Source organism: Nothobranchius furzeri, chromosome 5 (genome assembly GCF_043380555.1).
Source record: "Nothobranchius furzeri strain GRZ-AD chromosome 5, NfurGRZ-RIMD1, whole genome shotgun sequence".
In the NCBI taxonomy this organism is placed as follows: Eukaryota; Metazoa; Chordata; class Actinopteri; order Cyprinodontiformes; family Nothobranchiidae; genus Nothobranchius; species Nothobranchius furzeri.
In genome coordinates, this window is record NC_091745.1 from 217,414 (window position 1) to 288,623 (window position 71,210).

The 71,210-nt window shown below is 43.0% G+C and overlaps 4 protein-coding genes across 4 annotated transcripts; 1 reads left to right on the forward strand and 3 right to left on the reverse strand.

The window, feature by feature from the left end:
• The first annotated feature begins 11,395 nt into the window (after positions 1-11,395).
• On the forward strand, positions 11,396-14,314 carry LOC129160152 (L-rhamnose-binding lectin SML). Its single transcript, XM_054737326.2, has 7 exons — positions 11,396-11,496; positions 11,620-11,667; positions 11,955-11,982; positions 12,127-12,171; positions 13,800-13,932; positions 14,019-14,122; positions 14,204-14,314. The coding sequence occupies exons 2-7, from the start codon at positions 11,620-11,622 to the stop codon at positions 14,212-14,214; spliced, it is 369 nt and encodes a 122-aa protein (XP_054593301.1). The 5' UTR covers positions 11,396-11,496; the 3' UTR covers positions 14,215-14,314.
• Positions 14,315-39,377: 25,063 nt separating this feature from the next.
• Positions 39,378-42,493, reverse strand: LOC107374253 (galactose-specific lectin nattectin-like). The gene is made up of 7 exons (XM_054737328.1): positions 42,437-42,493; positions 42,270-42,317; positions 40,555-40,579; positions 40,317-40,420; positions 40,027-40,161; positions 39,731-39,842; positions 39,378-39,523 (listed from the first exon to the last, which is right to left on the reverse strand). Exons 2-7 carry the CDS (start codon positions 42,315-42,317, stop codon positions 39,432-39,434), a joined length of 516 nt encoding a protein of 171 aa, XP_054593303.1. The 5' UTR covers positions 42,437-42,493; the 3' UTR covers positions 39,378-39,431.
• A 9,736-nt stretch (positions 42,494-52,229) lies between these two features.
• Positions 52,230-54,623, reverse strand: LOC107374252 (galactose-specific lectin nattectin). The gene is made up of 7 exons (XM_054737325.2): positions 54,561-54,623; positions 54,390-54,437; positions 53,409-53,433; positions 53,171-53,274; positions 52,880-53,014; positions 52,584-52,695; positions 52,230-52,375 (listed from the first exon to the last, which is right to left on the reverse strand). The coding sequence occupies exons 2-7, from the start codon at positions 54,435-54,437 to the stop codon at positions 52,284-52,286; spliced, it is 516 nt and encodes a 171-aa protein (XP_054593300.1). The 5' UTR covers positions 54,561-54,623; the 3' UTR covers positions 52,230-52,283.
• Positions 54,624-67,460: 12,837 nt separating this feature from the next.
• Positions 67,461-69,839, reverse strand: LOC107373819 (galactose-specific lectin nattectin). Its single transcript, XM_054737327.1, has 7 exons — positions 69,791-69,839; positions 69,620-69,667; positions 68,639-68,663; positions 68,401-68,504; positions 68,110-68,244; positions 67,814-67,925; positions 67,461-67,606 (listed from the first exon to the last, which is right to left on the reverse strand). The coding sequence occupies exons 2-7, from the start codon at positions 69,665-69,667 to the stop codon at positions 67,515-67,517; spliced, it is 516 nt and encodes a 171-aa protein (XP_054593302.1). The 5' UTR covers positions 69,791-69,839; the 3' UTR covers positions 67,461-67,514.
• Positions 69,840-71,210: the final 1,371 nt, after the last annotated feature.

Here is a 71,210-nt window from a genome sequence, read left to right on the forward strand (position 1 = left end):
CCAAACTTTCAGTGATTTCAAAATGCTCTAAAATGAACAATTGCTGTTTCCACTGGGTCAATCCACTTTGGATCAACAGTATACAACCCCACATTGATACCATATCAGTATCAAGTCATTCTGCTGGTGCTTTCCAAAATAAAGTTCTTTTTAAATTGCCCATATACTACCAAAATGTCAGTGATTTCAAAATGCTCTAAAATGGAAAATTGCTGTTTCCACTGGGTCATTTCACTTTAGATCAACAGTACACATCCCCACAGTGATACAATATCAGTATCAAGTCATTCTGATGGTGCTTTCCAAAATGAAGGCCTTTTTAAATTGCCCATATACGACCAAACTTTCAGTGATTTCAAAATGCTCTAAAATAGAAAATTGCTGTTTCCACTGGGTCATTCCACTTTAGATCAACAGTATACAACCCCACAGTTATACCATATCAGTATCAAGTCATTCTGATGGTGCTTTCCAAAATAAAGGCCTTTTTAAATTGCCCATATACGACAAAACTTTCAGTGAATTCAAACTGCTCTAAAATGGAAAATTGCTGTTTCCACTGGGTCATTCCACTTTAGATCAACAGTGAACCATCCCACAGTGATACCATATTAGTATCAAGTCATTCTGATGGTGCTTTCCAAAGTAAAGGCCTTTTTAATTGCCCATATACGACAAAACTTTCAGTGATTTTAAACTGCTCTAAAATGGAAAATTGCTGTTTCCACTGGGTCATTCCACTTTAGATCAACAGTGAACAACCCCGCAGTGATACCATATGAATATAAAGTCATTCTGATGGTGCTTTCCAAAATAAAAGCCTTTTTAAATTGCCCATACACGACCAAACTTTCAGTGATTTCAAAACGCTCTAAAATGGAAAATTGCTGTTTCCACTGGGTCATTCCACTTTAGATCACCAGTATACAACCCCACAGTGATACCATATCAGTATAGTTTAGTTTAGTTTAGTTCAAACAAAGAAAACATACATAATTTTTAAAAAAGTACCACAAACAGAAAAAATACATATCATCCCATTTGTGTTTGAAAAGGAGTAGGCTGAAGTGGAAACTTATATATCCCTACCCCTTTATACAAGTAATTTTTACTTGTTTACTTAAATCTAACACAAAACCTACATTAAAACAAACAAAATGGTACAAGTCACCAAAAACCACCAACCTATATGGAAAAAAACAAAAAATGAAAAAAAAACCCCATCTTTTTACAATTGATACAATTTACTTTTCCTTAGAATAAAGGACACCCACATAAATCATTGATTTTCCACTATATACTTGTTCAGAATATGTTTTTTGTAATTCATTTTAAACACATTTATATTTGTACTTACTTTGATTTCTTCTTCTAAATTGTTCCATAATTTAACCCCTATTATTGTGATACACATCTGTTTTAATGTTGTTCTAAACTTATGTATCTTTAAGTTTAGTGTCCCTCTCAGGTTATATCCTCCTTCTCTCTCTGTGAACAGTTTCTGTATTTTATCAGGCATTAATTTATTTCTTACTTTATACATTATTTGTGCTGTTTTGTATTTAACCAAGTCCTGGAATTTCATTGTCCGTGTTTTAATAAAAAGTTCATTTGTGTGATCCAAATATCCTGCATTTGTTATTAATCTGATAGCCCTTTTCTGCATTGTCGTTATTGTTTGTAAATTACTTTTGTACGTGTTTCCCCAAACCTCTACACAATAGCTCAAATATGGCAGTAGCATCGTATTGTATAACATATAAAGTGCTTTCTGATTAAAAATGTACTTAGCTTTCCCCAATATAGCAATGCCCCGTGCAAGCTTCCCCCTAACATATTTGATGTGTGGCTTCCAACAGATCCTGCTGTCTATGACCACCCCAAGAAATTTTATTTCATATACTCTCTCAATTTTTACATTATTAATTACTATATCTAATTCATTGTATCTACTTTCATTACCAAACAACATAAATTTTGTTTTCTCTAAATTTAGTGACAGTTTATTTACATCAAACCATTTTTTAAATTTATTTATTTCCTGTGTGACCACATCCAGGACCTGTTGCAATTCCACACCCGAGCAAAAAACATTTGTGTCATCTGCAAACAATACAAACTTCAATACTTGTGAAACCCTACAAATGTCATTTATGTACATTATGAATAGTTTAGGTCCTACGACTGATCCTTTAGGTACCCCACATTGTATCTCTCTTAGTCCTGATTTATGTTGATTTATTTGCACATATTGTTGTCTATTTGATAAATAACTTTTTATCCAGTCCAAAACTATACCCCTGAAACCATATTTTTCCATTTTTCTCATCAATACGTCATGGTTTACTGTATCGAAAGCTTTCTTCAGATCTAAAAACAACCCTATTGCATGCTTCTTTTTGTCAATGCATTCTGTTATTTCCTCATTAAGATCAATCAGTGCCTGGACTGTCGACCTGTTATTCCTGAAGCCATACTGGCATTCCGTCAGCAACTCACATTGATCAACAAAATTATCGAATCTTTTAACAAACAGTTTTTCTAATATTTTGGAAAATTGTGATAGTATTGACACAGGTCTATAATTTGTAAATTGATGCTTATCTCCTGTCTTGTAAATAGGAATTACCCTTGCTACTTTCATGTGATTCGGAAAAACCCCCTTTTGAAAAGAAAGATTACAAATGTGTGTTAATGGTTTTACAATGCCCTCAATCACACATTTCAGTGTTTTCATATCAATATCGTTCCAGTCTGTACTGGTTTTATTCTTCATATTTCTAACTATCTCATAAATCTCCTTCTCATCAACTGCTCTTAAAAAAACAGAATTTTTATTTCTTTCAACATACTCTGTGGCATCCGTTTGTATCTCATCAACTATTATTTTTTCCTCCAATTTAGATCCTATGCTTACAAAATATTTGTTGAATTCATCCACTGCTTCATTCATGTTTGTAATATTATTTTTTCTCTCTATAAAATGTTGTGGATAGTTATTATTCCCTGTCTCTTTCCTAATTATGCCATTTAATACTTTCCAGATGCCTTTTATGTTGTTTCTATTGTGCTCTAACTTTTTAATAAAATATTCACGTTTACACCTTCTCACTATATTTATGAGTTTGTTTTTTATATCTTTTGTACTTTTGTTCTGCTTCTGTAGTTCTGTTTTTTATAAATTCTCTGTAAAGTGTGTTTTTTTTATTGCATGCATTTTGTAGTCCTTTTGTCATCCACGGTTTTTCTTTATACTTATTCCTCTGAATATTTTTGATAACTGGACAGTTTCTGTCAAATTGACTTTTAAATATATTTAAAAAGGTATCGTATGCTTGGTCTACTTCATTTTTTTCATAAACAATATTCCAATCTTGTTCTAATAAATCATTTTTAAGACTATTTAACCTCTGGTCTGTTTTCATTCTTTTATACATATAGTTAGTTTCTTCTGTTTCATTTTTATAATGACAGTCATAAGAAGCAAAAACCGGTAGATGGTCACTCATATCGCTTATTAATAACCCACTTTCCACCTTTTCTTCCGTTATATTAGTGAATATATTATCTATTAAAGTAGTGCAGTGTAATGTTATTCTAGTCGGTCTGGTTATCAATGGAAATAAACCTAGACTGTACATTATATCAGTAAATTCCTCTGTACTTTTGTTTTTATTTGGATTTAGCAAGTTTATATTGAAATCTCCACAAATAAACACTCCCTTCTGGTACAAATTTGTAAACATCTCCTCCATTTTATTCTTAAATGTTTCAATCTTAGAGCCTGGTGTTCTATATATACAGCTTACTAATATGTTCTTCTTCTTTTTCATGCTTATTTCTACTGTTACACATTCCATCACTCCCTCAATAGTAGTAGTCATCATTTCTGCTTTTTTGTAATTAAGATTTTTGTCAATATAAAGTGCCACCCCTCCTCCTTTTTTTCTTTTTCTGTCTTGGTGGATAAAGTCATATCCATGCAATTCAAAATTTCCTTCCTTTTTATGTGTTATCCATGTCTCTGATATGGCAATGACAGTAAATGGCTTCTTGAATTGTGCTATATATTCCTTGATGGCGTCAAAATTTGCATATAAGCTTCTGCTATTGAAATGAGCTATTGTCAAACTATTTTCTGACTTCATCTTTATATTGAATTGTTCTTCATTGTAATAATTACATTCATGTATTTCATTATTAAAGAAATTGTAATCAGGATCAATATTGCTGTCAAAATCCCAAAACCTATCTTTACAGCCTATATTTGTGTCAATATGTAGTTCATTTGTCATCCTGTTCATTATAAATTTCTAATCTCCCTCACACTAATCACGTTTCAAAATCCAAATATCATTGAAAGACTAAGTCCTAATTGAAATTTCATTTTCCTCATATTTTAATCTACACATTCCATTCCTCTATCTCATCATCTCTTTTACTGAAATTGATCCAAATCTTCTAAACATTTAATCACCAGTATCTTTGCTTCTTCTGGAGTTCCATTCAATTTAACAAAAATTTTACAATTTGCAGTCCAGGTACCCTGGATCTTTTTCTGCTTCCTCAGAAAACGGGCTTTCTTTGCAATTTCTGCATTATACTAATTGTCAGATGCTCATTTACATAGACCTCAGTTCCTTTCAACTTTTTTGCCTGCTTCAGGAGTGAATTTTTCATCTTTCTGCTCACAAATCTCATTAACACAGACACTTTTCCCTTCGTATTCCTACTTGACAAAACATGACATGCTTCAATGTTGTTCTCACTGATTTCAATACCCTTTGAGTGAAAGAAAGTTGTTACCTGCCTTTCCACATGATTCATATCTGTATCAATTGGTTCCTCCCCATTATTATTTGCTACAGCTCGAGCATATGATCTAGGTTTTATATCAACTCCTGTAATGACAACATCATTTATTCTTGAATATTGCTCTAGTTCATCCACTCGTTTTTGCAAAATATATATTTGTTTGTCCTTCTCAACATTTTGTTGTTTCAGTTTTTTTACTTCTTGTACCAAATCCATAATACTTTTCTGTTGTTGCCTGACTGTTGTAAGTTCTTCAGCCAGAAAGTCAAGTGATTTTTTAATTTCATCCACTTCGTCATTATTAATCCTCTTTGGTCCCATCTTGAAAAACTGTTACTATCAGCAGTTAAACCTGTTTCTTGGTAGCTTGTGTTGAGGCCTGTAGCCAATGACTCACCCAGTTGTTAATTGCTGATGTTGAATCCTTTAGCCCAGCTTCCTGAGTTGATGCCTGTAGCCTGTGGCTTTCCCAGATGCTGGTTCCTGGTATTTTTTCCTTTTTAGCAATTCGTGTTTAGTAAAACCTGGGCTTCCGGGCCTATTGGCCTATGGTATATTCCAGAATCGTCTGGTGGTGGCTTGGTAGCTGCTGCTGGCCTGGTGGTGGCTTGTAGGCTGCTGCTGGCCTGGTGGTGGCTTGTAGGCTGCTGCTGGCCTGGTGGTGGCTTGTAGGCTGCTGCTGGCCTGGTGGTGGCTTGTAGGCTGCTGCTGGCCTGGTGGTGGCTTGGTAGCTGCTGCTGGCCTGGTGGTGGCTTGGTAGCTGCTGCTGGCCTGGTGGTGGCTTGTAGGCTGCTGCTGGCCTGGTGGTGGCTTGGTAGCTGCTGCTGGCCTGGTGGTGGCTTGGTAGCTGCTGCTGGCCTGGTGGTGGCTTGTAGGCTGCTGCTGGCCTGGTGGTGGCTTGGTAGCTGCTGCTGGCCTGGTGGTGGCTTGGTAGCTGCTGCTGGCCTGGTGGTGGCTTGTAGGCTGCTGCTGGCCTGGTGGTGGCTTGTAGGCTGCTGCTGGCCTGGTGGTGGCTTGGTAGCTGCTGCTGGCTTGGTGGTGGCTTGGTAGCTGCTGCTGGCCTGGTGGTGGCTTGTAGGCTGCTGCTGGCCTGGTGGTGGCTTGGTAGCTGCTGCTGGCCTGGTGGTGGCTTGGTAGCTGCTGCTGGCCTGGTGGTGGCTTGCAGTGGCGGTTCTACATGGAAGTACTCCCCGGGCGAGGCCCCCTTTGAGCGCCCCCCCAACCGCCCCCACCACCACCACCACACCACCCCACCTGCACGAACACACACGTTTTCTATAAACAGGCATGTTTTATTAGAACGACTATTGAACATTCATTTTTCTAAGTTGCACATATTTACATTAATTACTATGAAGTTGTCAGAATGTAAAGCAATATACATTATACACTGTATCAAAATATATAGAATCAAATATACAAAAACAACTAAACTAACTAAATATTAAGAATATATGCACATAATATATAATAAATATTCTAAATAGCAAAAATATTTCACACATAACAAACTAAAGATAATCACTACAGCACTGCACTTAGAACAGAAAACACAAACTAAAATTAAAACCTAACCTTGATGCAAAGTCATCAATAATGTCATCATATGAAATCTGCTCCCCTACTGAGTGATTGATACTAATCAGAGCCAGGTTAGTGAGCTGCCCCTGAAACATAGGTGACCTCAGGTATGACTTGATCAAGTTTTGAAAAGCTCCTCTCAGCTTGAGCCACAGTGACTGGCAGAGCAGTCCAAAAGTTGGGGTAGATCTCCAATAGATCTCATGATCCATAATATTTTACAATTGCCTCTGAAATTGTAATTTAAACTGACATAAAAAACTGTAGACTAACAAAAATGCCAACTTTTACAGAGCAAATCATGTAAAAAATAATCAGTGCAGCCATCTGCAATAAATAAACAGGATAGTTAGTGGTGACTGGGGTGTTTTCTTCTGCTTGTAGAGTTGTTTTATTTATTATCATGTGAACTTGATCAACATGTGTTTGTTGTTGTTCAGGCAGGCCACAGGCTGCAGCGAGCATTTAACAAATCCTAGTTTGAATCAATAAAAAACGATTCAAGGAATTTATTCGAACCATTTGAATATTCGTTTCAATATTTCAGCCCTATTAGCTCTGTAAGCAACTAGTTGACCGGATTTAACCGTTAAAATCCCAGTTAACTGGTTCAAAAAATTGAAAACATTCATCATGAGAGCGAACATACCTTTATCTTTCTCCTCTTTTTTTCTTTTTTTATTCCTGAATCGGGCACCTGGTGGTTTTAGCCTTTTTATGTTCATCTCTTCTGTTTGGCTCTTGACTCAATAAGTTTCCTTTAGTCAGGACTAAACAATTTGACCTTGATGGGGGGGTGACCACAAAATCATTTTGTTTTTCCTTTTTTTATTCGGCCATTTCACACAATTCAGAAACACCTGAAAGAATGATAGGCCTGTGTTTATGATATTATGAATGAAATGTGGAAGAACATCAAGATGTGATCGACTTTAGCCATGTTGATAGTTGATTCAGCCCCTACCAGCTCATTTCATTTGGACCCACCCAGAGGTGAATTCCCCCGCCGCACCCCTCCCCTTCCTCTTCTTCATATACACACGGTGCACGTGAACGTTCTCAGTCAGCAGGAGCGCCTGCAGCTGCAGGGGGCGCCAACTTGCTGTTTCCAATCCAGACACTGTCATATGACAGATAATAGAAAACCTCGGTGCGGCGCAGATTTCCTTTTTTTTTTTTTTTTTTTTTTACTCAGCGCTTGTGCGCCCCTTTTGTGTCATGAAAAAATGCCGCCCCGGGCAACTGCCCTGTCTGCCCGTGCCTAAAACCGCTACTGGTGGCTTGTAGGCTGCTGCTGGCCTGGTGGTGGCTTGTAGGCTGCTGCTGGCCTGGTGGTGGCTTGGTAGCTGCTGCTGGCCTGGTGGTGGCTTCTCATCTACTGTATGGGATATATTCTCCAGCCACAACCTCCAGGAGTACACGGACACTGTACTCTCGTACATCAAGAACTGTGTGGATAATGTCACCGTCAACAAAAGGGTAAGGGTGTTCCCAAATCAGAAACCCTGGATGAATAGCGAAGTGCAAGCCCTCCTGAAAAGTCGCAACACTGCCTTCAAGTCAGGGGACAAGGCTGCATATAGGGCGGCCAGAGCAGACCTGAGTAGAGGCATCAGGAAAGCTAAGGCTGCCCATAGGAGAAGGATTGAAGATCACTTTGCTGACAACGACCCCAGGAGGATGTGGCAGGGGATTAATCACATTACCAAGCACAGAAGCAATAACCTGGCGACATCTAGTACTGATGCCTCGCGTGCTGAGGATCTAAATCGTTTCTTCACCCGTTTTGAGACGTCCAGGCCCTCAGATGTAACTCCATCTACACCCGCCCCCAGCCCCGGCACACTAACACTTGAGGAGCATCAAGTGAGGTGTGTGTAAGGTCAGTGAATCCCAGGAAGGCGGCAGATCCTGATGGAATACATGGAAAGGTGCTCAGGGCATGTGCTGACGAACTGACCGGAGTCTTCACTAAAATCTTCAACCTTTCCTTGTCACTAAACACCGTCCCGCCCTGTCTCAAAACCTCCACCATCATCCTCGTCGCTAAAAAGTCAGCAGTGGTCAGCCCAAATGACTACAGGCCTGTTGCACTTACGCCTGTAGTGATGAAGTGCCTGGAGAGACTGGTCTGTCAGTACATCAGGGCCAGTCTGTCTCCCACTTTGGACCCCCATCAATTTGCCTACAGGACAAATAGATCCACCGAGGACGCTATCACCATAGCACTCCACACTGCGCTGAGTCACCTGGAGCACAGAGGAAGCTATGTGAGAATGCTCTTTCTGGACTTCAGCTCAGCATTCAATCACATAATCCCTGAGATCTTGGTCCAGAAAATGTCTCACCTGGGACTCTCCACCCCCATCTGCCTCTGGATTAAGGACTTTCTGACAAATAGATCACAGTCTGTCAGACTCGGGCCACACCAGTCCAGCACCATCACACTCAGCACCGGGGCTCCACAAGGATGTGTTTTGAGTCCACTCCTGTTTACAATCTACATCCAAAGTTTGCGGATTATACCACCGTGGTCGGACTCATCTCGAAGGAGAATGAGACGGACTACAGAGATGAGGTCAACAGACTGACGGAGTGGTGTTCAGTTAATAACCTCCAACTGAACACCACGAAAACTAAAGAAATTATCTTCGACTTCAGGAAGGGCAGAGCAGACCCGGCCCCACTGTACATTCATGGGAACTGTGTGGAGAGGGTGCACTCCATGAGGTTTCTGGGCGTGCAGATCTCTGACGATCCCTCCTGGACCGCAAATACCACGGCAGTGGTAAAAAAGGCCCAGCAGCATCTCCACTTTCTGAGAGTGCTCAGGAGGAACAACCTGGAGGAGAGGCTGCTGGTGACTTTCTACAGAGCCACCATAGAAAGCATCATAACGTACAGCATAACAGCATGGTACGCAGGGTGCTCAGCTGCAGACAGGAATGTACTGCAGAGGGTCATCAACACAGCCCAGAAGATCACTGGCTACTCTCTGTCCAGCCTGGAGGTCATTGCAAATTCTCGGTACCTCAGCAGAGCGAGTAATATCATCAAGGACCAGTCTCACCCCAGCAATCAAGTCTTTCAACTATTACCATCAGGTCGATGGTACAGGTCACATAAAACCAGGTCAAACAGATTCAGGGATAGCTTCTTTCCCAGGGCGATCTCTATAGTAAATAAGCATAAAACATTTAAAACTTTTTAGCGACTGTCAAGATCACCGTCAACTATTATGCTGCTATTCTAATGCCATTTTTTACATAATATTTTAGCTGCTATTCTGTATATATTGTGCTATTCGGTATATATTGTACTTACTATTGTTTTGTTTTAGGGGACCTTTTATATTTGTATTATTGTATTGTGCACCAAGGGAGTGGCACTCCAATTTCGTTGTATCCTGTACAATGATAATGAAGGCTATTATTATTATTATAACTCTGGATAACCTAGCCTTTAAGATGGAAGCATGCTGGAGGCAGAGCACGGGAGAGCCGTCTTTACCGACTGTACACTCCACCTCCCTCTCCTCCCCCACTTGTCCAGATCTAGACTAACATCAGATTTTAACCATAGGTCCTATCAAATAAAAACGTTTTAAGCCTAGTCTTAAAAGTAGACAAGGTGTCTGCCTTACGGACTAAAGCTGGGAGTTGTTCCTACAACAGAAGAGCCTGATAACTAAAAGATCTGCCTCCCATTCTATTTTTAGATATTCTGGGAACCACCAGTAAACCTGGAGTCTGCGAGCGAAGTGCTCAGTTGTACATTTTTCTAGAGATTCTGAATGCATCAACATCTCATAATACTCCCGCCATCTTCTACAGGTCATAATGATATTCCTTTCAATTAGCTATTCACTTTTATTACTCCATTCTGCTGTCACTCATCACCAGTCTGCAGGGTATGGTGGTCTAACACCTGTCCCTATATTTACAGAAGGTCCCACAGTTCTTCCTGGCTGACATCCAAAGGTAAAACAAACACAAATAAATAACTGTTAACCAGTAAACTAACCTTGTAAAGAACCCTGAAAAATAAAGTAAACCACGAACAAATTTCAGCGGTGTGATTCACAGAGGAAACATTTTTAACTACTATTTCAGATTATAATCACATTTTTTCATGCTGGCAAAACATGAAAATAGTCTCCTACACCTAGTTCCTGCATTAGCTTCTGATAGAAATAGGTGGTGAAACAGATCTACTTCACACTGTCACTGAACATTCATGGACTCACCCATCTTGACACGCAATAGGAAAGGCTGTTGTTGGTTTAGCATCAGGAAACAGCAGAGAACATCTCGGCTAGTAGAAGTCTACTGTTAGCATTAGCAACTGCACCACAAAGCAAAACTCCTTCAGGCTTGGGTTATTTGTGGAGATAAAATATCAACGTTGCAGAGCAAATGGAGTCAGTGGTAGAGTTGCATTGGTGTTAGCCACTTTGAGGCATGATGTCCAAAAACCAAGAAGTATACGACTCCAAATTAAATTCTATTTTGACGTGGTGTTCTGCTAGTTCCTCAAACAAGTGCATCATAGTTATTTCCTCCACCCCAAGTACAACTTTATGCATTTAAACACATCTAAAATTAAAACAGAACACATTAAAAAAACATTCTAATTAAAACTAAACAGCAATGTAAAGAAAAAATCTAACATACAGATTAAGTCTACCTGGTCTGATGTTTTTCAGCAGCTTTGGTTCCTAGAGGCATCTTGGAAAAATCAGATCCAGAAGATAATGAATTTAAACTCTGGTTCAAACCCATTGAACCTTCATTAAAAGTGAGAAACCCGGTAATAAATCAATGCTGGACATGAGATTATGTAAAAACCAGATCACCCAGATTGTCTTGTTGTCGATAACAGAACAGTTGAACTAAGCCTAAACCAGCCACTGGCTGAGTAGGCTGCGAGGGTGGGGTGTTGGGTGTGTTTGCCCCACAGTGTTAGTCTTTATCTAATCAGCGGTCATCAGTGACTGACAAGTCCACCAGGTGTAGCAAAGGTATATAAACTCTGTGTTTAGTTCAGGAAGGCATCCTTCATCCAGCGACTGCTGCTGCTGCTTGGATTCATCACAACAAGGTAAAACCTGACTTCTATTTATCTGCTGTTATTGGTAGTGATGGATATCCATGTCAGAGGTTTTATAATAGTAGTTTATTGTGGATTTCCTTTCTGAACACTAAAATAACACATTTTACCCAGATGGCGTCCGGTCTTCTCTTCTTGTTGCTCCTCGGGATCGGAGGAAATGTAAGCTTGCAGATGTTCTTGTGTAGTTGAATAAATCAACATTACTCTGTTATTTTCTCATTATGACCTGATGAGAAACTGACATTAAACCAATGAAATGTGTTCAAACCAAACCAGAGCAGAAATATCATTTGATGTCATGTCTCTGAGCAGTTATGTGCTCAGAGACAACCCTCCTCATGACTAAAGGTCTGATCTAAATGCAAACAGCTCCCAGTCAGTCCAGTTTAAATGTTTCTCTACTGGCTACAGTTTGTCTGATAGTGGTTTTTTTTTTACATCCACAGATGTTTTCTGAAGCGGTGTCACCAATAGGTGCTTTTTTAAAATTTATAACAGCAGGTTTTCAGATAAATGCATCATGATTATTGGCTGTTCATGAAACTACAAAATGTTGACATCTAAGAATATCTGACTTTTGTTTCTCATAATGTCTAACTTGATTTATGTTTTTAACAGATCACCTTATTGTATGTGAAGATTCAATGGCCGAACTAAAGTGCCGTAAGCCTCTCATAATTAAATGATTTGCATGTTTTCACTGTTTGCATGCAAACCCTTTGAGTGTAAACCAGTTTTTTTGTTGTTGCTAAAGAGACCAAACATTTGAGTGTTTTTTGGTGAAGATAATTGAGATAAATGTGGAAATTTTCAGTAGGGCTTAGTTTCTTCTCTGAAAGTGTTTTGAAGATTGAGTTTCTTAAATATGTGGGATTTCCCCCCCCCCCCATTTCCCCCTTGGAGATAGTATATAAAGCAAACCTTGAGCTGTACTCAGGGCAAAAAAAGCCACAATCGCTTCATTCAGCATTGCTGCTAATGCTCATGATGAAGTCGGGATGTTTTCTGCTGTTTCCTGGACATTAAAACAACAGCCTTCCCCTTTGCAAGCCACGATAGGTGAGACCATGGATGTTATGTGACAGATCTGTCAGGCTTTTTAAATCCTAGCGATTCATCATCTATTTTCTATCAGAAGCTAATGCAGGAGATAGGTGTGGGAGACTATTTTCATGTTCAGCCTGCATGAAAAACACGAGAGACTGATTATAACCAGAAATGATCACTAAAAAGTAAAATTTTCAGTGAACCACAACTTAAATTTGCTAATTGATTTGCAATAAGATCATAGGAGATTATTCTGGACCTGATCTATACAAACCTTGACTTTGATAACATGCTTAATTTTAAACTGCATGTCGGTGGAAAAAAGAAATTTAATTGATCCTTTTTGTCTGTATGGATTTTATAAAAACAAGCTTAAAGCTGTGATTTGGTGAAATTGCATTCATTGTATTCATGAATCAATCTGTTCAGTGCATCTGTGCTATTCATTCTGTGCATCATGTCTCTGAGGTTTGTAAACTCTAGGGTGCGATGGCCACCATTAGCTTCACAGTGGACGATTTACTTCTATAGCTTTATATATAAGGCTGTAATTGAAGCGTTTGTCTGCCTATTTATGCTCTCCTCTCTTCAGGAGGAGCCTTGGTTGCTGTCATTCTTCGTCCACAAAATCAACTTCTGTTTTTTGTTCTTCTTGCCACACAAGAACTTGGACTAAGAGCCTTTTTGCCCGTGTGCGGGGCTCAAACCTGCAACCTTTCGATTACGAGGCGAGCACTTAAATCCTGTGCCACCGTCTTTGAAACCTTAGTGTTTTGTTTATTTGTACCAATTAAACGTAGCTTCTTTAGAAATATTTTATTTGTTTGATAATTATGATGATTTGTGCTGTGAAACTGCAGTTCTTATCCCAGTCTCACTTAGAAACAAGGTTTTAATTGCAATGGGAAATTTGGTTTTCCTGGTTAAATGAAGGTTAAAAAATACTCTCCAACTCCTCCCAAAGTCGTCTCACATTTCTTGCAATTTCTAACTTGCAGACACTAAACTGAGGTTCTAACTAGTTTTTGTCACTTTTTAAAACATTTATAAATTGATAGATTTATGTTAAACTCCTGCAGGACAGGTGTCAGACCCTGAATCTCAGTAGAAATGCTGAAACATTTTAAAACGTTGTTTATCCTCTTGTCTCCAACCTTTACATTTATCTGAGAGTCGTGCTCTAGTTGCATTTGTCTCCTGTAAAACGTATTGTGTTAAGTGTTCTGCTTGACCTTTTTCTGCAGCTCAAGATCAGGGAATACACGTGTACTACGCTGTATACGGACGTCATGACACGACCACCTGTTCTTTCGGACGTCCTCCTTCTCAGCTCCAGAATGTTACTTGCTTTAGTTTCACCAAACTCATTACTAAAAAGTACCATTTATTTTTCTTTAAAACTCCAGGATTAGAGCACTGATAACAATTTAATGGTTGGTTCTCGTGTTGCTCCTTCTCCACAGCTGTAACGGGAAGTACAACTGTAGAATCACAGCCAGTAACTCTGAGTTTGGAGATCCCTGCGTAGGAACCTACAAGTACCTTGATGTAGCCTACAGTTGTATGTGTGAGTAGAAAGCAAATGAGCCATGAAGATTTATTTCTTAAAACATTTATTTGCTACAAGAATCAATTTTTTTCCCCACAGATCCACTCTAAAATCTTCCTGTGATGCATCGGCGACTTTTCTTTTGGATTAGTTTTTAAAGAAATAACAAACATGAGATCTAATAAAGGAATTGAGTCAAATTGAGAAGAATCATGTTGAAGCTAGTGTATATTTGTTGATGAAATGAGATCAGTAAGTCAAGTAGAAGTAATCTCTTTGTCATGATTTTGTTTCTTCCTATTTTTTAATGTGTCCATTTAAAATATTTGATTGAAAACCTTACAAAAAACATATTATGTGGTAAATCTATAAGGCTTCAAAGGTTGGAACAGCCCACTCAACCTGAAGCCTAGTGGAGTTCGGGTATTGGACTTGAGTGCAAGTCGTAGTTGACCATAACAAACACTGTAGTTGAACATAAGAGTGCCCACTCTGTCACACTCTGAACATTATCCACACCTTCATCTCCTCACGCTTAGACTACTGTAACTCTCTTTTCAAGTGTCTGAGCAGAACCTCCCTGAACCGTCTACAGGTGGTTCAGAACGCCTGTGCTCTGCTTCTGACCAAGTCCTCCAAACACACCCACATCACCCCGCTTCTCCTCCAGCTTCAAAATGGCCCCGCTAAGAGCAGAGATCAGTTAAAAAGAGGACAAAGCTAAACCTAGTGTAATACAAACTTTAAAAAATATATAATTAAAAACTAATGAAGGGTGCACAAACTATTAAAATAAAGAACATTTAAAGCATTTAAAGCATTTTAAACCCATGATAAACCTAAGAAATTCGATTTTATTTTATAAAGGAATTTAAAGTCACCAGGCTTTCTTTAATCAGAAAATAAATCAACACATCCTGGTCATTTATATACTTTATTGCATTCACTGCATTTTTTTTCACTCAGCTTTAACCAGGATATGACCTAAGTATCAGGAGTTTTTTTTTCTTTTGAGTAGAGAAAACCCCCCCACAAAACAAACACAAAATACTATAACTTACCAGTGGTCAATGTTTCACCAACAAAATGACCAGAAAGTTACCTTTCATTTGCAGATCGGGAATAACCATCTGTCTGACCTCCAAATCAAAAACAATGTTCTGCCCAGTTCGTGTTACTGAACAAGAAGACACAACATTCTCTTTTATTTATTTATTTTACCGTGTCCTGTCTGGCCGTGAAGCAAACAGAATTGATGTCTGAATGCTGGTTACAAGCCTTACAGATTTATTCTCAGGTGGAGCATCAAAGCGTCTGCTTTTAATGTCACGCCTGATACTTAAAACTTTATTGTTGTTATTTTTGAATGCTTTGTAATTCCGACCAGACACGGAGACAGAGGTGAAAGAGAAAGGAAAAGACAAATGGTGGGGAGATAAGGGGGAAGGGTGTGTGTGTGTGTGTGTGTGGGGGGGGGGGGGGGGGGTCCACAAAAATAAACAATAATTAACAAGAGTGTGCTTCTAGACCTGCAGAAAGAGAAAGAATAGAAGAAAAAATGGGACACAATACATCTGGAGCAAGCTATCACTTCGTTAACCTGATGATGAAATATAAAATCAACATTGTTTAACAGAGCAATCACACGATAATAAATCATAGTGCATGTAGTGGCAACGACAGCCTTAAGACATTTGTTGAACGTGCCCAAGCCCATACTTTTGAGAGCACCATGTGAGCACCTGTGTGTGTGTACATGCGCTTGTTTATGTAAGGTTTCTCTATAGGAGCGTCCAATAGAGAGTGTGAAGGACCACAGATCTGCCCCTCAAAGATGTGTAGGAGACGGGGGGCAGCTCCAAGTCCCAGAGATCCAGGCACTGCCCCAGAACACAGGAACCCCAAGGAGACTGCAACCAGAAAGGCCACCGCCCCCCTCGAGAGGCACAGAGGATTGCCCCGGAGGGCCACAACCAGCAGCTGAAAGAGTCCCGGGAGATATCAGCGGCAAGCCCACAGGCCCGCCCGCAGCCTCCCACCCCCTAGCCCGGGACCCAGCGACCCGGGACCCAGGGGCGACCACCCCCGCCAGGGACCCAGCAGAGCCCAGGGACCCAGACCCCACCAAGCAGCCACCAGTATCGACCAGGCAGGCGCCAGAGATCTTAAACCCCCTGACCCGGGAGCCGCAAACACTCAGGCAGACCAAGGCAACACCCCACACCAGGTGTGGCAGGGGGAGGGGAGACAAAGATCTATATCATCAAAAGAAGTCCCAGGAGAAGAGAGGAGTCAAAGGCCCCACCTGACATATACAGTCATACACAAACACAGTCACACACTCCCTCCCTCATAATCACACATGCACATACAACCAAAGACTTACAAAAATGCACGCCGGACACCCACTCATGCTCCCCAAACACAACCTATTCACTCTGGTCCTGGTACTGCTGCACATTGGGTACAACCATCACCGGTTACCAGAGTTTGACCCTTTCTGCTGGGGTGCTGATGAGCAGGCCCCCCGCCCAACGCCGAGCACAGCAACCCACCACCCCAGACCCCATCCAGACGGCCAGGTCTCCCTCCTAGCCTCCAGCCCCAGGAAGCCAAGCAACAACAGAGGTATGCTAAGACCCCTAGTCTCCCTCCGCCTGCTCCAATATAGTGTTGTGAGTTGATGAGGTGTATTCCATGACTGTGGTGAGCGGGCAGCTCGGGCATTGTGTGGCCTATGCCAGCTGATGCCACCGCGCCCCCCCGCCTGCACCCACAGCCCTCGGTGTCTAAGTGCAGTTTAAAATTGGAAGTGGGCACTGGCACTCGGGAGGAGGCTGAGATATCCCCCTGCCAAGTGCCGATGAATGTGCTCACTCCCAAGGCCCTAACCCCTTCTTTCCACTGGAGCCGTCAGCAGCACGTTACTGCAGCAGCACGTCATAGCTGCTGATAGGAACCGCTGTGGTCAACAGAACCTTTTCCACCGGAGCCGTCAGCAGCCGTCAGCAGTGCGAGTCGGCCGCGTCTCAGGAGCAGCATGTCACGGCCTTTATGTGCCGGTTCTATTTTCTAAGTGCGATGCCTCTGAAACGGGTCAAGTTCGACATTTTTGGGGAAGGAAAGACAGGAAGTCGGACGCGGAAATGGAGCGAAGCTCCCGAGATTTTCAGAATAAAGAAACGTACTGCCTTCCAGTTGCTTTACTTTTAAAAAAAGTTACTAACTGTGCAGCCCCGTGAGAAGTTATCACCTAGCTAGCGGTCTTTGTTTTTCAGGTCTGTAATGGCGATTATAAAACGGACAGAACATAAAACACAAACCTTTTGGAGCCATGTTGTAGTTTTCTCCTGCTTGTTGTTGTTTACTGACGAAGTCTGTCGGTGACAGCTGCTCCCCTGCTGCTTCGCGTCTCGTGGGAAGGGCCAAGCAGCAGCTTATGCGAGCAAGACGTGCTGCTGCAGTAACGTGCTGCTGACGGCTCCGGTGGAAAGAAGGGGTAAGTGTGTGTTTGCGTGGAATGTCTTCGGTGGAAGTGTATAAGGTGCAAATAAAATTGGGGGGCAGGTTGCCACAGGAATGCAGAAATGGAGTCCATACCCACACTCCCTGACTTGTCTACACCCCAAGGTCCTATGTGCATGTTTGTGTGATGATGTGAGGGAGCAGGAGGAGTAAAATATGCGGGGATGGGGAGGAATGGCTGCTTGGGTTAGCCCTCCAGGGAGCCAGCTCCCCCACTGGCCCCAATAGGCACCTCTGTTGTCAAACTTCCACCCAGGGCATGGAGACCCCAGCCTATCCTGCCAGGGCCCAAAAGCAGCAGCATTGCAGAGCCTCACAGAGCCCAAGGGCACCATCCCAGCCCCACCCCAGCAGAATATCTATGCCCATCCCTGCATTTTGCACATCTTCCAGAATATATAAGACATAGGACATCCAGGTAAGGATGTCCCTCCTGGGCTTCCCCCTCCCTGTGATGAGACAGCAGAGGAGCCAAGGTCTACCCGAGGCCCCTGAACCCGGGCCAGGCACTGCTGCATGTTCCTGCCTCCTTCCCAGCAGCATACATGTCAGGACCGGACACCCAAGGCCCCGCCCAGATCCCCACACAGGGCCGGTCACCCCCCCACCCCACCCCACCCCAAGCCCCCAGGCCCCCACCCAGACCCGCCCAGGGGCAATGCAGCCGCCAGGCAGTGACCCATGGCCGCCGCCAAGACCTCCAAGGGGCCCCACTCACAACCACCAGTAGTCCACCCCCTGAGGCAACCCAAGCACCTCCAGAGGGGGGCAATGGCCCCCCAGTCCCAGACACCCCCAGTGAACCCACCTCCTTGGAACATCTGGATACTCCAAACTCAGACCCCCCCCATCATCCCGCAGGACAATATCAATGGTCCCCCATCATCGCTATGTGATGGAACTGATCAAAGGAGCCCAGAGAGATTGATTTGAAGTGGAAGCAGAGGCTAAATCAAGCGTAATATGATCTAACAAAAGATTTCTATACTGGTTAATGCAGAGATTTTCTCTATTTTTCCAATTCAAGAGGATAGTTTTCTTAGCGATGCATATGGCGGTCAGAACCACGTGAGCCAAAGATGTTTCAATCGGGACATCGTCCAGGTTTCCCAGTAAACAAAGAGAGGGGGTGGTTGGGATATGACATTTCAGACATTTTGACAGATCCTCACATACTCTACCCCAAAATTCCTGGACAGGTGGACAGGACCACAGCGCGTGAATGTAATTGTCAGGAGTGTTGTTTGTGCAGTGTGTACAGGTGTCAGATGATACAAACCCCATCTTGAACATCCGATGACCTGTACAGTGTACTCTGTGTAGAATTTTGTACTGAATTAATTGTAAATTGGGGTGTCTGATCATTTTAAAAGTTTTTAAACAAGTTTGGGACCGGAAGTTCTGGTCAAAGCTAACTGATAGATCCACCTCCCATTTTTCAATAGGGATATCAATTTTTTCGTCAATTTTGGACAGTGTCTTATATACTTTAGACAGTAGTTTGGGGGGTTTGAGATTATAGAAGTCAAACACCCTTGGTGGTGTTTGTAATTCTATTTTATTGAGCTTAAATTTTTGTTTGACTACAGATTTAATATGGTGATATTCTAAAAAGCTATTCTTATCCATTCCAAATTGGGAGACTATTCGATTAAATGGGATGAAGTCCAATCCTTCATATATGTGTTCCAGGTATAGGATTCCTTAATTTTTCCAGTCCGGAAGGTTCATCATTTGGTTATTTTGCAAAATGTCAGGATTATTCCAGATAGGTGTGCGTCTGCATGGTACTAGTGAAGACTCTGTCATTTTAAGATACTCCCACCATGCTGTCAGAGAGGTGCTGATACTAATACTTTCGAAGCGTTCACGTTTTCCTATGCTTGAGCTAATAAATGGTAAGTCTGAAAGCTCTATCGTGTTGCAAAGTGTCTGTTCTATATCTAACCAGGACTCATCTAGTGGGTTATCTTGCAACCATCTTGGTATATATTGCAGCCTGTTGGCTAAGAAATAATAATAAAAGTTGGGTAAATCCAGTCCCCTGTCTTTGGTCTTCTGAAGCGTTTTTAAGCTAATTCGTGGAGGTTTATCCTGCCAAAGGAATTTGGTAATTGAGGAGTCCAGAGATTTAAACCAGTCAGCTGGTGGTTTGTTTGGGATCATCGAGAATAAGTAATTTATTCTGGGTAAGACCATCATTTTAATTGTAGCAACTCTCCCCATGAGTGATATCGGTAAGGATTTCCATCTTGCAAGATCATCTTCCACTTTCTTTAAAAGTGGGATGTAGTTTAGTTTGGTTAGATCTGCCAGCTTGGGAGAGACATTAATGCCCAGGTATGTGATATTCCCTGACTTGAGAGTGGGCATCCCTGCCTGGTCCCCCTCTGAAGACAGAAGCTAGCTGATATTCGGTCGTTTGTCCTGACACGTGCTGTTTGTGAACTGTATAATGTTTGTAGCCAGTTTATGAAGAAGTTCCCAAAGCCAAATTTATGTAAAGTTGCAAATAAGAACTTCCAGTTAACTCTATCAAAAGCCTTTTCTGCATCTAGAGATAATATACTAGTTTCTATGCTTCTACTGTAAGAGAAATCTATCAAATTAAGTAATCCACGCAAGTTTGTGGATGACTGTCTACCCTTAATGAAACCAGTTTGGTCAGGGTGTATTATGAAGGGGATTACCTTCTCTACTCTTTTTGCCAGGGCTTTACAAATTATTTTGAGATCAACATTAATAGGAGAAATTGGGCGATAGCTGGTAGGAAATGCAGGGTCTTTACCTGGTTTTAACAAGAGACTAACGCCGGGGACACAACGGCCGCGGAAGCGCCGCGGAAGCGCCGCGAAGCCCAGAGAAGCGAATCGCTCACGAAATTCGGCCGCTGCTCCTCAGTTCAGATCAGACGCGCCCCAGTCGAGGCACGCCTCGGCTCAGCTGTAGTTTTTCTTTTAAACACTTGGTGTCCTCCATTTCCTCTCTGCCTTTTCTCAGCTCTTTTCCTCTGTGTTTAAGTGTTTGTACATCTTTGTGGGGTCGTACAGCTCCTTGTGTTTCTCAACTTCCATAATTAATTTAAAGTCATCCATCTTAACTGCTTGCCTCAGACTTTCTGCCTCTCTGTCATGTTTGCTCCGGTGAAAAGACACCCAAAAGACTAGGGGTCTTAGCACACATCTGTTGTCGCTTGGCTTCCCGGGGCTTGAGGCTAGGAGGGAGATCTGGCCATCTGGTTGGGGCCTGGGGTGGTAGGTTGCTGTGCTCAGCGTTGGGCGGGGGAGCCTGCTCTTCAGCACCCCAGCAGAAAGGGTCAAACTCTGGTTTCCGGTGATGGTTGTACCCAATGTGCAGCAGTACCGGGACCAGAGTGAATAGGGTGGGTATGGGGAGCATGAGTGGGTGTATGTAGATAACCCTACAACAGACAGCTCGGTCCCGCCTACTTAGGCCTACACTGTTGGTCTTTTTTAAGTACACAGTAATCGTTGCTTGCCTTTTTCGCTTCATCCTGCATCCTAGCAGCAACCACTTTGGCACCTCTGGAGTCGGTGTTTGTTTACGTCATGCTCCATGAAATGTAATTGGAAAAAGAAGCTTCAAGCGCTTAACCTCCGATTTTGTTTTCTTTCTGGCCTTAGTGCAGGTGATGAATCAGGGTCGATCTGAATCTGGGGGGGACGGATCCCTCCCCCGTCCCCCACCCTATCTGCGCGCCTGATATGTCGCCACTCCTTGGATTGCCTCCCCGTCCAGGGTGTACCCCGCCTGATTGCCCATTGACCGCTGGAGATAGGCACTGCTTAACACTACAATGAAAAAGTAGAAATCTGCAGGCTTGACAAAGAGGTAAAACAAGATATTTTAGATACAATCAGGTGACATGGTTTCAGCTTTAGGGTTTGTTCTGTAGACCTTTTTATCTGAGACTCTTTCCAGGAAAACCTCAGATAACAGTAAACATAGGAGCGGTTGTCACTAGAATACATTCTCCAGGTCCTGCCCCAAGTGGAGTAGTTTGGGTGGTTGTCACTATTGCTGCCACAAATGATTATTTTGATAGTCGATTAATCACAAATTATTTTGATGATTAGTTGACTAAACTGCATAAATTGTAGCTTATGGTACCAGCAGAGGTGGAAAGTAACGAATTACATTTACTCACATTACTGTATTTGAGTAGCTTTTTTGTATATTTATACTTTTGAAGTCGTTTTTAAAATCTGTACTTTTACTTGAGTACGTTTTTAAAAAAGAATTGTAATTTGCTAAATTTTAAATCATATCCGTTACTGAGTAAAAATAAATTGTAGGCTTAATAAATTAAAACTATTACATGTAGAAGCGTCGGAACATAAAGAGACACCTGCTGAGCGCCGCATGTAAACCAGGGGTACACTTTTGATAATGAGAACAGCCTTAAACACTTCCACCAACGACATTCCATGCAAACACACACTTAGGGCCTTGGGAGTGAGGACATTCAACGGCAGTTGGTAGGGGGATTTCTCAGCCTCATCCTGAGTGCCGGTGCCCACATGCAATTTTAAACTGCACTTAGACACCGAGGGCTGTGGGTGCAAGTGGGTTGGTGCGGTGGCATCAGCTGGCATAGGCCAGACAATGCCCGCACTGCCCGCTCACCACAGCCATGGAATACACCTCATCAACACACAACACTATATTGGAGCAGGCGGAGGGAGACTAGGGGTCTTACCACACCTCTGTTGTTGCTAGGCTTCCTGGGGCTGGAGGCTAGGAGGGAGATCTGGCCGTCTGGTTGGGGTCTGGGGTGGTAGGTTGATGTGCTCAGCGTTGGGCGGGGGAGCCTGCTCATCAGCACCCCAGCAGAAAGGGTCAAACTCTGGTTACCGGTGATGGTTGTACCCAATGTGCAGCAGTACCGGGACCAGAGTGAATAGGGTGTGTATGGGGTGCATGAGTGGGTGTCCGGCGTGCATTTTTGTAAGTCTTTGGTTGTATGTGCATGTGTGAGCATGAGGGAGGGAGTGTGTTACTGTGTTTGTGTATGACTGTATATGTCAGGTGGGGCCTTTGACTCCTCTCTTCTCCTGGGACTTCCTTTGTTGATATAGATCTTCGTCTCCCCTCCCCCTGCTACACCTGGTGTGGAGTGTGGTGCCTTGGTCTGCCTAAGTGTTCGTGGCTCCCGGGTCATGGGGTTTAAGATTTTGGCGTCTGCCTGATCAATCCCGGTGGCTGCCTGGTGGGGTCTGGGTCCCTGGGCTCTGCTGGGTCCCCGGCGGGGGTGGTCGCCCCTGAGTCCCGGGTCGCTGGGTCCTGGGCTCGGCCGGCAAGGGGGTGGGAGGCTGTGGGCGGGCCTGTGGGCTTGCCGCTGATATCTCCCGGGACTCTGCCGGCTGCTGGTTGTGGCCCCCCGGGGCGATCCTCTGTGCCTCTCGAGGGGGGCGGGGGCCTTTCTGGTTGCAGTCTCCTTGGGGTTCCTGTGTTCTGGGGCAGCGCCTGGATCTCTGAGACTTGGAGCTCCCTCCGTCTCCTACACATCTTTGAGGGGCAGCTCTGTGGTCCCTCACACTCTCTGTTGGACATTTTTATAGAGAAACCTTACATAAACAAACACGTGTACACACACAGGTGCTCACATGGTGCTCTCAAAAGTATGGGCTTGGGCACGTTCAACACATGTCTTAAGGCTGTCGTTGCCACTAAATGCACTATGATTTATTATCGTGTGATTGTTCAGTTAAACAATGTTGATTTTATATTTCATCATCAGGCTGATGCAGTGATAGCTTGCTCCTGATGTATTGTTGTGTGTCCCATTTTTTCTGTTCTTTCTCTTTCTGCAGGTCTAGAAGCAGACTCTTGTTCATTATTGTATATTTTTGTGGAACCCCCTTCCCCCCTGTCTCCCAACCTTTTGTCTTTTCCTTTCTCTTTCACCTCTGACTCCGTGTCTGGTTGGAATTACAAAGCATTCAAAAACAATAACAATAACGTTTTAAGTATCAGGCATGACATTAAAAGCAGACGCTTTGATGCTCCACCTGAGAGTAAATCTGTAAGGCTTGTCACCAGCATTCAGACATTAATTCTGTTTGCTTCCCAGCCAGACAAGACATGGGGAAAAAAAAAAAAGATAATGAGAACAGCCATTTTTACTGCAGTTTTGCTCAAAAACATCAGTTCAGTCCCTGTGATCCACTCGCTGTTTACGTCCTCTCTCCCTCCTCTCCGGTGGGTTGGAACCCGCACCTTCGCGCACCGGTGTTACGTCATCAGAATTCTGCTTGGTTCAGTAGCCGGACTCGGTTCCGTGTTTGACATGTGTTTCCCTATCGCCCTGCACGGAAGCAGCAAAACAACGTTTAGCGCTCATAACAAGCGGATGCTCGGCGCTTTGCTCATAAAACAGAAGACCTGCAGGCCTCTGTGAGTTAAAACATCCTGATATGGTTCAATTGTAAACATTGTGCTCCATCCCTGTGTTTGAACTCAGAAGATGCTTCTTGATGCCACAGATATGTGATGATTTAGCTTGTTTCTTTATTTTACTCCAGAATAAGAGGTTAAATTATTACAAAAGCAGTTCAATGTAGTTAAAAATGAAATGAAAAATGAATGAAAAGCTTTATTTTTCCCAGGGAAGGGAAATTAGAGTTTCAGTACACACAATTCAAAGATCAGACACACTGGGCAAGACACATGACAAGAATTGGTGACTGTGGTCATTCGCAACCGAGTTGCGCTACCGTAATAGAGAGAGAAAAGGATAACATGAGAAATGGATTCGCGAGGAGGGGGAGAAAAAGGCACTTCACAGCTACTCTCCCCCCAAGAGGGCAGCTTTGCTCTGCGAAAAAAACACCTCAACAGATAAGCAACAGATAACACAACACAACATCACAATAGGAAGGCAGGGGGGGCTGGGATCCTGTGGCAGAGCACATTAACCCTGCAGGTTGATGACCTCGCTAGGCGGGGGGGGGGGGGGGGGGGGGGGGGTTGGGGGGGGGGTTCGGGTTCGGGTTTTCACAGCATCTGTCTGCATTCTTTCCTTCATTCAAAAGATTCTAACATGCTGCTGTGTGTGTGTGTGTTACACATATAGGACTGCATGAGATAGCATGGTTTCATCAAGGCCATGCATCTTATTTCTTGGCTGAAGTAATGGCTCAGGAAAATAACTTATATTTCATAAATAATGACATCTCTGCAGTGTTTATGATAATATTTTATCTTATATTGGACCTATCTTTGGTCTGGGAGGTGTAACATATCATGATGCAAGCCTTTTAAAACACGTGTTACAAGAGGAGATAAATGCATGAATTTAAAGTTCATGTTTGGAGACCAACCTTCACAGATTGGAGGCTCACGCTGGTGAGGAGACACCGTTAGTTCTAGTAACACCTGGGCTCCCAAGGCCTATTCAGACAGGATGTACGTTACGGGACCCTTAACGATTCCAGTTGGATGATTGGAGGATTATTTAGGAGGACTGGAATGAACAAACTGATTTCAGTGGTGAAGGGTTAAAGGTATTGGCTCGGCATTAAAATTGTAGAAATGCAAAATAACTACACTTTATTATCTATATAAACAGGTACTGCGTTCACTTTTTTATTTTATTAAGGACTTTTGTCATAAATCATTACAGAAAATCCAAATCCTCTCCTCCAGACAGTGAAGAACTGTGTTTCGCATACGTCACTCCAGCACGTAAAACAAGCTAGCTGCTGATGATAGTATTGTGAATCACTGTTATTTGTTTACTTTCATGCTCCTAAATATTACGTAAAATTGCATTTACAGCTGCAGCAAAAGGTCTGAGCCATGTGTCTGTGTCCGACACACATTTTTAAATAACAGGTCTGATCTAAAATAATAACCTACATCTATAAATCCATCTACAACTGCACCGCTACTTCTGGACTCTAGACGAGTCTCGTTAGCATGACTGCAGCAACACTGCTAACTGTGTTCGCTCTGGTAAGGAAAAAACAAGGCCTTTGGGAAAGTTACGACACACACACATGCACACCCACACACATACACACACACACACACACACACACAGACACACACACACACACACACACACACACACACACACACACACACACACACACACACACACACACACACACACACACACACAGATATAATCTAAAAGATGATCTCTATATTTCAACATTAGAACCTCCATGACATCCTGGATTAGTGCAAACAACGAGTTGAGCTAAGGATTTACTCCAGCATCAGGAAGATTTATTCTGGTAAATTGTAGGTTCATTATTTTCTAGAGTTATGTCAATAAATACACACAGCAGTAAAACTGTAGATTACTGAACTATATTGGGACACATGATGGAGCTAAGACCAGCTTAGAGCTCCCAGTGGAGCACAGAAATAAAATATTTAAGAAAAGTAAACAAACTGTACCAGTTTTGGTTCTGAAGTTGAACAGAATCCTCCTCTATGTCCAAATCGGGTCCTAGGTCTTCTGAGTCAAATGGTCTAAAACATGTCTGCACCTCTGGTAGTGATATCCAGCTGGCGGGGTCGGAGTTCGGTTGAACTTCTCCGGTAATCCAATATCCGTTCTGGTCGCCGTATCCCAGAGAAAAAACAAATCTGACCAACTAGTTGTAACGTGAGGAAGCTACATCTGATTGATGACACAATGTTCTCTGCTATAACGCTAACGCAGAAACACTGAAGTCAGGTGTTGTTTACTACAGCTGTTACAACAGAGCTCCACGTGAAACGTCACCAGCTTTCCAGGGCTTAGACCGGAAGTTAGTTTCTGTTTTTCCCGCACCAGTATCAAACATCAGATTTTCTTACAATTCCAGCCGTCAAAATCCAAAAACTTTTTTCATCTAAGGTTTTAATACAAATTTACACATGCTGTTCAAACAAATTTTGCCTCTGGCCGATATCTTTAAATGAGTGAGTGAACCCACTACCAAGGATGAACTCTGCTAACTTTAAACATCAGCTGCTCTAAATAAGCATGAAGGTCAGAGAGGAGCTCTAGGATGGACATGGATAAAGGAACTGTAATGTAGAGGTAAAGTAGGGCAGGGCCAACGTTAACAGCTGTCATACGGTCCATCTGAAATGTTTGACTTTCATTTAGCTTGTTATGTGGCAGGTTAGAGCACAGTCTCATGTTAGAGTTTTGTCATGAGAACATTGAGATACCTCACATACTTGATGGCATCTAAAAATTAACATCTTTTTTCTTCAAAATAAAGAAAAAATTGAATCACAATTGAAACGTACAATCGTAGAAAAACCTCGTCCAATCAATGTGCACGTCCTGTTCTCACTGATTGGATAGAAATCCTCCCATCAAACTGTGTGTGTGTGTCTGTGTGTGTGCGTGTGCACACACAAGCGTGTTGTGAACTGGTGTTGTGGTTTTTCACTGATGTAGCCATCTTTACGCTGACAAAAATGTAACTAAGTAACTTTTACTTTGAGTACATTTTATTTACGATACTTTTTACTTTTACTTGAGTAAAAATTCAGGCAAGTACTTTTACTTGTACTTGAGTAAAACATTATCAAAGTACTGGTACTCGTACTTAAGTAGGAAATTTTAGTACTCTTTCCACCTCTGGGTACCAGTGTGCAGCTATCTAATATAACCATCATAGCTTGTAACTTGAAGCCATATCTCTAAATATTATATGCTGTTTAAAAAAAAAGATCATTCAACAAATTTTGATGAGCTTTGCGACCTGTGGAAAATGAGGAAAAAAGGCACAAAGGTTAAGAAAACAAAGATTAATGCTGGTGTTGGGCTGGTAAAAAGGTTGTTAACTAAAGAGCATCACTTTTAAACTGATTTAATAAGTCGTTAGTGTTTGTAACATTACAACATGTGCCATATGTGTTAAGGGTAGGAAACTGCTCTCAAACGTGTTAAAGAGCAAGTCTCAACTCACCTCCCTCTATCCATAAGGCTTCTACATCAGTAGCGGATTTTAAAACAAGGCTGAAGATCTACATTTACAACCTGGTTTTTCCACTGATTGTTAGTTTTGTTACATAATTTATACTACAGTTTCATCCTGCAATAGTTGGTTTTATGTTTTTACTGAATTTGATTTTAATGTGAAGTGCCTTGGTGCAAGTCTATTTGTTTTGCTGATAAACCATATGAATGTGTGTCTAATAGTGCTTTAGTCATTATTTTAGCATTTTAGTGCATCTTACAGAGGGTACATAAACTATTCAGACCCCCATGATTTTTCACTCTATTATCACTCTGACCAGACGCCAATAAAAGTGTTGTGTGCCGGAAGTAACTCAAGACGGGTTTGATCGGAACCACCGCTTCTCCTGGCTGGCTCGCCATCCTGTAATGAAATGAGATTATTACATTTTAATTAATGAGCCATAAGGCGTGGGATTCCATAGGAAATATGAAATCCACCTTACGGATCGAAGGGTTATTTAAACCAGAAGATTATGTAATACGTAAAAGCTTTGCTCCTGCTTCGAATTATTACCCAGAGCAAAGGGAACCCCAAGGTGCTGTTTAACACAAGATGGATGTTAAAGAAACAAGTCAAAGACACACAAGAGCAGCAAAACAAGAAGCAGAAAGCACAATAAAGAAGTCAGCTGTAACAGATCACTGCACAAGAGAAAACCATGTAATGGACTGGGACAACACAAGGATCATAAACACCGAACAACAGAAATACAAATGATGGATAATGGAAGCTATAGAGATAAGGAGACGTGGATGCAGGACCATGAACAGAGACGATGGGGTTTACACATTTAATCGCGCATGGGACTGCATCATCGGAGGGGAGAAGGGGCAGCAGAGGGCGACAACGTCCTCTGCTGCCCACGGATAAACAGAGTAGGAAGTGACGCTGCCATCAGTGTCAGCTCTGAAGATGTTTGCAGCTGCAAACGAAACCATCAGCAAGGTAAAGAAAAACCTTATCTGTGTTTAAAAAAGAACCAAAAATGGATTTAGAAGACAAACACAGCAAGAATGTACAAAAGATGTAAAACAATAAAGGTTAATTGGTTGAATGGAATACCAATGTGCCCTGTAGACAATGACTGAACTATTATGGGATGCTGATGCATTCCGAATATCCAAAAAAAGGTAAAACTGAAAACTCTGTGAACAGCTGTGGAGATGACTTCTGGTCCAAATCCATCTGAGTGCCAACCTTCAGGATCCAATAATGTAGCAACGCTGGACACCAGATGCTGTAAAAGATAGATAATAATACTGATTGTACTAAAGTCTTCTGGTCAATGACAGAATGGTGGGACTAAACATTTTTTTAGAGAAACCCAGCAGGCTTTTCCTTTCAACATGGTTCATCAGCATCAGCCAGCTGGGTTGGAAACACAAAGAGAGAGAAGGTGAAGTCAGATATGGTAAACAGTTTGATTGGTGATAATTTCTCCAAACCCACTCAGGTGACTGACTGAGTGGTTCGTGGGGTGGGGTGTTGGGTGTATTTGCCTTGGGTGTGTTTGCCCCACGGTGTTAGTCTTTATCTAATCAGCTGTCATCAGTGACTGACAGGTCCACCAGGAAGAGCAAAGGTATGTAAACTCTGTGTTTAGATCAGGAAGGCATCCTTCATCCAGCAACTGCTGCTGCTGCTTGGATTCATCACAACAAGGTAAAACCTGACTTCTATTTATCTGCTGTTATTGGTAGTGATGGATATCCATGTCAGATGTTTTATAATAGTACATTAGTGTGGATTTCCTTCCTGAACACTAAAAGCATACATTTCACCCAGATGGCGTCAGGTCTTCTCTTCCTGTTGCTCCTCGGGATCGGAGGAAATGTAAGTTTACAGAAGTTCTTGTTTAGTTAAATAAATCAACATTACTGTGACTTTTGCTGGATTTGTTTTCCCATTATGACCTGATGAGAAACACACATTAAACCAATGAAGTGCGTTTAAACCAAACCAAAGCAGAAATATAATTTGATGTAATGCTTCTGAGCAGTTTTGCTCAGAAACAATACTCTTATTGACTTAAGGTCTCTGATCTGATTTCATGCCAACAGTTCAGATTTCAAATAAAATTAGTTCCCAGTTCCACCAGTCAGCCCAGTTTACATAGAAATGTTTTTTTTTTTTTACTGGATACATTTTGTTTCAGTCTCTGGTTTTTTGTTTTACATCCACAGATGTTTTCTGAAGCGATTCGAAGTAAGGGATTTTCTTATTTGATCACAGCTCCCCTTGGGGACTTATGCTGTTGTGTCCTTGAGCGACACACTTCATCCTCCTTGCTTGGAGGAACTGGTGGTGCCTGTTTATGGCAGCCTGGCCTCCATCAATATAGTTGTGGCTACAAAGTAGCTCCTCTCCATCAGTGGCGCTATACAAGAGCAACTCATTCATCATTTATTTTACAGCAGCAGGTTTTCATATGAATAAATCCTCATCAAGTCACTGTTTGTTCAACAATGAAACTACAAAATGTTGTCAGTTAAAGTGACTAAAGTAACGCTGATTCTTATAACCAGGAGATTCTTATAAAGTTGAGATTTACCGTAAATCCTCTAATACAGGCCCGGGCCTGTATTTGACTCAAGCTCATCAAGCTCCAGGCCTTTATTGGAAGGAGGGCCAGTATTAGAGGCAGACCTCTATTTCTATTTGAGCAAAATGAACTAATGGTTCGTTGGAGTTTTTGACAATTAAAAGTGTGCCCACATTTTCAAAGTTAAACACATTTCTTTTAACAACGGTAGTTTCTGCTTCAGCCCTCTCCCCCCTCCCCCTGCTTCAGCCCTCTCCCCCCTCCCCCTGCTTCAGCACCTCCCCCCTCCCCCTGCGCAGCGGCGCAAACTCACTGATGCGCCTGCAGCCTCTTGGAGTTCCTGCTGCTCTAAACATTAAAATAATTATTTCATTTTCTGTTCCTCACTTCTGATTACCTTCAATGGTGTCTGTTTGTTGCAACAGCAGGTACAAAAACTAACTTGTTTTTATCTGACTATTTTTCTGTCCTGCCTGTTTATTATCTTCCTACATCTCCTCTCAATCCTAAAGAAAAACTGCTACCTGGGTACATATATATTCAACTCATGAGTTACCTTTGAACTGCAGTTCTAAAAGATCTACCGACCGCTAAAACAGCGGAGCGCTTGCTGTTTGGCGGCCGTATCAGTGATCAGTGCGTCGGAGGATAAGGTGATGCGCGCAGCGCCCCGCTCCACAGCATGCAGCGAAACGCATCAGGCGCAAATAAAAGACAGAAAACATTAAAGGAAATGAACCGACATGAACGATCGCGTGTCAGTACCTACGGTCTGGCACAGCGCGTTGCCCCCCCCCCCCCCCCCCCCATGCGAAATATCAAGAAATTCTTGTTTTTTTTTTCATCAATTTCATCATAAAATGCACTTTTTGTAATAAAACTAAAAAAAAACAAGTTAAAAAAATTTTTTCTTGAGTTTTACCCCCAAAAAGAGAATGTGATCATACGATAATTCAATAGGGAGCGTGGTTTCACAGACGCGGAAGTGATAGCGTCGGTGAAACGCCGGCTGATCTAGGAAACCCCCGAGCGTTCGAGCGTCAACAAAGTGACACGGAAATGCCGGGCTTTCCAGAAGTAAGTAAGATAACTTACTATGAGCTGATAGTTCGTTGGATTGATCGGTAGGTTGGAAACTCTGATCATGAATCTGAAGAAACGATGACTGAGTGGTGAGCTGGAAAGGCGACTTCCGTTTATAGCCGCGGTTTGTGACGTAGGTGCGACGTGGAGGGAATCCCCGCGAAGGGCATGCTGGGAGTCCCTACTTCGCGGATTTTCACCTATGGCGGCCAGGTCTGGAACACATCTACCGCGATAAACGAGGGATTACTGTAGTTCATACACCCCCTACTGCTGCTCTCCAGAGTGTTCTGCAGCATAATCAGCACGTTCTCTTTGAACTTGATAGTGTAATGACCTGGCTGGGGTTGTAAGCCAGGTGCATTCTGGGTATTGTGTTATATGTGTTTCCTATCGTTCTGCTAGTTCCTATGTGCTGATTTGCGTGTTGTGTGAGTGTTATGTAAGCCACAGGGAAGGTGATGTGTGTTCTGTGGAGCGGGTTGAATTAGCATGGTTAACTGACACCGTGACTCTGTGTGGTAGGAGCGTGATAGAGGATCGTGTCTGTAGCGTTACAAAGCGTTGAAGAAAAAGCCTAATAAAGGTCTGCGTGAACCTCTATTGCCTCCTGCTGGTTGATTTGGGGACTATAATCCTGCCGCTGGGATGCTCATACTTGCTTGATACCACATTCCATCCGGCCACAATAAGAGACCGGCCATTATTTACCTCCGCTGACTCAGACACCGGCCAAAATTGGAGACCCGGCCTTTAATTGAATACCGGCCTGTATTAGAGGATTTACGGTATCAGGATTCCAGATGTAGAAACCCAAAATGAAGCTACCAGATTTGTAAAATAGCTATTTAAAATTTCTTCATCTACATTTGTATCACATTTCCTCTTCTCAGCATCACCTGTGACCATCAGAAGTCCCCTTGTGTTGACTTGAACAGTCTGAGTAAATCCAATCATTCCTTCCTGTTTGTGTAGTTTGTATTCTAGGATCCTGTAGCAACTGTTTTATTGGCTGGACCGAGTATGATAATCACTGTTACAAGTTTGAAAACATGGAGCTGGACTGGGCCAGTGCCGAGGTACAACTGATATTATTGTTCTATTAGTGTGATGCTTTGATGCAGATTTTGTCATCACTTGTTGAGGTAATAACCCTAATGCAGACGAGAGGAGAGAGATCCAGGAGGGAGCCAGGTAAGGTAAACAAGAGTCATCTTAAAGAGAAACTGTAGGGATAACATTAGGATCTAACAAGACAAGAGAGTGAATACAAAGACAATGGGGCAGGTGAGATAACAAATCAAATCAAATTTTATTTATGAAGCACTTTTCATAAGAGTGCAAAGCAAACCGTGGTACAAGATTAAAAACAACCACACAGTCAATTTCCCACCCCTACCCAAAGATCAACATCCAAGACCACTTCTATATATCCCTCCTCCCACCCTCAATCCCATCACACACACACACACACACACACACACACACACACACACACACACACACACACACACACACACACACACACACACACACACACACACACACACACACACACACACACACACAGCTAAGGTAAAAAAAAAAACTGGCTGGGTACAGGGCAGTTGGCCCCCACAGAGGAACCACCGGTAAAACCTAAAAAGATTAAGATAACAAGATAAAGATCAAACTAAGCATAAACACCAGATAAATAAAAGTCTAAGTACTTTTAAAGTCTAAGTACGCACTGATAAAAATAACCAAGTAGAAGCAAACAATTAAATATATAAAAATAAACTAAACTGAACACAATGAACACAGTAACAGTTAAGAGTACGGAGCAAGGGCACAAATACAAGGATATGAGGCTAAGCTGAGGGATGAACTAAACATGAGAACTGATGAGAACTAAAATAACTAACACGGGGGTTTGAGATAAACGCATGGGTCAAAGGTCATGCATACAAAAGGAGGCTGAACAAAACAAATGAGAAAGAGAATTAAAATGACTCGACTGGTGCTGCAGGAAGTGGAATGTACTGAATATTATTATATTATAAACACAATATTATACTTTAGGGCCAGGGACAAGCAAGCACAGCAGGAGAGAGGACATGGAAGGGACTGGGGAGACAAGGGACATAGGACATGACTTTTTTAGGTTTAAAGCTTTAATTTTCTTCTAGTTTAGAATCCAGGGATTTCAGATGAAGGTTTGAGCAGAGCTCCCTACCTTAGCTGGGACCATCTAGGCTTCAGAGATGATTATTGGACATCTGGATCAGCTGTTGATTCTCAGACTGCAGAGATGCTGATGTGATGATGTTGTGTCTTTTTTCCTCTCAGATGTTCTGCAATAAATACGGTGGACATCTGACCTCCATCCAAAACACAGATCAGTACAAATTCATCAGGGACCTTATCTTCAAAGGAGCAGGATCAAACCAAGTGTCTTGGGTTGGAGGCACCAATGCAGTCAGGGTGAGTTTAGTCAAGTGTGTTAAATTGATCACAGGTACTGATGGTTAAGAACTTGCTGCTGGTTTTTGTAAAATGATTTATCTGAGTTAATATTGAACACATCTGAGTGAGCTGCTGCTCCACAAACATTTATCTACACATAAAAACTAAGAAGTAAACTTGACTCTGAATCACTTTTTGTTTCAGGATCATATGTGGCGGTGGACCGATGGAACACCGTTTACCTTTGACTCCTGGGGTTCAGGTGAACCCAACAACCAAAGTGGAAACGAGCACTGCATGGACATCAACCATAATGGTACAAGATGACCTGTTTTTTAGACCCCTGCTGTGTTGGTTAGGATTAGTTTAGATCAGCTGTTGAGTTCTGAGCTAAAAACAAGAAATGAACACTATTTGTAGCTGATGAAGTCACATGATCCCAAAAAACTGTTTGTTTTGTTGTTTCTACATTTATCAAGAAGAAAATATCAGATTACTGACTTTGTTTTTTTCTTTTAAGGACAAGATTATGTCAATGACGAAGACTGCTCCCAACAGAACTCCTTTGTCTGTGCTAAAGCATATTAAATGACCTTGTTGTCCCCACACTTCTGACACAATGATGTCACTTCCTGTAGGATGTCCAATCTCACTGATATAATTTCTGGGAGTCCAAATGACTAATTTGATATCATGTTATTGAAATTAACTTAAATAAAATCTTGCCTGGGGCCTGGTCCGGTCCCTGCTCGTCTGCTTACTGCCTACGGGTTACGCTACGTAACGTTATCATTGACTGTTTGGAATTATCACTTCAAGTTTGGGATTGCCGTTGACTATTCTCCGGTGTGGGGGTTTGCCTTTCCTCACTCCTGATGCTTTGCCTGGGAACTAACCTTTCCTCCCTCGTCTGAGTCCTAGGGCCTATGGGGTTATTCAACGGCCCGTGGTTTCTGCCAGGACCCCATGCCCTTGAAAAGGGGGGATATGTAATGTCCAGAAATGGCCAATTTTCACCTACATATTGACCTAAATGCAACTGGTCATTTGCGGACCTAATTCTATCCTCTAAAGTGGATTTTACACTCCATCTCCCTACAAGCCAGAAGGATACTGCAACCTTGTTGACATTTCAGGGGCACACATTGTCAGCCTGTGTTCCCAAACAAAGCCTTCTCTGATAACACCACAGGAGTGCCCACTATCTCAATAAAGTGAACGTTTTCATTCAATTAAATTAACAAATGTTATATGGATAATAATAATAATAATGGTTCATTAATCTGTGCTTTAATTATTGAAATTAAATGGTAATCAGTAATGTTTGATATGACAAGGCAATTGTCACCTGCACCAGACACAAGGTCAAATTAAAGTGAAGTTAAACTCATGACGCATAGATATTTCTTAACCCCAGATCAGAACATCCGGTATCTCAAGAAGGCGTGATGTCTGAGGTTTTCTTGGTAATATCCCTTAACATGGCATGCTCCGATTGGCCAAGTAAATCATAATATGAGAATATTAAAACAGAATCACTCATTCAGCAGTCGGAGTTGCATTACAGCTTTCATCATTCAGCTTCCACTTCTAGAGAGCGCTTCGGAATGGCCGTCTGGAGTGACCTCTTTAAGCTGAGCATTTTTGGCAAGCTTTTATTTTACTTCCACCTAAACAATACAGTTTTTCCCAATTGTTTACACACATTTTCTGGTACTTGAGACACAATTACCACAACATGTAACCAAGTAACCAACCCCCTTAACCAATTTTGCTAAACTACAAGCACAATTCCTGTTTTGCACTCAAATTTCAAATCTAAAACACACTTTCCTCAAAACACTACACACAATTATCTGCTGTTGGCACAATTTTCATACAGGAACTATCTTGTTCTCACAAGGAACACACAGCTATTCAAATGTGCACACTGACTCATCACAAGGGCAAACACCTGTCACACAGTTTTACAATCAGCAAACAGAACTTTAACATAAAAGGGTAACAGGTGAGCTCTTCTGTGTTGGAGCAATGGATGCCAACTTTGGAAACAGAGGCAGAGCCAGAGGAGTGAGAGTAAGAGGAGGAGGACGGGGAGGGTGAGGAAGAGGAAGACCAAGGACCGTAATCTCTGATGAGATCCGAGCCACAGCTCAACAGGGTGCAATTTGAAGGAAACTCCGAAAGAGTCAAAGAATTGTGATATAACTATGTGCAAGTGAGTCCCGCAATTGATGCATACACCCAACACTGTGTACAGTAAATTATACATATTTCAATATTGTAATCATAATGACTGTGCTTCACACTAGTGACCACTCCATGTTTATTTCTGATATTGTCATATGTGTTTCAGAGAGTCCTTGAGCTTGAGACAGCTGCAGTGGAGCACCAGTTCATCTTCATTGATGAGGTTGGATTCAATCTCACAAAAAGACGAAAGAGGGGAAGGAATATCATTGACCAGCGTGCCATTGTTGAAGTCCCTGGCCAGCGCGGAGGGAACTTCACAATGTGTGCAGCGCTTGGCTACCATGGCATCATCCATCACCATGCTACCCTTGGCCCCTACAACTCCGCCCATCTGATCACATTCCTGGACACCCTACATAACACACTCATTCCACCAGACCAGGTAGATGGTCCAGAACAGCCCAGGTACGTTGTCATTCAGGACAATGTAAGTTTCCACCGGGCTGCTGTGGTTCATAACTGGTTCACTGGCCACCCACGCTTTTTAGTTGTTTATCTCTCTCCATATTCTCCATTCCTCAATCCCATTGAGGAATTGTTTTCTGCATGGAGACGGAAGGTGTATGACCGACAGCCACAAACCGGTATACCTCTTCTCCAAGCTATGAAGGACGCATGTGGAGATATAGAAGCTGATTCTTTTCATGGCTGGAATCGCCATGCTAGGAGATATTTCCCCCGCTGCTTGGCCAGGGACAACATTGCTTGTGATGTGGATGAGGTGCTGTGGCCAGACCGCAACAGAAGAGAGGATGCAGCATAGTTTTATTGTTTTACTGGAACTATACAGTAAATTTCTGTTGGATGTAGTTTATGTGTGCAACTTTGTGTTGGTTGGGAATGGGATGAACATTGTGTACAATGTTTTGTGGGAAAAATAAAATAATTTCTACCATGTATTTGTGTGTTCAGAGTGTAAAAACAATATTCTGAAATAACAACACATGCATGTATTTACTGTCTGTAGTGGGTGTAACACTGAACCAAAAAGGCTTTAGTCCTTATGATGAATGGAGAAGAAGTGTTTTCCATTCATCATAGTGTTTAACATTGAGCACATGAGTGTTCTGCTGGTTCTTATAAATGTCTATTCATATGATGGTTTGTGTGTCATTTGACAACAAAATCACATTTTGAGGAGAAAGTACATTGTTTTGAATGTGAAGTTTAATTTTGCAGGTTAAGTGAGGGGTTTTGCCCATTGTGTGTGTATTTTCTGGATTTGTGTGTAGAGTTCTGAAAATATGGGGCATGCTTTCAGAAAATGTGTGTAAACAATTGAGGAAAAACTGTAATACACCCCCCCACAAAAAGTACATCCCCCTCAGAGTCGTCAGGAGTGCAAACTAGATATATTAAACCTAAAATGTTTTTTTGAACCAGGCTGTAAACATGTTTATTTTTGTTGTAAAATTGGCAGCGGATGAGGGTGTAACTGCAATTTTAGCCACTCCTTCTGAGCTAAAATGGCCCCTTGGTTACAATTCACCTTCGGTCTTCTAGCTCTTGTTTTTAGCTGTCCTTCCCATAATTCGTCCCCACCACTAGTTTAATGCTGTTTTATTTACTGTTTGTTGTTTATTTACTGTTTGTTTTTGTCTGTGAAACACATTGTGACTTGTGTCTGTGAAAAGTGCTACATCAATAAACTTCTTCAAATCGGTGCAAATGATCATGCCAGGTAGTTACTCGAACTGAGGGGTCGGCAACCTTTATTCATCAAAGAGCCATTATTACCCGTTTCCCACAGTGAAGAAAATACTGGGAACCACAGCAGCCGCAGCATTGTGGGTGTGCCTACCGGGCCTGAGCAGGTGTCGCTTTTTGGTGCGACACATGTCTCCTTTTAAAACATGTTCAGAACAGAAATCTAGGCTCTGTCTTATCGGATTGTTGTAATTAAACTTTGTACAGAACGAAACTTTACATTAACATATGTTGAAAAGGTAGCTCACAAAACACTTCTTCTCCATTCATCATAATGACTTAAGACTTTTTGGTTCAGTGTTACACTTACTACTGACAGTATATACATACATGTGTTGTAAAATATTTCAGAATATTGTTTTTACACTCTGAACACACAAATACATGGAGTGGTCACTATTGTGAAGCACAATCATCATGGTTACAATATTTAAATATGTATACTTTACTGTACACAGTGTTGAGTGTATGCATCAATAGTGGGACTCACTTGCACATACTTACAGTATATCGCAATTCTTTGACTCTTTCTGAGTTGCGTTCAAATCGCACCCTGTAGACCTGCTTGATCCTGAGATGATGTCTGCACAAGACATTGTCCACTATTGATAAGCTGACCCTATCAATATTTTGAAACATGTCGTTGTTTTCAATTATTTTTATTTGTATTTGCCATAATGTTATGACATTGTTTTCTAGGACCATGTTCATGATTTCAGTTTCCTGTTCAGGAGACAGAAGACGTTTCCGACCTCCTCATTTTGGTAATCTTTCAGTTCTGCCAAACAAATAGTAAAATACTGTGAATACAAAGTAGGTATACATTTCCTAAATACTGGAAACATACTTTACAGTATTTTTACTGTCCAACAAAACAGTTCACAGGCAATACTACTACTGTACTCATTGAATACTGATTGTATTGATATGCAATACTGCAGTTTTCTAGGGAAAGAAGATTTTTTACCTATTCTCATTTCGGAAAGTCTGGATGATGGATGCTACAGTGTACCTGCTCAAATTTGGCTGTACTTGTTGCCCAGCCTCAGACCATGATTGACCACATGATCAACCAAAGTGGCTCAAATCTCATCAGAGATTACGGTCCTTGGTCTTCCTTGTTCTCATCCTCTCTGTCCTCCTCCACTTACTCTCACTCCTCTGGCTCTCCCTCTGTTTCCAATGTCGGCATCCGTTGCTGCAAAACAGAAGAGCTCACCTGTTGCCCTTATATGCTAAAGCTCTGATTGCTGATTGTAAAACTGTGTGATGGGTGTTTGCCCTTGTGATGAGTCAGTGTGCATATTTGAATAGCAGTGTGTTCCTTGTGAAAACAAGATATTTTCTGCATGAAAATTGTGCCAACAGCAGAGAATTGTGTGTAGTGTTTTGAAAAAAGTGTGTTTTAGATTTGCAATTTGAGAGCAAAACAGGAATTGTGCATGTAGTTTAGCAGAATTGGTTAAGGGGGTTGGTGAGTTGGTTACATGTTGTAGTCATTTTTTCCTCAAGTACCAGAAAAATGAATAAACAATTGAGAAAAACTGTAATATCACGAGGGGCTAGAAGTGCTGAGTTAGCATCTAAATATTATCTTGAATTTAGCATCCATGCTCCACGTGTGACTTCTACAAATCTAATTCTGGCAGGCTTGAATGTTTAAGACTCACTTTTAATATAGATTTAGAAACATCAAACCAATAATCAGAAGGAACAAATGTCAGACTGATGAGAACATCGATTTATTTGTGTTTTCATTGTAATTAATCTTAAATCAGTCTTGTGGTGGAAAGATGTGTCTCAATGGTCTAATACAGACAAAGGAGTTCTGTTGGGAGCAGTCTTCATCGTTGACATAATCTTGTCCTTAGAAAGAAAAAAGAGACAATCAAGTCAGAAATCTGATCTTTGTTTCTTGATGAAAGTAGAAACAACAAAACAAACTGTTACCAATGTGGGATCATGTGACTTCATCTGCTACAAATAGCGTTTATTTCCTGTTTTTAGCTCTGATATTAACAGCTGATCTAAACTAATCCTAACCAGCAGTCTAATAAACAGGTCATCTCGTACCAAACAGGTTCATGTCCATGCAGTGCTCGTTTCCACCTTGGTTGTTGGGTTCACCTGGACCCCAGGAGTCAAAAGTAAACGGTGTTCCATCGGTCCACCTCCACATATGAACCTGTAAGAAAGTGATTCAGAGTCAAGTTTACTTCTTAGTTTTTATGTGTAGATAAATGTTTGTGGAGCAGCAGCTCACTCAGATGTGTTCAATATTAACTCAGATAAATCTTTTTACAAAAACCAGCAGCAAATTCTTAACCATCAGTACCTGTGATCAATATAATACACTTGACTAAACTCACCCTGCCTGCATTGGTGCCTCCAACCCAAGACTTTTGGTTTGTTCCTGCTCCTTTGAAGATCAGCTCCCTGATGAAGTTGTACTGATCTGTGTCTTGGATGGAGGTCAGGTGTCCACCATGTCTTTTGCAGAACGTCTGAAAGATGAAATAAGACACCTGGCTGAGCTAGATAGTTCTGATGGGAACCTCCATTTTAATTTTCTGAATTCTAAATAAAAAGAAAGTTAAGCTGTAAACTAAAAAATCTACATCAGAGCATCACACTAATACAACTGTTCTGTCAGCTGTACCTCAGCATCGGCCCATTCCAGTTGTTGGTTCTGGAACTGGTAACAGTGGCCACCATACTGAGTCCAGCCAAAAGGACAAAATCGGCAGAAGAATGGAGGACAAACTACACAAACAGGAAGGAAAGACTGTTAGTGTCACCAATTTCATGGACGCCCAATAGAAAGTTATTCATGATGCATTAATCTCAAAAGCTGCTGCTAGAACATAAGAGAAAGAACTACGTATTCCCTTACTTACATGGTGGTGCCGCTTCACAATATATCTGTGGAGGTAAAAGTACAAAGATTAAAAACTTTTTCAGCAGCTTATACCTGAGGTTGTTGGGACAGCAGCCTAAGAAGAGGCCCACACTTCCCTCTCCTCAGCTACAGTGGTGTGAAAAACTATTTGCCCCCCTCCTGATTTCTTATTCTTTTGCATGTTTGTTACACAAAATGTTTCTGATCATCAAACACATTTAACCGTTAGTCAAAGATAATGCAAGTAAACACAAAATGCAGTTTTAAAATGATGGTTTTTATTATTTAGGGAGCGAACAAAATCCAAACCTACATTGCCCTGTGTGAAAACGTAATTGCCCCCCCCCCCCCCCCCCCAACTGTGGTGTTTCACACCTGAGTTCAACGTCTGTAGCCACCCCCAAGCCTGATTACTGTCACACCTGTTTCAATCAAGAAATTACTTAAATATGAGCTGTCTGACACAGAGAAGTAGACCAAAAGCACCTCAAAAGCTAGACATCATGCCAAGATCCAAAGAAATTCAAGAACAAAAGAGAACAAAAGTAATTGAGATCAATCAGTCTGGTAAAGGTTATAAAGCCATTTCTAAAGCTTTGGGACTCCAGCGAACCACAGTGAGAGCCATGATCCACAAATGGCAACAACATGGAACAGTGGTGAACCTTCCCAGGAGTGGGCGGCCGACCAAATTTACCCCAAGAGCTCAGAGACAACTCATCCGAGAGGTCACAAAAGACCCCAGGACAACTTCTAAAGAACTGCAGGCCTCACTTGCCTCAGTTAAGGTCAAAGTTCACGACTCCACCATAAGTAAGAGACTGGGCAAAAATGGACAGCATGGCAGATTTCCAGGACGCAAACCACTGTTAAGCAAGAAGAACATCAGGGGAAGTTATCGCAAACGCTTGATTGCAGTTATTGCTGCTAAGGGAGGCCCAACCAGTTAAGGTTCAGGGGGCAATTACTTTTTCACACAGGGCAATGTAGGTCTGGATTTAGTTCTCTCCCTAAATAATAAAAACCATCATTTCAAAACTGCATTTTGTGTTTACTTGTGTTATCTTTGACTAATGGTTAAATGTGTTTGATGATCAGAAACATTTTGTGTGGCAAACATGCAACAGAATAAGGAATAAGGAAATCAGGAAGGGGGCAAATAGTTTTTCACACCACTGTAGTTGGGCCAGCTTCTCCAGGGGAATCCCAAGGTGTTCCCTGGCCAGCCAAGAGACTGTTTCTCCAGTGTGTGGGTCTTCCCTTGGGTCTCCTCCCACTTGGACGTACCCAGAAATTCTCACCCGGGAGGCATCCTGACTAGATGCCCGAGCCACCTCAACTGGCTCCTCTCTTGTCTACTTATTCTCTTACTTGACCCTTTGTCTGCTGGTGTTTCAAGCCTACCCTCCAGCCATTCACACACACTCACCTGTCTGTCCCATCCTCTCTGATGAAACTACCAAACACACCTGTTTCTGTCAAAGATAATGTTGCATCCAGCTTTTGTACAAGCTAATCAAAGTTAATAAAGACCTTGACTCGTGAGGAAGATTGTCTCTGTGCATTCAATTATTAGTTATATTTTGGTTTATTTTATACACATTTCATTGGTTTAATGTGTGTTTCTCATCAGGTCATAATGAGAAAATAAATCCAACAAAAGTCACAGTAATGTTGATTTATTTAATTAAAAAATAACTTCTGCAAACTTACATTTCCTCCGATCCCAAGGAGCAACAGGAAGAGAAGACCTGACGCCATCTGAGTGAAATGTGTTATTTTAGTGTTCAGGAAGGAAATCCACACTAACATACTATTATAAAACATCTGGCATGGAAATCTATCACTGCCAATAACAGCAGATAAAAGTCAGGTTTTACCTTGTTGTGATGAATCCAAGCAGCAGCAGCAATCGCTGGATGAAGGATGCCTTCCTGAACTAAATACAGAGTTTATATACCTTTGCTCCACCTGGTGGACCTGTCAGTCACTGATGACAGCTGATTAGATAAAGACTAACACCGTGGGGCAAACACACCCGACCATAACCTAAAAAGTGCCAGTTAGTACTGGGACTGGTCAGGGTGGGTCAGGAGCAGCGACCACATCTGAAGCTGTTTAACATATCTGACTTCACCATCTGACTCTTGGTGTCTCCAACCCAGCACGTTGGTGCTGATGGACCATGTTGGAGAGAAAAGCCTGCTGGGGTTTTCTGAGAAAATGTTTAGTTCAGCCAGTTAAAATTTTCTGTCATGAAAAAAAAATCACTTTTTTACAACATGAACTGAAGAGCTGTGATATAAATCCACAGATTTGAATTTTTTTCGTGAGCTTGAGTCAGTACGGCCAAAGCTACGTTTCACCAGGGATGTGGTAACACCAACTCCATCTGGTCTGGTATGTGGCAAAAAGATCTCCAACCGTGCAATGCTCCGAAGTAAGCTTAACACCGTCTCCAAACGAAACATCTGACAGAGTCAAATAAACACATGGACTGTTTTATTTGCTTGCATTAGAGCACAGAAAAGCAGACAGGTTTTAGGAGAAAAAACACAAAGGTGAATCAGCGAGCCTTCGAAACAAATGAGAGGACCAATTTCACAAAGTTTCTTGCAAGTGATGATTGTTGTGACATGCTGACATACCTGGCAGACATATCAGAATGCATCAGATACATCAAAATGAACCAAACACACTAATGCAAGATTGCAATGAAAACTAGCTGACTAGCACTAATAAACTGTGAAGCTCTGGCAACAGCATGTGGAATGGGCCAACTGTGACACGTTCCCGATCACCATGACATGGAAAGATGTCACCAGTCCAGCTCTGCTCTGTGAGACAAAAGGTAAACATTTAAAATCTCTGGATTAAAAACTTTCTTTTGATTTTCCTTCAGTCTTTACAGAATCCGTTGAATGGATTAGAGACCCTTAAAGCTCAGCATCTACAGTATTGTTGTGAAGGACATGTCTTTACAAGATCAAGAAGAACCAACTGAACTGAGAATAGGTTGTGGTTTAAGCTAAATGTTGCTGACCTACATTTGGACAGCTTCTGGTTGACTTCTGCAAACGACTTCTCCATTCTGTCAGTTAAAAATTTTAACATTACTCCTGTTTGCCACAACAAACGAGTAAGCTGAGCTCTTTAACCATGACAGCTTTAATTCCTACCAGGATATCAGCTTTGAGATCATCTTAAAATCAGAAGGGTTTTATTGCCATATGTGTGACAATCACAACACTAGGAAATTGCTGCAGTATTTGGTGTAAAAAGAAAGATAAAAAATGGCCCAGGTTTCACACTAAGTTAATGCAAATTAATTGGAAAACCATATTATCATTATTTAACTAACAAGTGCAATTTAATGAAGTATTTTTTTTGTGGTTTGTTTATTGTTGGATTCTTTCAAATGTAAAAAAGTTTTCATGGCTTAAAATAGGTGGAAAAACTCTGGTCTATGGAACCAAAGCTGTTGAAAAAGTCAGGTTAGGTTGATCCAAAATAAATTGTGGATTATTCTTCCAGCACATGGTTAGTTTTACTTTGACTTCATAATTTAAAACTCTTTTTTTCTGTCTTGCAGATAGCATTACTTATCTTAGGTCCTATAACATTAGGTGTGACGACCTCTCTTTTGTTTCCAGTAATCTGATGTTTTCCTTCTAGGAGTCAAAGATCAAAGTGTTCAGAGCAATGACCAAAGTGGAAACCATATCTCCTAGTTGTTATTTAAAATATGTCACTTTAGTTTGTTGTCTCTGTCCGTTCAGCAGGTTTCTACTGTGCTGTTTTTTTTTTATAATTAAAAGACAAAAGCATTTGTTTTGGTCATCTCCATGAAGTAAACACCTGAGTGAAAGGAACATTCAGTGCATAAATTATGGATGAAGCATGAAAATGACAAGGATATTTTGACAAATGTTCTGATTACATATAATTAATTCCAGAAATAAAATGTGTTTTTCTCCTTTATCCTGGTTTTACAAATACTTAAAAATATGTGTTCAGTGTTCAATAGTTCTATTTATATACGATGAACATGCAAAGGTATTTGTGCACAAAATATGTGATAACTTAAAGTGAATGCGTTATTGGTTCTTTATTAAAACACGGAAAAGGTTTCTTTGTTACCTTGCTGCTGACAGTTTCGTATGCGGCTGCGAACAACACAAGGATCATAAGCACCGAACAACAGAAATACAACTGTGACAGTGTGAGCGTCCTGTCACAATGTCCCGATTGATCATGCGCCCTGGCTACTTGGCCAAGGGGATGTCCCTTTGGCTGACTGGTTAGAGCGTATGACTCTCACCCGGGAGTCTGGGGATCGAATCCCGCCCGGGCCCTCGTTTCTCCACCTTTCCACACAAAGGATGGATAAAGGAAGCCATAGAGATAAGGAGACATGGATGTGGGACTATGAACAGAGACGATGGAGTTTACACATTCGATCGCGCATGGGACTGCATCATCGGAGAGGGGGGAGTGGGCAGCAGAGGGTGACAACGTCCTCTGCTGCTCGCGGATAAATGGAGTAGGAAGTGACACCACCATCAGCATCAGCTTTGAGGTAGTTCGCAGCTGCAAACGAAACTGTCAGCAGCAAGGTAAAAAAGAATCCTTTTCTGTGTTTTAAAAAAGAACCAACAATTCAGTTAGAAAAGCAACACAGTTAGAACATACCAAAGAAACTTAAAAGTGAATGTTGCGTTTTTGACCCGTTCCACAATAGTGAATTTCAACTCAACCGCATCTGTGATGTTTGCACGCCCTCTCCTGTCATTAAATGGTAAAAATGGTAAATGGCCTGTATTTGATATAGCACCTTCTAGAGTCCTGGAACGCCCCAAGGCGCTTTACAACACAATCAGTCATTCACCCATTCACACACACATTCACACACTGGTGGGGATGAGCTACATTGTAGCCACAGCTGCCCTTTGGCGCACTGACAGAGGCGAGGCTGCGAGCACTGGCGCCACCGGTCCCTCCGACCACCACCAGCAGGCAACATGGGTTAAGTGTCTTGCCCAAGGACACAACGACAGACTGAGCGGGGCTCGAACCTGTAACCTTCCGATTACGGGGTGAGCACTTAACTCCTGTGCCACCCATTAATGCAGGTAACTAATAAACTAACACTGCCTAACATATTAGCTTCATTTGCTTCATATACACACCTCCACAGTAGCAGACTCCAGAAACATATGTCACGGCTTGGGGTAATTTCTTGACCCACGACATGCAGAATCAAGAGGCGGAAAACCAACGTAAGTTAAATAATAATTAATTTTAACTGGAAAATAAAAGCGCCGCTTGAAGGGAGCAGGAATATCCTAGGGTATCTAGGAGGACAAGGGAAAGTCAGAATCAAGGGGAGAACAATAGGTGATGGACAGAGGTGTTTGCTTACGTGACCAGAAGAGAGGTTAAGGTGAGGCGAGAGGCTAGGCCAGGTAGGTCCTGGTTGGCATGGTATTCAGTGGGGGGTTCAGGCATGAATCCAGATTCGTGGTTTGGGGAGGACTAGGAGGTCAAGGGGTGCCAGTTGGACTGTGGAGAGCAGCTGGACAGGAGGAGGAGGGCGAACGTGAGCAGGGAAGGAGTCCAGGAAGTACTGCTTGGAGTGAAGGTTGTGGTGGTAACCTGAGAGATTGAGAGTGAGGAGATCCAGGTAAAAAGGGGGCTAGGTCACAATAATAAAATCTTAATCTTCTTGGTCGTGGTACAGTCTAGGTCTTAGCGGGAAGATCTGGGTCCAAGCAGAAATCATAACATGAAGTGTTGAGCTTGGAAACAATCTTAATCATGAAATATTCTTGACTTAGCCTAAGCATGATGCGAACTACCCAGTGTGAGTTATCATCTGGCGCTGAGTTGTGTGTGCCAGTTCCTTAAATCCTCCTAGTGGCTGATTGAAGATCCAGGTCACCTGGACCCGCTCTCCAGATAGGCCCACCTGCAGGGTAACAAATTTAGAGAAAAAGTGGATCAGGGAACAGGAATAACACAAAGACCGTGACAGTACCCCCCTCTCAACAGACACCACCTGGTGGCCTATCAGAACCAGGAACAGAGGTCCAGCTGGCTTCGAAGTCACTGATCAGGAAGGGGTAATTTATAAAAGAGTGGGGTACCAATGACCACTCCTAAGGGCCTTAACCCTCCCAGTCCACCAGGTAGTGGTAGCCACGGCCGTGGGGGCATACATCAACCAGGCGATTAACCCGGTAGACAAGCCCACCACCGACAGGCCGGATGGGAGGAGGGGAAGCAGGAGGCGGGTAACGTGGACTCATGGACACGGGCTTGAGCAGTGAGACATGAAAGACCGGGTGCATCTTCGTAGAGGCAGGCAGGGTGAGGCGGACTGTGGAGGAGCTAAAGAAATCAGTGATCCAGAAGGGACCAATAAACCGAGGCGATAACTTCTTGCATGAGTTCTTGAGGCGGATGTGCTGGGTAGAACCGGGTACATAGGGAGGAGCAGGGTGCCACTGGCGGTAAGCCAGGCATCGGTTGTGCTCAGCCGTCCTCTGAAGAGCCGCCAAGGTAAAGGTCCAAGTGTGCCTAGCCCAACGCATAAACTGTGGAACAGAGGTAGTGACAGTATTGTCCAGGGGGAAAAGAGGAGGCAGAAATCCAAGGGATTCTTCGAAAGGAGAAAGACCCGTGGAGGAGAAGGTGTGGGCATTGTGGAAATATTCGATCCAGGCCAGCTGGGTTCTCCAGGTTGAGGGCATGGACAAACACACATCGAAGTACTGCCTCCAGTTCCTGGTTTAGTCTTTCACAGTGTGCATTTGTTTGTGGGTAGAAACCAGAGGAAAGGGCGACATGGGCCCCCAGATTGAAGGCAAATTCCTTCCACACTCTGGAGACAAACTGGGGGCCACGATATGACAGAATCTCTGTGGGAGCTCCATGGAGGCAAAATACATGTTTGACGAGGAGTGTGGCCGTGTCCACCGAGAAAGGGAGGGTCTTGAGAAGAATCAGGTGACAGGCCTTGGAAAAATGGTCAATGACTGTGAGGATGACCTAAAACCCATGAGATGGAGGGAGACCAGTAACGAAGTCCAGGGCAATGTGAGACCAGGGCCGTGAAGGTATGGGAAGTGGGTGGAGAAGACCATAGGGGGACTGGTTGCTGCTTTTATTGCTTGAGCAGGTATGACAAGCATTTACATACCTCTTGACATCCATGTCAAGGAAAGGCCACCAGAAGAACCACCGGATAAGCTGATAGTTCTCCCCACTCCCGGGTGCATTGACAACTTGGCAGTATGAGCCCATTGAATGATCGGACCCTTTGCCCTGATGGGAACAAAGAGCCCGTTAGGTGGTCCGTTACCGGGATCGGGCTCTGTCCTCTGGTTCTCCAGAACCTTGTTCTTGATGTCCCAGAACCCAGAAAGAATGCTGTGGGATGGTGGTCCGGGGCATATTGACGTGACAGGGCAAACAGCTTGACATTCTTAGTACCAGGCTTGAAAGAAATCATTAAGTTGCAACAAGAAAAAACATAGACCAACGTATTTGCTTAGGGTTAAGAATCTTGGCTTCCTTGAGGTAAGCAAGGTTTTTATGATCAGTCCAGACTATGATGGGATGAGTGACTCCCTCCAGCCTGTGCCTCCAAGGAATGGAGGCACTGGCTGGAGGGCTTGATGGCCAATAGCTCCAGATCACCAACATCATAGTTTTGCTTGGCTGGGGACAAGCGTAGACAAAAGATGGCACAGGGATGGAGTCTCTGGTTAGAGGGAGAAATCTGGGACAAGCTAGCCCCTACTCCTGACTCTGAGGCATCCACTTCCAATGTGAACAGCTGTAGGGGGTTAGGGCGAGTGAGGATGGGTGCCTGGGTGTGAAATTGGTTTTTAATTCCTGGAAGGCTTTTTCTGACTCTAGTGTCCAAAGAAATGGCTGCTTGATGGAGGTGAGCTGTGTGAGGGGAGCTGCTGTTTAGCTGTAATTATGGATGAAGCGGCGATAGAAGTTTGTAAATCCAAGAAACCGCTGTAAATGCTTGCGTGACGTTGGGGTGGGCCAATGGAGCACTGCCTGGACCTTGTCTGGATCCACCTTCAGCCGCAAGCTTTCTAGAAAAAATCCAAGAAACTTGACTGTTTTCACATGAAATTCACATTTCTCTGCCTTGCCATGTAGCGGGTTCTCCAGGAGACGCTGGAGAACCGCTCAGACATGGTTGCAATGCTCCTCGAGGGACTTGGAAAAAAATTAAAATATTGTCCAAGTAAACTGTCACAAAAGTGTTCAAAACATCATTCAAAACTGCTTTAACCAGCAACTGGAAGACCGCAGGGGCATTAGTAAGACCAACAGGCATCAGTAGGTATTCAAAATGCCCCAAAGGTGTTTTAAAAGCAGTCTTCAACTGGTCGCCTTCCTGGATTCTAACCAAATGATAGGCACTATGATGATACAATTTGGTAAAAATGGTAGAATCCTGTGCTGGTTCAAAGGTAGAGGAAAGGAGGGGCAGAGGGTACTTGTTCTTTATTGTAATTTGGGTCAGTCCTCTGTTATCAATGCAGGGGCGTAACATTCCTTATTTTTTGGAACCGAAGAAAAACCCTGCTCAAGGGGGGATGTGGAGGGTCTAATGATGCTTGTGACTAGGGACTCAGATATGTATCTGTCCATACATTCTCTCTCTGGCCTGGGCAGATCATATAGACGGCCAGAGGGGAGAGTGTAATCAGGAAGTTAATCTATGCCACAATCATGGGTCTATGCGGTGGTAGGAAAGCTGCACGGTCCTTAGAAAACACCAGATGCAAGTTATGATATTCCCTGGGTACAGTAGTCAAATCGAGTGGAGCAGATGACTTTACAACAGGAGTTCGGGCCGTGAGGACAGCTGACTGTAAACACTGTGATAAGTAAAATGGACTCCAGGACTCTATGTGACCAGTTTTCCAGTTAACGTGGGGGTTATGTACAGACAACCAGGAGAGTCCCAGTACTACAGGAGCCCGGAAGGAATGGAAGACAAGAAACGACATTACCTCCAAGTGATTACCGTAAACCATGAACTTCACCAGGACAGTTTGATGCGTGATGGGATTCAGGGGACTGCCGTCAAGAGAGGAGACCTGGAGGGGCGTAGCCAGGAGCGTCACGGGAATCCTGAATTTCTCCACCAGCACCTGGTCCAACAAACTTTAATCACAGTCTAAATCTAACAATGAAGAAGAAGCCAAAGAGTGATTGTTCCAGACTAGGGTACATGACAGTAAACATCGAGGATCAGAGTCTTTGACTGAGCCGCCCACCAGTAACCTCGGACCTACTGGCGGGTGGGGAAGTTTAACCAACTTGGGCAGTTGGGGATGAGATGGCCAGGGAGGCCACAAGACAGGCCCCCTCTTAGGTGTTGTTCTCTCTCTTCTGATGATAACTGTGTCCAACCGAGCTGTGTGGGCTTGTCGGGAGAAGGTGGTGGATCTAGGAGACGGGTTCAAAAGCCTGAGGAGGGACGAGGGGTGTCCAGTAGCCTGGGGTAGGAGCCAAGAGACTGCCCCTGCTGCGGTCACACAGCCTCTTGTCGATGCGGATGGCCAGGGCTATGAGTGCATCGAGGTCTGTGGGTTCCTGGCAAAAGGCCAATTGATCCTTGATCTGGTCGTTAAGTGCCTCCTTTAATCATATTTATGCCTCCCAAAAAGCCATATAACTGCACAAAACATCCAGCAACACCCCAGTTGTTGTGCAGAGTTGTGTTTCTGTGCAGCATAGGAGTTACCTTAAACCACAGGTGTCAAACTCCAGTCCTCGGGGGCCGCTATCCCACATGTTTTAGTGTTTTTCCTTTTTCAGCACAACTGATTTCAATCAACAGGCTTCTGGAGAGCTTGATGAGCTGCTGCACAGGTGAATCAACAGTGTTGGACCAGGGAAACAACAAAAAGATGCAGGATACTGTCCCTGGAGGACTGGAGTTGGACACCCCTGCCTTACACTGTTTACTGATCAACTCATACTATTTTGTCATGAGTAAAAATCACAACAACCCTTTGGACAAAGTTGCACCTGCCTGCATGAAGCCACGCAGGTGAAGGGCTGAGCCTTGGCTAAATTCTGTGACAATGGCTCTCAGGCGGGGGTCCAAGAGGGCAGAGGAGGAAGGACAGGTTACAGGTGTCACAGGAAATCTTAAAACAATGCTGGCCAGACTACCAGAAAGGAGGGAAATTAGCAAAGTTTCCTTACTGATAGCATTGCATTCAATCCTCGGAACCCTCGCATCCTGTTCAAAACCATTGATTCTTTGTCGTCTATGTTTGATTCCAGAGTCCCTGAGCCTTCTGTCATTAAAATTCATTACATGTAATGACTTTCTCCACTTCTTTGTGGGCAGAGTAGCAGACACAAGAGCCGGGATTAAACCCCCGGCTTTTGTTTCATCAGTTGTATTACCTCCGGTTGACAAGTTTGAGTCTCTTCAGCAAATAAGTCTCTCTGAGTTGGAGGATGTGGTCTGCAGAATATTGCTATTGGGCTCTCCTGTGGACATCTTGCCTTCTAGGCTATGTACGGAGGCCTTTTCCACACTGAGCCCCTCTGTTTTGGCTTTTATCAATAGTAGCCTGCAGGCGAGTGTAGTATCATTCTCTTTCAAGCATGCAGTGGTGTTACCTTTGTTGAAAAAAATCAGGCCTCAATTTGTCAGACTTGGCTAATTTTAGGCCTGTGTCACAACTTCCTTTCCTAAAGTGCTTGAGAAGTGTGTGTACCAGCAGCTGATGGTATCTTTGGAAGAGCATGGGTGTCTGGAGATGTTCCAGTCTGGTTTTAAAGTTGGGCACAGCACTGAATCAGCTCTCTTAAAGATTTAAAATGATGTGTTCTTAGACAATGACTCAGCAGATTCTGTGATTCTGCTACTATAAGATCTCTCAGCTGATTTCAATACTGTGGACTACATTATATTGCTATCTCAGCTCGAGAAGTAGGTGGGGATAGTTGGACGTGCCCTGGAGTGGGTTAGATCCTATCTCTCAGGGAGAAGCTTCTGCGTGAAGTTGGGTGACTTTTCTTCTTCCAGTGCCAGCCTCTCCTGAGGGGACCTCAGGGGTCTGTTCTGGTTCCTTTGCTGTTTTCCCTCTATCTGGGGCCCCTTGGTTTGATTCTTTGGAAGCACAAGGTCAATTTCCCTCCGATTGCTGATGATTGTCAACTGCAGCATGAAATCTACTGCTCTACACTAACAACTCAGATGAGGTGGATGTTAGTGACCTACTTCCAGAGTAGCGACTAGCATCTGGGGGAGGAGAAATGCCCAATGACACACTTGGGCTACTTTGTCCCATTTGCAGGCTTCATAAAAATAGGAAAATTGAAGCTGAGGAAGGGAAATGCATGAATGCAGCCAAAGGGGTTTTTTCACGAGGAAATGACATCACATAGTAAAAAAGTTTACTTTTCATGATATGGAACGTTAAAAAAAGTGAAATAACATTTTGAATATCAAGAGGGGCAAGAAGTGCTGAGTTAGCATCTAAATATTATCTTGAATTTAGCATCCATGCTCCACATGTGACTTCTACAAATCTAATTCTGGCAGGCTTGAATGTTTAAGACTCACTTTTAATATAGATTTAGAAACATCAAACCAATAATCAGAAGGAACAAATGTCAGACTGATGAGAACATCAATTTATTTGTGTTTTCATTGTAATTCATTTTAAATCAGTCTTGTGGTTCAAAGATGTATTTCGATGGTCTAATACAGACAAAGGAGTTCTGTTGGGAGCAGTCTTCATCGTTGACATAATCTTGTCCTTAGAAAGAAAAAAGAGACAATCAAGTCAGAAATCTGATCTTTGTTTCTTGATAAAAGTAGAAACAAGAAAAAAAAACTGTTACCAATGTGGGATCATGTGACTTCATCTGCTACAAATAGCATTCATCTCCTGTTTTTAGCTCTGATATTAACAGCTGATCTAAACTAATCCTAACCAGCAGTCTAATAAACAGGTCATCTCGTACCAAACAGGTTCATGTCCATGCAGTGCTCGTTTCCACCTTGGTTGTTGGGTTCACCTGGACCCCAGGAGTCAAAAGTAAACGGTGTTCCATCGGTCCACCTCCACATATGAACCTGTAAGAAAGTGATTCAGAGTCAAGTTTACTTCTTAGTTTTTATGTGTAGATAAATGTTTTTGGAGCAGCAGCTCACTCAGATGTGTTCAATATTAACTCAGATAAATCTTTTTACAAAAACCAGCAGCAAGTTTTTAACCATCAGTGCCTGTGATCAATATAATACACTTGACTAAACTCACCCAGCCTGCATTGGTGCCTCCAACCCAAGACTTTTGGTTTGTTCCTGCTCCTTTGAAGATCAGCTCCCTGATGAAGTTGTACTGATCTGTGTCTTGGATGGAGGTCAGGTGTCCACCATGTCTTTTGCAGAATGTCTGAAAGATGAAATAAGACACCCAGCTGAGCTAGATAGTTCTGATGGGAACCTCCTTTTTAATTTTCTGAATTGTAAATAAAAAGGAGATTAAGGCTTTTAAACTAAAAATCTACATCAGAGCATCACACTAATACAACTGTTCTATCAGCTGTACCTCAGCTTTGGCCCATTCCAGTTGTTGGTTCTGGAACTGGTAACAGTTGTTGTCATACTTAGTCCACCCAGGAGGACAACGTCTGCAGAAGAATGGAAGACAAACTACACAAACAGGAAGGAAAGACTGTTAGTGTCACCATTTTCATGGACGGCCAAAAGAGAGTTAATCATGATGCATTAATCTGAAAACCTGCTGCTGGAAAATAAGAAAAAGACCTACTTATTCCCTTACTTACTTGGTGGTGCCGCTTCACAATATATCTGTGGAGGTAAAAGTACAAAGAGTCAAAAACTGGATCATCCATCCATTTTCAGCAGCTTATCCTCAGTCGAGTTGTGGGGACAGCACCCTAAGCAGAGAGGCCCAGACTTCCCTCTCCCCAGCTACTTGGGCCAGCCTCTCCAGGAGAATCCCAAAGTGTTCCCTGGCCAGACAAGAGGCATGGTTTCTACAGCATGTGGGTCTTCCCTTGGGTCTCCTCCCACTTGGACGTGCCCAGAAAACCTCAGCAGGGAGGCGTCCAGGAGACATCCTGACTAGATTCCCAAGCCATCTCAACTGGCTTCTCTTGATGTAGAGGATCAGCGGGTCTACTCTGAGCCTCTGCCGGATGACTAAGCTTCTCACCCTATCTCCAAGGGAGAACCCAGACACCCTGCAAAGAAAACTCATTTTGGCAAGTTGTCTCGTTTTTTACTACCAAAGCTCGAGACCATAGGTGAGGGTAGGAATGTAATTTTCTGCCTAGTAATCTATTACATAATGTGGATTTGGTAGTTAATACTTCAGTAAATAGTTTATTACTGCTTAATAATGCACTAAGTAACGTTCCAACTGATCCATCCTTCTAAGAGGCAGCAAGCCCCTACACTGTGACGCTCTGTCTCCTGGTGTTTCAAGCCTACCCTCCAGCCATTCACACACACTCACCTGTCTGTCCCATCCTCTCTGATGAAACTACCAAACACACCTGTTTCTGTCAAAGATAACATGTTGCATCCAGCTTTTGTACAAGCTAATTAAAGTTAATAAAGACCTTGAGTCATGAGGAAGATTGTCTCTGTGCATTCAATTATTAGTTATATTTTGGTTTATTTTATACACATTTCATTGGTTTAATGTGTGTTTCTCATCAGGTTATAATGAGAAAATAAATCCAACAAAAGTCAGCATAATGTTGATTTATTTAACTAAACAAGAACTTCTGCAAACTTACATTTCCTCCGATCCCGAGGAGCAACAGGAAGAGGAGACCTGACGCCATCTGGGTGAAATGTGTTTTTTTAGTGTTCAGGAAGGAAATCCACACTAACATACTATTATAAAACATCTGACATGGATATCCATCACTACCAATAACAGCAGATAAATAGAAGTCAGGTTTCACCTTGTTGTGATGAATCCAAGCAGGAGCAGCAGTTGCTGGATGAAGGATGCCTTCCTGAACTAAACAAAGAGTTTATATACCTTTGCTCCACCTGCTAGACTTGTCAGTCACTGATGACAGCTGATTAGATAAAGACTAACACTGTGGGGCAAACACACCCAACCCTAACCTAAAGAGTGCCAGTTAGTACTGGGACTGGTCAGGGTGGGTCAGGAGCTGCAAGCACATCTGAAGCAGTTTAACATATCTGACTTCACCATCTGACTCTTTGTGTCTCCAACCCAGCAGGTTGGTGCTGATGGACCATGTTGGAAAGAAAAGCCTGATGGGGTTTTCTAAGAAAATATTTAGTTCAGCCAGTTAAATTTTCTGTCATTAAAACAAATTCACTTAGAGGGACAACATGAACTGAAGAGCTGTGATAAGAATCCACAGAGTTGAACATTTTCCATGAGCTTAGGTCAGTACGGCCTAAGCTACGTTTCACCAGGGATGTGGCAAAAAGCTCAGTAAATAGTTTATAAAATGAATTTAATTTTTTTTCCTAATCTAATAATGTATACATGACAAGATATGATTAATGAGATACGATGTGGTGGATGCAAGGTGTTGTGAGGGAAGCTATATGTTGTAGCAACCGTTCTTTGTATCTGAGAGAAATAGTGAAATCTGGGTGTAAAAGAATTTGTTGTTTGGTTCTAAACTAGAGAGTTGTGTATTAAAAACAGCATCAGACACAATCTGTCGTGCCAAGTCTACGCACCCTTGGTGTGGAGGTTCTCGTTCGTTCCGGGGGTCGATGGTCACTGCCGGTGGAGTGAACTCTGATATCAGGAATAGTTCCAATAAGACCTGTCCAGTCTGACATCCCTCGAGGTGAAGGCCGAAAATTGGAATGCTTATTTGCATCTAAGGCAGATGTTTGCTTGGCTCCTAGAGAGCCAGTTGTCTGGTATCAGCCGCAGCGTTGCAGAGAGGCTTTGACTTAAGGTCAAAGGAGATTGTTTCAATTTAGGCTTCTTTCCCGATTTGGCCGAATCGGTATTCAGCTGGAAACTGAATTAATCGGGAAGTAAATCCTGTTTTATTAAACCACAATGTTATGATTTCTGGCGTATTCTGGCAAATCAGAATTTGACAAGTTTCTGAGTATTTACCGACATCCCTCAGAAAGCCACACCCTCCTTCAGATGCAAGATTCTTAATTCTGTGAATAAAGAATCTTTAAACGTTATGTGAGGTGAACCTTAACCTTAATTTGTATCTTATGAAGATGTGATTGAGTGTAGATAATGATTAACTTGTTAAATCGAACACATAGTGATTTGTGATATAAATGGACCATTGTCAGAACAATATTCATTTCAAATTCATTGATTTAAGCAAAGACTATTCAAACATTTGATTTAAACATCTAGTTCATTCATCTTACATGATTATTTAAGCTTATGAGTTGTCAAAGTCATGGAAACTTCACTTGTTGAGGGTGAAGAATGTTGACATCTGGCATTCATGCAGAGAGTGTAGCACCTTGGGAGAGAATGTTTGTTTGAATGTTTTGTCTTCATGGAATTTCAACACGCGCTGAACAGAACCTTCTGGTTCTGGAAGGCCAAATAGAGAGTGGATTAATGCTGTAGATGAAAGGTCACTATGTTGGGTCAATATATAGGTGAAAATTGACCCTTTTGGACTTTACACTCTCCAACAGTGCAGTGGTCCTAAGTAAACTTAACACCGTCTCCAAACGAAACATCTGACAGAGTCAAATAAACACACGGATTGTTTTGTTTGCTTGCATTAGAGCAAAGAAAAGCAGACAGGTTTTAGGAGAAAAAACACAAAGGTGAATCAGCGAGCCTTCGAAACAAATGAGAGGACCAATTTCACAAAGTTTCTTGCAAGTGATGATTGTTGTGACATGCTGACATACCTGGCAGACATATCAGAATGCATCAGATACATCAAAATGAACCAAACACACTAATGCAAGATTGCAATGAAAACTAGCTGACTAGCACTAATAAAATTTGAAGCTCTGGCAACAGCATGTGGAATGGGCCAACTGTGACACGTTCCCGATCACCACGACATGGAAAGACATCACCAGTCCAGCGCTGCTCTGTGAGACAAAAGGTAAACATTTAAAATCTCTGGATTAAAAACTTTCTTTTGATTTTCCTTCAGTCTTTACAGAATCCGTTGACTGGATTAGAGACCGGCATCTACAGTATTGTTGTGAAGGACATGTCTTTACAAGATCAAGAAGAACCAACTGAACTGAGAATAGGTTGTGGTTTAAGCTAAATGTTGCTGACCTACATTTGGACAGCTTCTGGTTGACTTCTGCAAACGACTTCTCCATTCTGTCAGTTAAAAATTTTAACATTACTCCTGTTTGCCACAACAAACGAGTAAGCTGAGCTCTTTAACCATGACAGCTTTAATTCCTACCAGGATATCAGCTTTGAGATCATCTTAAAATCACAAGGGTTTTATTGCCATATGTGTGACAATCACAACTCTAGGAAATTGCTGCAGTATTTGGTGTAAAAAGAAAGATAAAAAATGGCCCAGGTTTCACACTAAGTTAATGCAAATTAATTGGGAAACCATATTATCATTATTTAACTAACAAGTGCAATTTCATGAAGCTTTTTTTTTTTGGTTGTTTGTTGTTGGATTCTTTCAAATTTAAAAAATATATCATGGCTCAAAATAGGTGGAAACACTCTGGTCTATGGAACTAAAGCTGCTGAAAAAGTCAGGTTAGGTTGATCCAAAATAAATTGTGGATTATTCTTCCAGCACATGGTTAGTTTTACTTTGACTTCATAATTTAAAACTCTTTTTTTCTGTCTTGCAGATAGCATTACTTATCTTAGGTCCTATAACATTAGGTGTGACGACCTCGTCTTTTGTTTCCAGTAATCTGATGTTTTCCTTCTAGGAGTCAAAGGTCAAAGTGTTCAGAGCAATGACCAAAGCAGAAACCATATCTCCTGGTTGTTATTTAAAATATGTCACTTTAGTGTGTTGCCTCTGTTCGTTCAGCAGGTTTCTACTGTGCTGCTTTTATATAATTAAAAGACAAAAGCATTTGTTTTGGTCATCTCCATGAAGTAAACACCTGAGTGAAAGGAACATTCAGTGCATAAATTATGGATGAAGCATGAAAATGACAAGGATATTTTGACAAATGTTCTGATTACATATAATTTATTCCAGAAATAAAGAGGGGCTCCGCTGGGGGATCCCGCAGGGATCGATCCTTGGTCAGGACTTTGGCTGCGATGACATCATGGGGGGATGAAGCTCTCAAAGCAGTTTTCATCGAGGCTTTAAACGACAGGGTTAAGAACCAGCTGGCTCTTTGCCCCGAACCACCAACTCTGGACGGGTTGATCACATTATGCATCTCCATCGATAAGAGACATCGGGAGCTTCTGAAGACATCTTCCAGGGATCTGTCACCACCACCAGCACATCGCCCATCCTATAGGTCTCCTCCTCTGGACTCCTCCGAGGAGCCTTTGCAGGTGGGACGTACCCATCTCACTCCAGAGGAACGCCATCATCGCTATAGTAAGGGGTTGTGCCTTTACTGTGGTAAACCAGGACACATGGTGCAATCCTGCCCTGCGGCGTCAAAAAGGCGTGCCCACCATTAGTTCCGGGAGTTCTGGTGGGCAGTCAGTCAGGTAAAGAAACCTCCCGTTTTCTTATAGACCGTGCATTAACTGTTAACGGTCGTCGCTACCAGACGACTGCTCTTGTGGACTCTGGATGTGAACAGTCATTGGTGGACCCGCAACTGGTGCGGGATTGGGGTCTGTCTGCGGTTCCACTGCTGGAACCGTTAACTGTGTCCTCCCTAGACGGGAGGTCTCTGTCCACCATCACTCTCCGGACCGAACCACTCCAGCTCCAGGTCTCAGGTAACCACACAGAGACGACCTCACTGTGTTTCCCTCTCCGCAGAACCAAGTAGTTCTAGGCCATTCCTGGCTTAGGAAACACAACCCGTGTTTAGACTGGAGGTCTAACCGTGTTAAGATCCTGGAGTCCAGAGTGTCTTCTAACGTGCTTAACCTCTGCTGCAGCTGGATCTAAGGACTCTGAAAAGACTATTAGGGAGTCGCCAGATCTCACCCAGGTACTAAGTGAGTACCATGATTTACAGCAGGTGTTTAGCAGAGATAAAGCAGCCACGTTACCACCTCACCGTCTGTTTGACATTGGTATCGACCTGTTGCCAGGAGCTCCGCTCCCAACCAGCCGCCTCTGCTGTCTGTCCAAGCCGGAACAGGACAGTATGAGACAGTACATCACCGAGGCATTGGCCAATGGCATAATCAGGCCGTCCACCTCACCTCTGGGAGCTGGTTTTTTTCTTCGTGGCCAAAAAAGATGGGTCGCTCCGCCCTTGTATAGACTACAGGAGTTTAAACCAAATAACAGTAAAGGACAAGTACCAGCTTCCTCTGCTTTCGTCTACCTTTGAACCTGTGCAGGATGCCACAGTTTTTACGCGGTTGGATCTCCGCAACGCGTACCATTTGGTCAGGGTTCGCCAACGTGACAAATGGAAGACTGCTTTTAAGACACCTCTGGGGCACTTTGAATATTTAGTGGTGCCCTTTGGTCTCACTAATGCTCCAGCGGTGTTTCAGAGACTTGTGAACTCTGTGTTGGGGGACTACATAAATGACTTTGTGACTGTATATCTTGACGATATTTTGATTTTCTCTAGGCCCATGGCCCAACACAAAAGACACGTTCGGATGGTACTCCAACGGCTGCTGGAGAACAGACTTTTTGTGAAAGCCGAGAAATGTGAATTTCATGTGTCTGTTGTTAAGTTTCTTGGGTTTGTTTTAGAGAGTGGACGGTTGAGGGTGGATCCTGATAAGGTCCAAGCAGTGACGGAGTGGCCTACCCCTACCACCAGGAAACAACTGCAGCGGTTCCTGGGCTTTGCAAACGTTTACAGACGGTTTATCCGCAATTATAGCCAGACCGCAGCCCCTTTGACAGCCCTAACTTCTGTTGTCAAGCCCTTTTCTTGGTCTCCAGAAGCCGAAGCCGCATTTCGGACACTTAAGAAGAAGTTCACGGAGGCTCCCGTCCTCTCCAGACCAGACCCCAAGCGGCAGTTCACCGTGGAGGTGGACGCCTCGGACACCGGGGTTGGGGCAGTGCTCTCCCAGGTATCGTCAGAGGACCACAAACTCCATCCGCATGCCTTCTACTCTCGGTGCTTAACACCCACTGAGAGCAGGTATGACGTAGGGGACAGGGAGTTACTGGCTGTAAAACTGGCTTTAGAAGAGTGGAGACATTGGCTGGAGGGGTCTGATCTACCTTTCATCATTTGGACTGATCATAAAAACCTAATCTATCTCAAAGAGGCAAAAAGACTGAACCCTCGACAGTACAGGTGGTCTTTGTTCTTCTCCAGTTTTAATTTTGTTCTATCCTATAGACCGGGGTCTAAGAACGTGAAGCCTGACGCTCTGTCTCGACAGTACGCCTCTGAGGACGCGACGGCTCCTTGCACCATTCTGCCTACCTCCTGCATTGTCGCAGGAGTAACCTGGCCCATAAGCAGAGGTGGAAAGAGTACTAAAATTTCCTACTTAAGTACGAGTACCAATACTTTGATAATTTTTTACTCAATTACAAGTAAAAGTACTTGCCTGAATTTTTACTCAAGTAAAAGTAAAAAGTATCGTAAACAAAATGTACTCAAAGTAAAAGTTACTTAGTTACATTTTTGTCAGCGTAAGGATGGCTACATCTAAGTAGTGCTAAATCACAACGCCAGTTCACAAATCGCTTGTGTGCGCGCGCACACACACACACACACACACACACACACACACACACACACACACACATACACACACACACACACACACTCAAACACGCACAGCTTGAAGGAGGGATTTCTATCCAATCAGTGAGAACAGGACGTGCACATTGATTGGACGAGTTTTTTCTAGGATGGTAAGTTTCAATTGTGATAAAAATTACTCTTCATTTTGAGAAAAAAAATGTTTTAGATGCCATCAGTATGTGAGGTATCTCAATGTTTTCATGACAAAACTCTAACATGAGACTGTGCTCTAACCTGTCACATAAGCCAAATGCAGTCAAACATTTCAGATGGACCGTATGAAAGCTGCTAACGTTGGCCCTGCCCTACTTTACCTCTACATTACAGTTCCTTTATCCGTGTCCATCCTAGAGCTCCTCTCTGACCTTCATGCTTATTTAGAGCAGCTGATTTTTAAAGTTAGCAGAGTTCATCCTTGGTAGTGGGTTCACTCACTCATTTAACCCTTCACCACTGAAATCAGTTTGTTCATTCCAATCCTCCTAAATAATCCTCCAATCATCCAACTGGAATCCTTAAGGGTCCCGTAACATCCATCCTGTCAGAACTGGGAGCCCAGGTGTTACTAGAACTAACGGTGTCTCCTCACCAGCGTGAGCCTCCAAACTGTGAAGGTTGGTCTCCAAACATGAACTTTAAATTCATGCATTTATCTCCTCTTGTAACACTTTAACGTGCTTTAAAAGGCTTGTATCATGATAAGTTACACCTCCCAGACCAAAAATAGGTTCAGCATAAGATAAAATATTTTCATAAACACTATTGAGACGTCATTATTTATGAAAAAGAAGTTATTTTCCTGAGCCATTACTTCAGCCAAGAAATAAGATGCGTGGATTTGATGAAACCACACTTTCTCATGCAGTTCTATATGTGTAACACACACACATGCACGCACGCACATGCACACGCAAGCGCGCGCACGCACACACACTGCAGCATGTTAGAATCATTTGAATGACTAATTTAACTACATTGAACTGCTTTTGTAATACTTTAATCTCTCATTCTGGAGTAAAATAAAGAAACAAGCTAAATCATCACATATCTGTGGCATCAAGAAGCCTCTTCTGAGTTCAAACACAGGGATGGAGCACAATGTTTACACCTGAACAGTATCAGGATGTTTTAACTCACAGAGGCCTGCAGGTCTTCTGTTTTATGAGCAAAGCGCTGATAATCCGCTTGTTATGAGCGCTAAACGTTATTTTGCCACTGCCGTGCGGAGCGGTAGGGAAACACATTTCAAACACGGAACCGAGTCCGGCTACCGAACCGAGCAGAATTCTGATGATGTCACACCGGTGCGCAAAGGTGCGGGATGTCATCCAACCCACAGGAGAGGAGAGAGAGAGGAGGTAAATAGCGAGTTGAGGAACTGAACCAATGTCTTTGAGCAAAAGTGTACACCCCCACACCCCCCACGGTTTAGACGTGGCGCTCATGCAGGTGTCTATTTCCGTTCCGACGCTGCTTCACGTAATATTTTTAATTTATTAAGCCTATAATTATTTTTACTCAGTAACGGATATGATTTAAAATGTAGCGAATTACAATTCTTTTTTAAAAACTTACTCAAGTAAAAGTAAAAGTACAGCTTTTAAAAACGACTTAAAAAGTATAAATATACAAAAAAGCTACTCAATTACAGTAACGTGAGTAAATGTAATTTGTTACTTTCCACCTCTGCCCATAAGAGACCAGGTCCTGGAGGCCCTAATAACAGATCCCGGCCCAGGTAACGGACCCTCTAGCAAACTGTTTGTTCCCCAAGGATTACGGGGAAAAGTTATCCACTGGGCTCACACCGGGAGATTTTCCATCCAACCCGGAGTGGGACGTACAGTGGCTCTGATCAGGCGATCTTTCTGGTGGTCCTCCCTCTACAGAGACTTGAAGGAGTATGTGTCGGCCTGCCACGTCTGTGCCCAGCAAAAGGGCTCTAACCAGCCTCCTGCAGGTCTGCTCTGTCCTCTACCAGTACCGTCCCGTCCTTGGTCCCATATCGCCTTGGACTTTGTTTGTGGGCTGCCACCTTTGCATGGTTTTACTGTTATTTTAACGGTGGTAGACAGGTTATCCAAAGCCTGTCATCTGGTGCCGTTACAGGCCATCCCTACCTCTGCCATTACGGCCTAGCTTTTAGTTAAACATGTTTTCCGTCTGAACGGAATCCCAACAGAGATCCTCTGTGACCGTGGTCCCCCGTCCGTGTCCCGCATCTGGAAGGAGTTCGCCACTGCCTTGGGAGTCTAGGTGGCCCTGACCTCGGGGTTTCATCCACTAACCAACGGACAATGCGAGCGGATGAACCAGGAACTGGGCGCCATGCTTTGCTGCGTCTGTGCCACCAGCCCATCTACCTGGAGCGAGCATTTGGCTTGGGTCGAGTATGCCCATAACAGCCATATCTCCTCCGCCACAGGTCAGTCTCCTTTCGAGTCCTCCCTCGGGTATCAGCCCTCTCTGTTCCCCCTTCAGGCAGATACCACCCTCACCACTCCTCAGTTCCTTCGTCGGGCCCATCGCATCTGGGTCGCCACAAGATCGGCCCTTCAATGGACCACGGAGAGGAACCAGCGACTGGCAGACCGACACCACCGCCCAGCTCCCACTTACTCTCCCCGGTCAAAGGGTCTGGCTGTCTTCCAGGGATGTCCCGCTAAAAGCTACCTCCAGGAAGTTCTCTCCAAGATTCCTTGGTCCCTTCAGGGTGTTGGCGGTTCCTAGCCCGACGACCGTGCGTTTGGAGCTTCCTTCATCACTTCGGATCCATCCTGTGTTCCACGTTTCCCTGGTGAAGCCCATCGTTTCCAGCCCTCTGTGCCCAGCTCCGGCTCCGCCTCCTCCTGCTCAGCTCTACAGAGGGGGACTTGTGTACAAGGTTCGGCGCATCCTCGACTCCCGCCCCCGTGGTCGGGGTCTCCAATATCTCGTGGACTGGGAGGGATACGGCCCGGAGGAACGTTCCTGGATTCCCCGGTCCTACATCGAGGATCCCTCTCTCATCTCCGACTTCGAGGCCTCCAGATCCCGTGCTGGGACGCCAGGGGGTGTCCGTTGAGGGGGGGGGCCACTGTCATGTCCCTGAGCAGAGGTGAGTTCCACCATCTCCTCTCACCAGAATCTGAGTTCATTCTCCGCAGGTGGGGAGCAGAGGGAACTACAGCTGCAGACGATTCCCTAATCAGGAACGCGGGTTTAAAAGGAGGACGGAGACACTTCATTTCGCCGGATGATTGTACCAGTTCAGGTAGCACCAGCCACTCGATTCTGAAACTTTGAAACTTGTTAACTCGTGTTTTGACTCGCCTTCGACTTTTGGATTATCAACTTTGGATTGTGTTCTCGGATTTGGATTATCCCTTACACCTGTGTGTCTCGCTCAGGATCACCTTGTCATCTCTCACCTTCGTTGCCTTCACTTCTGGAATTATTCTGAATTATTCAACACGTCTCATCCTCCTCCGCCGTTCCTGCTCGGACTCCCCTCTGCTGCCTCACTCCTACGAAACCTCTCACCCTCTGCTCAGCGTCCTTCCTGGCTTCCCTTCCCCTCATCATTCAACCTGAACACCTCAGAGACTCGAGCCATCTTGGCTCCTCAGCACAGGACTTCCCTGTTGCAGTTTTCAGTTACCATTTATAATAAAGACATTTTTACTTTACTACTTTGGACTTGTGTGATGATTCTGCATGTCTTGGGTTAGGCACTTACCTCGAGCCATGACATCTTCAGCTAGTCGCCTTCCTGGATTCTAATCAAATGATAGGCACTATGAAGATCCAATTTGGTAAAAATGGTAGAGTCCTGTGCTGGTTCAAAGGTAGACAAAAGGAGGGGCAGAGGGTACTTGTTCTTTATTGTAATTTGGGTCAGTCCTCTGTTATCAATGCAGGGGCGTAACATTCCTTATTTTTTGGAAACGAAGAAAAACCCTGCTCAAGGGGGGATGTGGAGGGTCTAATGATGCTTGTGACTAGGGACTCAGATATGTATCTTTCCATGCATTCTCTCTCTGGCCTGGGCAGATCATATAGACGGCCAGAGGTGAGAGTGTAATCAGGAAGTTAATCTATGCCACAATCATGGGTCTATGCGGTGGTAGGAAAGCTGCACGGTCCTTAGAAAACACCAGATGCAAGTTATGATATTCCCTGGGTACAGTAGTCAAATCGAGTGGAGCAGATGACTTTACAACAGGAGTTCGGGCCGTGAGGACAGCTGACTGTAAACACTGTGATAAGTAAAACGGACTCCAGGACTCTATGTGACCAGTTTTCCAGTTAACGTGGGGGTTATGTACAGACAACCAGGAGAGTCCCAGTACTACAGGAGCCTGGAGGGAAGGGAAGACAAGAAATGACATTACCTCCAAGTGATTACCGTAAACATGAACTTCACCAGGACAGTTTGATGCGTGATGGGATTCAGGGGACTGCCGTCAAGAGAGGAGACCTGGAGGGGCGTAGCCTGGAGCGTCACGGGAATCCTTAATTTCTCCACCAGCACCTGGTCCAACAAACTTCAATCACAGTCTAAATCTAACAATGCAGAAGAAGCCAAAGAGTGATTGTTCCAGACTAGGGTACATGACAGTAAACATCGAGGATCAGAGTCTTTGACTGAGCCGCCCACCAGTAACCTCGGACCTACTGGCGAGTGGGGAAGCTTAACCAACTTGGGCAGTTGGGGATGAGCTGGCCAGGGAGGCCACAAGACAGGCCCCCTCTTAGGCGTTGTTCTCTCTTTTCTGATGATAACCGTGTCCAACCGAGCTGTATGGGCTTGTCGGGAGGAGGTGGTGGACCTAGGAGAGGTGTTCAAACGCCTGAGGAGGGACCAGGGTTGTTTGGTAGCCTGGGGTAGGAGCCAAGGGACTGCCCCTGCTGCGGTCACACAGCCTCTTGTCTATGTGGATGGCCAGGGCTATGAGTAGGTCGAGGTCTGTGGGTTCCTGGCAAAAGGCCAATTGATCCTTGATCTGGTCGTTAAGTGCCTCCTTTTATCATATTTATGCCTCCCAAAAAGCCATATAACTGCACAAAACATCCAGCAACACCCCAGTTGTTGTGCAGAGTTGTGTTTCTGTGGAGCATAGGAGTTACCTTAAACCACAGGTGTCAAACTCCAGTCCTCGGGGGCCGCTATCCCACATGTTTTAGTGTTTTCCCTTTTTCAGCACAACTGATTTCAATCAACAGGCTTCTGGAGAGCTTGATGAGCTGCTGCACAGGTGAATCAACAGTGTTGGACCAGGGAAACAACAAAAAGATGCAGGATACTGTCCCTGGAGGACTGGAGTTGGACACCCCTGCCTTACACTGTTTACTGATCAACTCATACTATTTTGTCATGAGTAAAAATCACAACAACCCTTTGAACAAAGTTGCACCTGCCTGCATGAAGCCCCGCAGGTGAAGGGCTGAGCCTTGGCTAAATTCTGTGACAATGGCTCTCAGGCGGGGGTCCAAGAGGGCAGAGGAGGAAGGACAGGTTACAGGTGTCACAGGAAATCTTAAAACAATGCTGGTCTGACTACCAGAAAGGAGGGAAATTAGCAAAGTTTCCTTACTGATAGCATTGCATCCAATCCTCGGAACCCTCTCATCCTGTTCAAAACCATTGATTCTTTGTCGTCTATGTTTGATTCCAGAGTCCCTGAGCCTTCTGTCATTAAAATTCATCACATGTAATGACTTTCTCCACTTCTTTGTGGGCAAAGTAGCAGACACAAGAGCCAGGATTAAACCCCCGGCTTTTGTTTCATCAGTTGTATTATCTCCGGTTGACAAGTTTGAGTCTCTTCGGCAGATAAGTCTCTCTGAGTTGGAGGATGTGGTCTGTAGAATATTGCTATTGGGCTCTCCTGTGGACATCTTGCCTTCTAGGCTATGTACGGAGGCCTTTTCCACACTGAGCCCCTCTGTTTTGGCTTTTATCAATAGTAGCCTGCAGGCGAGTGTAGTATCATTCTCTTTCAAGCATGCAGTGGTGTTACCTTTGCTGAAAAAATCAGGCCTCAATTTGTCAGACTTGGCTAATTTTAGGCCTGTGTCACAACTTCCTTTCCTAAAGTGCTTGAGAAGTGTGTGTACCAGCAGCTGATGGTATTTTTGGAAGAGCATGGGTGTCTGGAGATGTACCAGTCTGGTTTTAAAGTTGGGCACAGCACTGAATCAGCTCTCTTAAAGACTTAAAATGATGTGTTCTTAGACAATGACTCAGCAGATTCTGTGATTCTGCTACTATAAGATCTCTCAGCTGATTTCAATACTGTGGACTACATTATATTGCTATCTCAGCTCGAGAAGTAGGTGGGGATAGTTGGACGTGCCCTGGAGTGGGTTAGATCCTATCTCTCAGGGAGAAGCTTCTGCGTGAAGTTGGGTGACTTTTCTTCTTCCAGTGCCAGCCTCTCCTGAGGGGACCTCAGGGGTCTGTTCTGGTTCCTTTGCTGTTTTCCCTCTATCTGGGGCCCCTTGGTTTGATTCTTTGGAAGCACAAGGTCAATTTCCCTCCGATTGCTGATGGTTGTCAACTGCAGCATGAAATCTACTGCTCTACACTAACAACTCAGATGATGTGGATGTTAGTGACCTACTTCCAGAGTAGCGACTAGCATCTGGGGGAGGAGAAATGCCCGATGACACACTTGGGCTACTTTGTCCCATTTGCAGGCTTCATAAAAATAAGAAAATTGAAGCTGAGGCAGGAAAATGCATGAATGCAGCCAAAGGGGTTTTTTCACGAGGAAATGACATCACATAGTAAAAAAGTTTACTTTTCATGATATGGAACGTTAAAAAAAAGTGAAATAACATTTTGAATATCAAGAGGGGCAAGAAGTGCTGAGTTAGCATCTAAATATGATCTTGAATTTAGCATCCATGCTCCACATGTGACTTCTACAAATCTAATTCTGGCAGGCTTGAATGTTTAAGACTCACTTTTAATATAGATTTAGAAACATCAAACCAATAATCAGAAGGAACAAATGTCAGACTGATGAGAACATCAATTTATTTGTGTTTTCATTGTAATTCATTTTAAATCAGTCTTGTGGTTCAAAGATGTATTTCGATGGTCTAATACAGACAAAGGAGTTCTGTTGGGAGCAGTCTTCATCGTTGACATAATCTTGTCCTTAGAAAGAAAAAAGAGACAATCAAGTCAGAAATCTGATCTTTGTTTCTTGATAAAAGTAGAAACAACAAAAAAAACTGTTACCAATGTGGGATCATGTGACTTCATCTGCTACAAATAGCATTCATCTCCTGTTTTTAGCTCTGATATTAACAGCTGATCTAAACTAATCCTAACCAGCAGTCTAATAAACAGGTCATCTCGTACCAAACAGGTTCATGTCCATGCAGTGCTCGTTTCCACCTTGGTTGTTGGGTTCACCTGGACCCCAGGAGTCAAAAGTAAACGGTGTTCCATCGGTCCACCTCCACATATGAACCTGTAAGAAAGTGATTCAGAGTCAAGTTTACTTCTTAGTTTTTATGTGTAGATAAATGTTTTTGGAGCAGCAGCTCACTCAGATGTGTTCAATATTAACTCAGATAAATCTTTTTACAAAAACCAGCAGCAAGTTTTTAACCATCAGTGCCTGTGATCAATATAATACACTTGACTAAACTCACCCAGCCTGCATTGGTGCCTCCAACCCAAGACTTTTGGTTTGTTCCTGCTCCTTTGAAGATCAGCTCCCTGATGAAGTTGTACTGATCTGTGTCTTGGATGGAGGTCAGGTGTCCACCATGTCTTTTGCAGAATGTCTGAAAGATGAAATAAGACACCCAGCTGAGCTAGATAGTTCTGATGGGAACCTCCTTTTTAATTTTCTGAATTGTAAATAAAAAGGAGATTAAGGCTTTTAAACTAAAAATCTACATCAGAGCATCACACTAATACAACTGTTCTATCAGCTGTACCTCAGCTTTGGCCCATTCCAGTTGTTGGTTCTGGAACTGGTAACAGTTGTTGTCATACTTAGTCCACCCAGGAGGACAACGTCTGCAGAAGAATGGAAGACAAACTACACAAACAGGAAGGAAAGACTGTTAGTGTCACCATTTTCATGGACGGCCAAAAGAGAGTTAATCATGATGCATTAATCTGAAAACCTGCTGCTGGAAAATAAGAAAAAGACCTACTTATTCCCTTACTTACTTGGTGGTGCCGCTTCACAGTATATCTGTGGAGGTAAAAGTACAAAGAGTCAAAAACTGGATCATCCATCCATTTTCAGCAGCTTATCCTCAGTCGAGTTGTGGGGACAGCACCCTAAGCAGAGAGGCCCAGACTTCCCTCTCCCCAGCTACTTGGGCCAGCCTCTCCAGGAGAATCCCAAAGTGTTCCCTGGCCAGACAAGAGGCATGGTTTCTACAGCATGTGGGTCTTCCCTTGGGTCTCCTCCCACTTGGACGTGCCCGGAAAACCTCAGCAGGGAGGCGTCCAGGAGACATCCTGACTAGATTCCCAAGCCATCTCAACTGGCTTCTCTTGATGTAGAGGATCAGCGGGTCTACTCTGAGCCTCTGCCGGATGACTAAGCTTCTCACCCTATCTCCAAGGGAGAACCCAGACACCCTGCAAAGAAAACTCATTTTGGCAAGTTGTCTCGTTTTTTACTACCAAAGCTCGAGACCATAGGTGAGGGTAGGAATGTAATTTTCTGCCTAGTAATCTATTACATAATGTGGATTTGGTAGTTAATACTTCAGTAAATAGTTTATTACTGCTTAATAATGCACTAAGTAACGTTCCAACTGATCCAACCTTCTAAGAGGCAGCAAGCCCCTACACTGTGACGCTCTGTCTCCTGGTGTTTCAAGCCTACCCTCCAGCCATTCACACACACTCACCTGTCTGTCCCATCCTCTCTGATGAAACTACCAAACACACCTGTTTCTGTCAAAGATAACATGTTGCATCCAGCTTTTGTACAAGCTAATTAAAGTTAATAAAGACCTTGAGTCATGAGGAAGATTGTCTCTGTGCATTCAATTATTAGTTATATTTTGGTTTATTTTATACACATTTCATTGGTTTAATGTGTGTTTCTCATCAGGTTATAATGAGAAAATAAATCCAACAAAAGTCAGCATAATGTTGATTTATTTAACTAAACAAGAACTTCTGCAAACTTACATTTCCTCCGATCCCGAGGAGCAACAGGAAGAGGAGACCTGACGCCATCTGGGTGAAATGTGTTTTTTTAGTGTTCAGGAAGGAAATCCACACTAACATACTATTATAAAACATCTGACATGGATATCCATCACTACCAATAACAGCAGATAAATAGAAGTCAGGTTTCACCTTGTTGTGATGAATCCAAGCAGGAGCAGCAGTTGCTGGATGAAGGATGCCTTCCTGATCTAAACACAGAGTTTATATACCTTTGCTCCACCTGCTAGACTTGTCAGTCACTGATGACAGCTGATTAGATAAAGACTAACACTGTGGGGCAAACACACCCAACCCTAACCTAAAGAGTGCCAGTTAGTACTGGGACTGGTCAGGGTGGGTCAGGAGCTGCAAGCACACCTGAAGCAGTTTAACATATCTGACTTCTCCATCTGACTCTTTGTGTCTCCAACCCAGCAGGTTGGTGCTGATGGACCATGTTGGAGAGAAAAGCCTGATGGGGTTTTCTAAGAAAATATTTAGTTCAGCCAGTTAAATTTTCTGTCATTAAAAAAAATTCACTTAGAGGGACAACATGAACTGAAGAGCTGTGATAAGAATCCACAGAGTTGAACATTTTCCATGAGCTTAGGTCAGTACGGCCTAAGCTACGTTTCACCAGGGATGTGGCAAAAAGCTCAGTAAATAGTTTATAAAATTAATTTAATTTTTTTTCCTAATCTAATAATGTATACATGACAAGATATGATTAATGAGATACGATGTGGTGGATGCAAGGTGTTGTGAGGGAAGCTATATGTTGTAGCAACCGTTCTTTGTATCTGAGAGAAATAGTGAAATCTGGGTGTAAAAGAATTTGTTGTTTGGTTCTAAACTAGAGAGTTGTGTATTAAAAACAGCATCAGACACAATCTGTCGTGCCAAGTCTACGCACCCTTGGTGTGGAGGTTCTCGTTCGTTCCGGGGGTCGATGGTCACTGCCGGTGGAGTGAACTCTGATATCAGGAATAGTTCCAATAAGACCTGTCCAGTCTGACATCCCTCGAGGTGAAGGCCGAAAATTGGAATGCTTATTTGCATCTAAGGCAGATGTTTGCTTGGCTCCTAGAGAGCCAGTTGTCTGGTATCAGCCGCAGCGTTGCAGAGAGGCTTTGACTTAAGGTCAAAGGAGATTGTTTCAAAAGAGGCTTCTTTCCCGATTTGGCCGAATCGGTATTCAGCTGGAAACTGAATTAATCGGGAAGTAAATCCTGTTTTATTAAACCACAATGTTATGATTTCTGGCGTATTCTGGCAAATCAGAATTTGACAAGTTTCTGAGTATTTACCGACATCCCTCAGAAAGCCACACCCTCCTTCAGATGCAAGATTCTTAATTCTGTGAATAAAGAATCTTTAAACGTTATGTGAGGTGAACCTTAACCTTAATTTGTATCTTATGAAGATGTGATTGAGTGTAGATAATGATTAACTTGTTAAATCAAACACATAGTGATTTGTGATATAAATGGACCATTGTCAGAACAATATTCATTTCAAATTCATTGATTTAAGCAAAGACTATTCAAACATTTGATTTAAACATCTAGTT

Excerpts from the sequence above, each read along its gene's own strand:
- LOC129160152 (XM_054737326.2), top strand. The coding sequence starts at position 11,620 with ATGGCGTCCGGTCTTCTCTTCTTGTTGCTCCTCGGGATCGGAGGAAAT. Across the intron at positions 11,983-12,126 it reads TGAAGCGGTGTCACCAATAG|ATCACCTTATTGTATGTGAA; the intron begins GTGCTTTTTTAA and ends TGTTTTTAACAG. Across the intron at positions 12,172-13,799 it reads AATGGCCGAACTAAAGTGCC|CTCAAGATCAGGGAATACAC; the intron begins GTAAGCCTCTCA and ends CTTTTTCTGCAG.
- LOC107374253 (XM_054737328.1), bottom strand. The coding sequence starts at position 42,317 with ATGGCGTCAGGTCTTCTCTTCCTGTTGCTCCTTGGGATCGGAGGAAAT. Across the intron at positions 40,580-42,269 it reads TCCTTGGGATCGGAGGAAAT|ATATATTGTGAAGCGGCACC; the intron begins GTAAGTTTGCAG and ends TTACCTCCACAG. Across the intron at positions 39,524-39,730 it reads CATGGACATGAACCTGTTTG|GACAAGATTATGTCAACGAT; the intron begins GTACGAGATGAC and ends TTTCTTTCTAAG.
- LOC107374252 (XM_054737325.2), bottom strand. The coding sequence starts at position 54,437 with ATGGCGTCAGGTCTCCTCTTCCTGTTGCTCCTCGGGATCGGAGGAAAT. Across the intron at positions 53,434-54,389 it reads TCCTCGGGATCGGAGGAAAT|ATATATTGTGAAGCGGCACC; the intron begins GTAAGTTTGCAG and ends TTACCTCCACAG. Across the intron at positions 53,015-53,170 it reads TGGAATGGGCCAAAGCTGAG|ACATTCTGCAAAAGACATGG; the intron begins GTACAGCTGATA and ends TTCATCTTTCAG.
- LOC107373819 (XM_054737327.1), bottom strand. The coding sequence starts at position 69,667 with ATGGCGTCAGGTCTCCTCTTCCTGTTGCTCCTCGGGATCGGAGGAAAT. Across the intron at positions 68,505-68,638 it reads CTGTGAAGCGGCACCACCAA|TTTGTCTTCCATTCTTCTGC; the intron begins GTAAGTAAGGGA and ends CTGTTTGTGTAG. Across the intron at positions 67,607-67,813 it reads CATGGACATGAACCTGTTTG|GACAAGATTATGTCAACGAT; the intron begins GTACGAGATGAC and ends TTTCTTTCTAAG.